This window comes from Pinus tabuliformis, chromosome 3_1 (assembly GCF_031772625.1).
Source record: "Pinus tabuliformis cultivar Carrire ecotype Pingquan chromosome 3_1, CPIR1, whole genome shotgun sequence".
Taxonomy (NCBI): domain Eukaryota; kingdom Viridiplantae; phylum Streptophyta; class Pinopsida; order Pinales; family Pinaceae; genus Pinus; species Pinus tabuliformis.
Window position 1 is genome coordinate 722,068,700 of NC_142301.1, and position 72,089 is coordinate 722,140,788.

Consider the following 72,089-nt stretch of genomic DNA (forward strand, 5'->3'; position numbering starts at 1 on the left):
CAAGGCATAATCTTTAGGAGAGAGAAAGGGACAAAGAGAAAGAACCCCCAGAGGAGGCATAGAGCAATGAAACAAACCAAATGAAACTAGGGAAAACACATAAGTATCCCTATTCCATACATCCAAGTTAGCTAGTGGAAGTCGTGAATTAAAAATGATGGAGAGGGCAAGTTCAAGGGGTAGCTTTGAGCGAGGTTGACAAACCAAATTACCTAGTATACTCCGATAACTTTCAACACTGTCGATATTCCCTATGAACCATAGAATGAATTGCACCATGCAAATAGAAATATACTTAAAAGTTTGCTAAGACTGAAGGTAGGAGAAATTTCCCCTATTTTGATTGCCCACCAGGCATTGGATTGTTGTAGACAACATGCTTCATTCCTCTATACTCTGCAAGCTGCTAACCGCTACAACAAATTTGTAGCTCCAAGTTCAAAATGTTGTCATAGAATGTGTGGAATAAGGCACCCTACAAGGGGGAGAAAGACCTCCATAAATTAGCACTCTCAGAAAACCAACATCAAGGTGGAAATATCCCACACGAGACTGGGAAACAATTCAGGAAGAACAAGAAAACATGGAGCAATGGTAGGGATATGAGAGCACATGGTCGAAATGAAGGATTTTATCATCGTGCAGGGGAATGTGAGGTCATTTAGCATGTGTGAGTGCATGGGGTGGAACAACCATTCCATTCCCCCTCTTTAATGTAATGAGAGGTGACAAGGTGGTGGCATGTGTGAGTGCATGGGGTGGAACAACCATTCCATCCCCCCTCTTTACTGTAAGGAGATGTGACAAGGTGGTAGGCATCATCCCCTCTATCCAATGGCTCCAGTATGGTGGCTGCCTTTTCCACATCCCGAACAGGGAGAGATATTTTTTAGTTTCAATTATTTTATCTCTCTATATAAAAATGATATCAATTTTTGTTACTTAATATAAACATTGAGATATTTCATCCACGATTGACATTATATATATATATATATATATATATATATATATATATATATATATATATAATATATATCTGTGTGTGAGAATTGAAGACAAAATGAATTATACTTATTCTTTGTATTGGATTGTAATTGCAATATTATTTTTAAATGCTACTTGTCAACTACATATTTAGTAGTGAAGGAATTACACATCTCCCTCATACTAAAAACTAACAAACAGTTATAAACTAAATTAGAACCTTTTTACTAAATTAATGTGTCTCTCTAGCTAAAGTTTATATAAAGTTAAAGTGAACTTGAATATTTTTATTTTTTTATATAAAGTGGGAAAACATATCATAACTTAGTTTTCAAACCAACAATGGGGATAACCATCCTTAGTTGATATCAAGTTGGCTCATCACCATTATTCAAGGAAAACCATGTCACTTGCAATTACTGAGCAGTAGTTGATAAAGAGGTAGGTTTTCACTTGAGATTACCTATTTCCAAATATCCAAGAGAGATAAACTCTTAACCAAGCAAAAATAGATTTAGCAAAAATAATTTTAAAACATACCATAAGCTCAATAGACAATAATTTTATTATTATTGTTATTTCTAATAAATTATTTTTCTAATAATAATAATATTGTAAAATCATACTATTCTTTACGCACAATAAATTAATTTATGTTTAAAATATATCTATTATACTAATTAGAGAAAGTGTTTTTCATTATGACTAATTTGCCCATGGTTATGTAATACTCTTTAATCATTTCGATAAAATAACTATCCAAATTGGAATTTCGACAGAATTTTGAGGAAAAAATTCGAGTGGATAAGATTGGCTGTCAAAAATTATTGCCGAGTAGCATGTCAAAGTGTGATCTACATGTGTACCTTTCACAATGTGTGTATTTCGCATGCCATTCATGTGCGATTACATGTGGGAGCGGCATGTGAGAATATATGTCTTGTGCACTATGAGGTTTCGTCATGGACCCTGGACAAACATTTTCCTGAGGTGTCTTTAGTTTCCGCAAGCACTGGTTGGTACTATATTTCCAGATGGTGCTTGGATCATTTAAGCTGCATAATCAAATACTTCGAAACATGGTCTGCTGTGTTTTTTAGCGGACTGGAAGAGGATGCTTCAAAAATACATTCTGGCAAAGATTTTAGGGACGGAAATTTCAAATCTCGGCCACGAATCTGAATTCAATTAAGTAAAAAAGAAATCAGCCAGAAAGATAGCAAAATCATTAGTCAATATATTGGAAGGTCGCCAAATCTACCTACCATTCTAATGTGTAATTCCTGAATCAGCTGCAGCTATTAAAGCCATGAAATGGGGTATTGATGATTATTATAATTAATATGTTCAACATCAAAAATACTTTTTCTGTTGATGAATAATACTGGTTTTCTCCTGTAGTAAAACGTGAGAGGTTTAAACCCTCGCCAAGCATGTTCAGATACAGGGGGTTCCTATAGTGGAGCCATCCAATGGGTTAGAAAGAGTTTTGATAATCTCAAATACATTATTCTCAAATTTGGATGACATCTTCTGGAATCCAAGTCACATGGTTTCAATTTTGGATTCGTGCATTTTACTCATCGTCATGTCATTAACGAATGTGTTTAGGTTTACAAAAGAAGATCCTCCAGGGAGGACTGCCTTTGTTGCTGACTCCTTGAGTTTGACAATGTTATCTCTGAGCATCCTTCCTTCTGCTGTTCTCATCATTCTCCTCACAACATCCTCCACCTCTTCTTTCGTGACCACCTTTTGGGTATCCACATCCACGTTTTCAAAATCCAGCACGATCTTCCACACCTCCTTCGCGAATCTGCAGTTCAAAAACTGATCAGCATAATATGGGAATCCTACTATGGGAACTCCCATGCTCATGCTCTCCAACATAGAGTTCCATCCAGAGTGTGTGAGAAATAATCCCACTGAAGCGTGGGCGAGTACTTTCACCTGTCGCGCCCACCTCACAAACATTGCCCATTTCTTTGTTCGTTCTTCAAAGCCCGCAGGTAAAATCGTAGCTTCACCTTCTGCAATATCCAACCGGAGAACCCACAAGAAAGGTTGTCCGCAACCCTCTAGCCCTAGTGCGAGCTGCTCCAGCTGTTCCTGTGATTTGAAGCGATGCTTCCGAAGGAAACATATATAACTGATCCCTTCTGTTGCATATCCAGCCATGACAGGCAATGCTCCTCCTCCTCCCACAGACTACAGCCAGAAGAGCGACCTTCTAAAAAATTTGGAAGAAAAAGAGGTCCTATGGCCAAAGCAGGACAACCATTCAAAGCTAGTGCTGTTACTGCATCGCTCCCTTCCAGCTCCTCAAACGTGTTCACTAATGTGTAGTCCCCTTTACTTTGCTTCTGTGATTCATGGAGACAGGCATTTAAAAGAATGTCCGATTGATCTTCAGCGCGGTAGAACGATAGTAGGTTTGTTGGCCTCAATGGTGGGATGTTGCCCGGAAGACAAGTGATGAGCTTTTCTGAATTTTTAGCGTCCTTTTCTGAAAAGGATACAAACTGTAGTTATTCTCTTTGCAGAGAAAATGATAATAATTGAATAAAATTATTATAGTAATCTTAAACCTTCACTGTGTCTGTAGGTTGGTTAAATGTGTCCTATTGTAACTTCAAAAAAATCACCAGCATCTAGTGTATATATAGGTATCAAGACAGACCAAACTTTTTATATGTTCATTGGCCAAGTTCAACGGGGCAGTGTAAGTTTCCAAAGTTGTGCTTCCAGGACATCTAAAGAGAGAAGGAGAAATACACAACCGAGCGACTCATTAGGGTTATGGGCCACAACCTCATCCAGCTCTGCGTCTTGGACATCTTCTCCCTCTCCTACCACTGCATCCCTTTCATGTTTTTCCTCTTCTCACGCACTACAGTCCCTCTGCTAGCTCTACCCCTTCGGCTATACATTTCCATCGCCCCTCTAGGCAACTGAACCCAGCTCAAAGTTTCCTTTATTGCACTACAAATGGAGTAATTCGCCAGCCTCCGACGACCAACTATCAAAAACCAGGAACGAAAGCTTCGCACCTACTTTGTAGGCGACCACCTTCAGCAAGTGCCCTCTCCAAGACTTACTGCCTTACTGTCACCGAAAACCAACCTTGACTTTCTTTTAACAATTTTGCCACCTGTCACGGTAGTTCGTCTCCCACTATAGACTTCGGGTTCTTGGTACCTTGAGGACACCTACCCAACCCCAACTTGCAGCAACCAGACAATCACCCTAATTACCTCATAAGAACTCTGAGGACGCTGCACCATAGATCACACCCCACCTCTAACGCTGGTCACAACGACAAGGCCTCGAGGACTCTCACCCTCCTCCTACTCCAAATTTTGTAAGCCTGTATTCTAAGTAAAAACAAAAAAACCACTAACACTACTACAATATGTCTAGCGAACTCGAAAGCTTAGGCTACCCTTAGCAGGGAATGGAAAAATCCAGAGACCAACGCAGTTACAAAATGCCTCCCCCTTGAAATGATGCAAAATCACAGTAAGGAAGATGAGATACCCATTTGGTGGACTTATCAGGCTGGCTGAATCCAAATACCAACTCCCATAGACCACTTATGTGAATACCACTCTCATGTCCCTCTATCCCCTCCACAACGTAGCCTCCAGTTATCTTCCTCTCTAGCGTCATAGACCTGTCATCGGTAGCCTCCAACATTGCGTTCAAGAAAGCCTTACCGGCAACAACATGTATCGCTCACATCCAAGTGCAGAGAATTTTGGACAGGTTAGCGGCCTGCACAAACGCTTAGTTCTCTCTTCCACCTTCAGAAACACCCATTCCCGGAATTATTAATAACATCCACTCACCTACCTTATGCACATAAAAATTTAACTCCATTCATCACGAAACTTCCATGTTGGGGTTGTATGTATAGCACATGCCATTTCTACAAAGGTTCAGTTCTCCTAGGTGGAGGCAGTGAATGCATTCGTTCCCCTCATCATTCCTTACCTCCACCCCATCACGGTAATAATATAAAATTTGATTTATATAATAAATAAATAAGAAAACAAAACCTTGAAATACGATTAAAAAGGTTAACACAAGATTCGGAGAATGTATATCTGATATTGATATGAAATAGAGAAACATACCAGTTACTGGAATATATCCCTCAGAAAGAAGTAAGTGGGCGTAGCACTGAGAAACGAAGGAAGCAGCACACAGAGGCCAGAAGATAACCCTAGGCACTTTCATATTGCTTGCGACTTGCTCTGTGCAGGACATGAAGGCGTCTGCAATGATGAATGTGATGGGTGGAAATGATGGTGAATTGGCATTGGTAGTAGTGAGGAGATCCTCCAAGGTGGGGCCTAAGTTTTGCAACGCAATAAATAACTCGCTCAGGTTGGAGTGGCGTCCATGGTTGGGCGGTAAACCATCAGAAATAGACAGAAATCGGATTTTTTGTCCCTGCTGCTCCGACTCAAGATCCTCTCTGGAAACAAGAGATTTATCGTCTTTTGTGTTGGGTATTTTTGAATGAGAAAATACCAAAACCAATCAAGCAAATACCACAGAGCCGATGCTCTATTCCATTTCTTCCAGGACCTTTGGACAGGGAAGCTTTTAAAAAACAAATGTACTCATAACAGTCCATTACAACAGCATAACACATTTTCTATTGCTTAAAAACAAAAAGACTGATACATATTTCATCCTCTTCGCAGAGAGGGATTCACTGGAGAGACTCTGTCTCTCTCTCGCTTCTGGTCTTCCACTGCTGTGGGTATTACAAAACCAATCTCATGCTATCTCTTGCTTTTGCGATGAGCAAGCAATACAATACATCCCTGTTTTCAAATTCTTTTCGCACTGCGGTGCGTTCTATTCATTCCAATGATATCTCGCACTGTTGTGCGTTCATTACAAATCCATGAGCTCTCGCACTGCTGTGCGTTTAAAACAAACAAAACAAAAAAAAACTAACCCACACCACTGTGCGCTGCCGCAGTCACAATACACAACAAAAGAAAAACTACATAACCATTGCCACACACGGGCTTACATAGCCATATATAAAAACATATAAAAAAATGTGGCCCATAACCATATCAAATGGCCTCACCAAATTCTACGTAAAAACATATATAAAAAAATAACATATGGGACGTATGCCCATTACCACATTAAAAGCAGCCACCTAATTCTACGTAGAAGCATTAAAACCATGTCGTTTCCTCCACGGCGGTCAACCACAAAAGGACACAAAAAAAATTTCTTTTTGACGCGGGCGGGGTCGGCTGACGTCACTTAAGTGCCATGTGTCACCACCTCATTCGTCGGGCCCGGTCGTTAAAGTCCGCGCAGCTTCGCGCAGATCTGAGCTCCTGACCCGATCCAACGCAAATCGCTCGTCAAGGTCACGCAAACAAAACGACCTTTAGCGTCCGGGGAGCAGGCGGTAAAGCTATTGTACAGGGGACGTGTGGCACGTCCTGATTGTGTTGGGGCCTCCCTTGCTGGTATAGCCATTTGCGAATGGCGGTGCGGGGAGACCGGGCGGTTTTCCAAAAACTGCCCTGCACTCTTGAAATTACAAATTTAACACTCCCCTTTAATTTCAACTGCTGGGCATTAGGACATACCCAAACACTTCCTCCCATAGAGGGATTCCTTAGTACTGCTGTTACAAAGATATCTTCCTCACATAGAGGGATTCACCAACTGCTTCTGATGCAGTTCACAAACAAACAAAGTTGTCTTCCTCTTAATAGAGGGATTAACCTGAAACTGTGCTTAAGAGCACCTTCCTCATGACAGAGGGATTCACCATTACAATGTGCTGAAGAGCACCTTCCTCATGACAAAGGGATTCACCATGTGACTGTGCTTAAGAGCACCTTCCTCATGACAGAGGGATTCACCTGTTATAAAAAAACATCTTCCTCTTAACAGAGGGATTTACCAAACTATGCTAAAGAGCATCTTCCTCTCAACAGAGGGATTCACTAATGACTATGCTGAAAAGAATCATCCTCTTGATAGAGGGATTTACCATGTGTATGCTTGAGAGCATCTTCCTCTCACGGAGGGATCACTGCCCAACACTGCCTTAGATGCAGTTTCAAAACAATAAAAATTCATTGCACTGTTTTTTTTTTTTTTTTTGCTGCTGCATATTCTCTGCTGCACTGTTGTGCCATCTTCTTTACTGTGTCTACCCCACACTGCTGTGTCTACACTTTCTGTTGTGTTGCTGCAGTTCACTTACATTTCTTTGCAAACTCTTCATTGTTGTGCATTCTTCAAAGACAAAATACTCTGTCTTTTCTGGAACAATTACTCTGTCCCACCTTACAAATTTACACTGCTGTGTTTAAATATTTCTTACATTCACTGCTGTTGCATATGTTGCATTTCAATTCAATGAAAAACACATTCATTACAGTTACATATACTGCTGTAAAGAAAAAAAAATTCTTTTACATGTGCTGCTGTCCATTACCTTTCATTTCTTCAACAAAACTTCATGCTGCTGCATTTTCTTATTTGCATTGCTGTGTGAAAACAAATTTCTTCATTCTCTCTTAGTTCTGGTTTCATTTTCTTCGCACTACTGTACTTCTCCTTCTTGCCATCACGCTGCTCCCTTTTCTTATGCACTGCTGTCCATACCCATAACCATAGACTCTGTCATCCCTGGGTTTTTATTTGCTGCTGCGTTGCCTCTACAATTTGCACTGTGGCTGCCTTTTGTTTCATCATACTGCTGTGTGCCCATACACTAACTCTTTACTCTCCATTACTTGCACATAGAGAGAAAACATCCTCACACTGTTTTGCGCTGCATTCTCCACACAACCAGAAAAAAAAAAAAAAATTAACACGGGCTGCTGCCTTTTCTTTTTACACCCTTGCTTCACACATTCTTAGTCTTCATTCATTTTTTTTTACACAATGCACTGCTGTGCAATTCCTTTCGATTTGCTGCTGCCACACATTATCATTCACCATTGTGCATTAAAAATCTGCTCTGCCCCTGTTTTTCTTTAGGCATTTATGTGCATGTTGCATTGCATACAAAAAAAATATTACATTTTTCACTGCTGTGTAAAAAAAAATTTCATTGCATTCTCAGCCACTGGGCATTTACGCTCTGCTGCGTTTTTCCTTCTTCTCATTTTCTTCTCACTGCTTTGCATTTTCATTCCCAATACAAAACATTTCCATCTGCTGTGTATTATACTCATTCTGCTGTGAGTATATTCTCTCACATTACATAAAAGGAAAACTACATTCCATTGCTATGCATTTCAATGCATGTGCTCCAAAAAAAAATTTCAAACTGCTGTTTTATGTTTTGTCCTCCCACCGCTGTGAGGGTCTCCATGCTCTGCATACTTTTCTTCTTGCGCTGCTGCTCTTTACATTTGAGCGCTGCCCCCATTTCTTTTCTGCTGTTATAGTAGATTTAACTTCATATTTTTCCTTCTATAAAAAAGTCTTCATCAAGGAGTGACTGTTAATACAGTTCAACAAGTAAAAATTACAAGCTCCCCTTTAATGTGTGCTTGTCTTCTTTTGGCAGACTCTTCTCAAAACAAATTTAGATCCACTGGAGAGTTCAAGGGGTTTTCAGATTGCCTTTCCTTCCTTCTCCATACTTGTGTAACTTTCTTCTTTTGCATGGGTCTAGCTTGTGTAAGAGCCCATGTCAAGTTACAATCTCGTGCCATATGCCCAATGTTATGACACTTGAAACATTCAACATTGTTCATGAATAACATTTCATGACTTCTTCTAAAATTGTTTCTTGGAGATTTTCGGAGACTACAACATCTATCTCTATGAAATGTTCTACAATCTTTCGCCATATGACCAAAGTTTGAGCAAGCATAACAATAACCATAAAATGAACTTTGGTACCTGGGAGATGGAGGTTTTCTTGGTGCACTTCTGAACCCTTGCTGCCTTGAGATCCTTTGATGATAACCATTGCCTCTTGCCTCTTTGACATCAGCGACATTTCTTCTTGGAGCTGGATTTCTTCTATTGCAGCCTTCATTTTTCTCCTTGCCTTTGCTGGAACTAGGAGCATCACACCTTCTTTCTGGTTTCTTCACATCTGCTTTGCTTAAAGCATCCTCATCCTTGTTTGAGGGTTCACCTACATACCCAAGTCCTGATTTATCAAATGGAGATCTGTGATAGCTGAGCATGTCATCCAAAGCTTGAGAGCTCTTCATGATCTTGTTCATCCCTTCAACCTTCTTCCTGAGGAGGACAATCTCTTCTTCTAACTTTTCACATTCATTATTTTTCTTTGCTAGTTGTCCCTCAGTTTCTTCCTTGCTACGAGTAGCTTCAGCTGCTACTATTTTGAAGGAGATAATATCTATCTTCATTTTGGAGATTTCTTCATCTTTTGCTTGACTGCTCTTCATTTTCTTTTCAGCTCCTTGTGCCTGCTTCCTGGCTTCTTGTAGTTCGGACTTAAGGGAGGAGACCTCTACCTTGTACTGTCCAATCTCTTCCACAAGCTTATTCACTCTCATGTGCCTTTGTTCAAGTTGACTTGTCAAGGCGTCTTCCTACTTCTTTGCACTATTCAGCTGATTTGTCATGGATATGACTTCTTCATGATGTTTCCTCTTGCATTGGTCAAGCTCCTTCTTAAGCTTGGTAAGCTCTTCATCCCTTTCTTTTACTTGAAGCTTGATGAGGTCAAGCTTTTCATTCTCAGCTTCTATGATGGGTTTTTCTTGACTCATTGTCATGGTCAGTGTTCCCTTTGCATGAAGGTCATGCAGTCTGTCCCATATACCCTTTGCTGATGTATATATTCCTAGATTCCTCTTCACAGAATCAGGGAGACCATCCAAGATAGTCTTTGCTGCTTGTGCATCATACTCCATGGATTCTTTATCCATCTTGCTATCATCAATCACTGACTCCCAGACTTCAATCCCTTCAGACTTTAGGAAAGCCCTAATCTTTATTTCCCATACATCAAAGTTTCCATCAAACTTTGGGGTTTCAAATAAAATGTATTCAAATGGATTGCCTTCTAGTTTAGTAGAGGGGGGAGACACATTTTTAACAGGCCTGGAGGCTTTCTAATTTGACCTTGCCATTCTTATCTAGGCTTTAAATACTTGACTGTGTTTTCTTTTAAATCACTGATTGTTCCTTTAACAGTAACAGAAAGGAAAGCTTTGAAAAATACCTTAACTCTTTTGGCTGAGTCTTCACACTGCTGGAGAAGTTTGACTGCTACAACCACACCTTCCTTCAGCTTCTTTGAGTCTTCAAAGAGCCTGGACTAGCTCTGATACCACTGTTGGGTATTTTTGAATGGGAAAATACCAAAACCAATCAAGCAAATACCACAGAGCCGATGCTCTATTCCATTTCTTCCAGGACCTTTGGACAGGGAAGCTTTTAAAAAACAAATGTACTCATAACAGTCCATTACAACAGCATAAAACATTTTCTATTGCTTAAAAACAAAAAGACTGATACATATTTCATCCTCTTCGCAGAGAGGGATTCACTGGAGAGACTCTGTCTCTCTCTCGCTTCAGGTCTTCCACTGCTGTGGGTATTACAAAACCAATCTCATGCTATCTCTTGCTTTTGCGATGAGCAAGCAATACAATACATCCATGTTTTCAAATTCTTTTCGCACTGCGGTGCGTTCTATTCATTCCAATGATATCTCGCACTGTTGTGCATTCATTACAAATCCATGAGCTCTCGCACTACTGTGCGTTTAAAACAAACAAAACAAAAAAAAACTAACCCACACCACTGTGCGCTGCCGCAGTCACAATACACAACAAAAGAAAAACTACATAACCATTGCCACACACGAGCTTACATAGCCATATATAAAAACATATAAAAAAATGTGGCCCATAACCATATCAAATGGCCTCACCAAATTCTACGTAAAAACATATATAAAAAAATAACATATGGGACGTATGCCCATTACCACATTAAAAGCCGCCACCTAATTCTACGTAGAAGCATTAAAACCATGTCGTTTCCTCCACGGCGGTCAACCACAAAACGACACAAAAAAAATTTCTTTTTGACGCGGGCGGGGTCGGCTGACGTCACTTCAGTGCCACGTGTTGCCACCTCATTCGTCGGGCCCAGTCGTTAAAGTCTGCGCAGCTTCGCGCAGATCCGAGCTCCTGACCCGATCCAACGCAATTCGCTCGTCAAGGTCACGCAAACAAAACGACCTTTAGCGTCCGGGGAGCAGGCGGTAAATCTGTTGTATAGGGGACGCGTGGCACGTCCTGATTGTGTCGGGGCCTCCCTTGCAGGTACAACCATTTACGAATGGCGGTGCGGGGAGACCGGGTGGTTTTCCAAAAACTGCCCTGCGCTGTTGAAATTACAAATTTAACATTTTGAAGCTTCCGCCATGCGCTTGTGTGTCCAGTCAGTGTTGACGAAAGTGACAAAAGATCCTCTTATAACCAGAAGTTGGGCCAAATTCATGAGAGCGTTTACATGACCCTATGCAGGAGCTGGCACAATTACTGCATGCATACCATGGTTCCCCTCTTGACAGACATTATTCTAATCGTTTCCCTTAATTCATGGAGCTTCTGCAACATATTTTAGCTAAGACTACTGGTAAGGTTACGTTATCCCTGATCAACGCGGATGGGATGCTCCTCAACCTCAAGAGTCATTGTCATCAATCTATCAAATAATTCGGCAAAACTTGCCAATTACGTTTTCCTTTATCGGGAAGATTTTAAATTGAAAAACTATATTTCATTTCCTATATAGTTATGCTCGTATGTTCATTTTTTCTTTCTTCTTATGCAGGTTTACGGGGTAATTGAAAAGATAATTATCTCATTATGTGAATGTTTATGGTCCATGTCATGTTAAAAACTTTTTCCAGATCATATGTTCAATTTTAGTAATGTAATTATTAAAGATAAATTTTATATAATATTCCAAGTAATATGTTAGAAAAAGAAAATTACATCATAATACAAAATTTTGTAATTTTGGAAAACAATTTCTAACAATATTATTATAACTAATAGATATTTGTGTAGGTAATAACAAAAGATTTTTTTCCATTTTAATGTGAGGGATAGTGTTTGATATTGTCAAAGCTGTATTTTTTTTTTAGGTATATGATTTGTTGAAATTATGAAAAGTTGTCAACAAAATTAATGTGAAAACTGTTTTTCTGTTGCTATGAATATTTATAAGAAATTTGAGGATCAAAATTATTATGTTTTATATTTAATTGATATTTTATTTGTACATAAAAAGAGTTGTGGAACCACACTTTTTTAAATGTAATTCCCTTGGCATTGGTTTGAAAGAATATCAATTATTTAAATTCCATCTCATTAATGATAAGCCAATTACCCATTATAAGACATCACTTGAAAAAACAAAATTATAAACTCATATTAATATCGGTGGGATAGCTTTATGTATTAAATACAGACAATGAACCTTTTTAATATTGATTAAAATAAAAAAGGAATTATGAATATACATTTCAATATGGAAAAAAGGGATTGATAGGAAAAGGAACAATATTGTCATCAGATATATTAAGAGATTATAGATAAATATTTAGGAACTTTTCTTGAGAGCATTGAGCACACAATAATTAATTTGGCCATCCATAATAAGAAACTATTTTATAATAAAGTATTTACATGAAGTTATGGAAGAAAATTGAGGGATAATGTCCCCACAATTGAGGGTTACTGCACTATACCTCTACATAATGAGTTTATGATACATTCCCCTTAAACACTGATGTTGTAAAGGGACAAATGAGCATAGCATCAACAGAATAGCAAGATTATGTAACATGAATTAGTAATGAAATGAAGGTGTTTATTGAGATGCATATGCTACTTTTCAAAGGTGGAAGCCAACTAGAACATGATGGGTTATTTAAATTTTTAATAGAAAATGTAAAAAAAATAAAAACATTGTATTACGGGCTTAGAAGAAAATGTCATTCATGTTAATAGCATCATATGGGTATGGACACTTACAATATGATGGAGAGGAGAGAAAATAAAATTAAAAGAGGGGCCTTATAGAAATTTAGGAAAACAAGAATAAATTCAACATAATGTTGAGAGTGGGAATGATGTCGATTAATGAGACTATATTCAAATGACATTGGCTTAACTGTTCATTGAATATTATGACCTTATATCACAGTCATTGTTTTCTTTCTTTATCTTTTCTTGAATTTATTTAATGTTGATAAATTTAGAAATGGGTATCATAATGATATTATTCATGCACATACAAAAATATTATGTTGACAAATATATAACAAATTTTGAAATAGAACACACACACACGTAGCAATATACCTTAAATTTACGCCATTAAAAAGAATAAAAAATTTCCTATGCAATTTTTCATTTTTACTTGTTTCCTTATGATGTTGAAAAACAATCATATGCTTCTCTGTCACATATGTAATTAAGTGTATCATATTCTGGTTTGTTCCGACATCATAGTTTTTACTTTATGTTCATTGCATTTTTCAGTTAAGTATGAATCAAATTTGAGACTAACCTCACCTTTACTTTGGTAGTGTCAATAGGAATTTATTGGGGAAGAGAAGTAACATTTGATAACGTTAAGGAGACTTATTATAATCAAGCCATCCTGTGTTACTATTTGATCCCTTGAATATATAAGAAAGAAGTGGTTTTACAACACATTTTCTACCACAAACTTGCATATGTAACATATGCACCCTACCAATGCTAACACTTTTGATACCATGATCTAGCTTATGTAAAATATATATCTTACCCATGTGTTACCCTTTAAATGAGGAGTTAAAGTGCCCCATCTATATCATGGTGTGCCATGTGATTTTATGGTTACGTGGCTTTGCTTCATTGTGACATCCCATTCGGTAATGTGATGTGTCAAAGAGAGATGGTTGATATCAAAATTAGAGATCTGATGTTGAGAATGCTTCAACAATAAGTTAGAGTTACTACAACCCCTCATTGTTCTCCGCCATCATTTGCATTGTTGGGGTTTTGTCATTCTGCACTCTGCAATTTTATGAGGGTTTTTACCTCACTTGAGTTTCCAAACCCATTAGCGTTTTATACTAAAAGTATACCTAAATGCTAGTTTTTTCCTCCGTGAAGTACATTATTTGATTGAAGATTAGTGTGGTTTGAAGCAACGGCGTAATCACCTACCAATATAATGCTACAGGTAATGATCAAGATAGAATTTCCTTGGGTTGTCAAAAATGCTTTTATCTTTAAGATTCCACTCTTAGAGTTTTAAGAGTTTGATAGATGACAAAGTTTATACCACTCTCTATAGGTCTAAGGGCATCAAAAGGGTATTTTTCCCTTCCTTTTAACATTTCAGGGTTCTTCCTGCTTTTGTTAATGAGATCCTTATCTCTTGCTACAAATTTCATTCAACAGAGTAGATATCAAAGATGTCAGTCTCATAGTGTTTAATTTCCATGATTTTGGGATCTAGGATAGAATCTTAAAATCTCCAATGCCACCAAACTGAAAATCTAAATAAATCTACATTGCACAGTGGAATATAAATAGCAGTAAATCACACATGCACAAGTATAGACAAATTTTAAAAAAATGTTGTAAAAATATGCACAACAACCCAATATTCATTATATTAAACCAACTAAATAATACAACTGTCTCGAGCTCTAGTATGAGGGAAAATGGCCCACAAATATATGGAACTACAATAATACAAGATACATCGACAATCTCACTACAATCTTAGCATATATGTCCTATCTCATCACGTCAGTCCTTCCCTTGCATTATGCTCTCTAGTTGCCCCTTAGTCCATCAAGAACCAGGACATAGAGACTCCAAGAGGGCTTCCACCAAACTGCTACAAGTCACTTCTACTACAATGAACACAAGATCATTAATCTCCTCCTCATGGCTATCCAATACTTGAGCTCCGATCTGCCAATCTAGCATTCGATTTGTCGATCAATGTACTCGAGAGTAGGCTTAACAAATCCAGCCAACCTTTAGCTATCAAACTATCTTTAGGAAAACTTGTCAAGGGCTAATTTGGGTCACCAACACGTTTCCCTCCACCAATCCAAGGGAAACCAATACAATCACTATAGAATCTGCTCCTAGATACGATTTATAATCATCGAAGACAACCCTAACACATGCCTCCCAAAAGCTGCAACAACTTTCCAATCATGGAAACCACCCAACTAGAAAAAATGAACACATACACATCATAATACATACCTATGCATTCTTGATGGGCTAGAATGACATTGTTGTAGGTCTCGTATCTAGTTAGGGTTGTTAGCAAGTTGCTACAACATTTCTTTTCTTTTGCCAAACCTCCTTCAGAGTCACGCCTTGGTTCCATTAGCTTGTTTTTCCTTGTTGTTATTGTTCTTGTCTATTTAATAGCCCCCAAACATCACATGGAACTTTATTATTTGACCCGTGGCCTAATCCTTCTTGGTGCTTGGACTATGGCCTAAGGAAAAACCTCAAATATGCTTCCAATAGCACACCGATCACTCCACAAAATTTCTCAGGGAATGTGGTTGCCTCTATTCTACAATTCAGACCTGAACTCAACACAAAATACCTCACAAACAACCTCAGATTGACCTCACACCACGCGGCTTCCTTCTTATACCAATGCAACCTTCAAACAAACTTTAATTTACTTGTCCCCCTGCTTAGAAAATCTTGGTTTCCTTAGATGTGTAACAAAGAGTGATTTGCACATTTCAATGTATTAAAATGAATCCTCTCACCTTATATTTATATCCGTACAAGGGATCCACGAATAGAGATGTCTTTTGGCACATTCATACGAAGCCTACATGACTTATGTGCCAAAAACCCATCATCAACCTTCAAAATTTCATCACCCATTGTAGACAACTTGGAATTCGACAATTATCATTGCATTTGATTATCCTCAATGCCCTTTATCATTTTCATCCATCATATGTCCAAAATGATCGATGGTTTTGTGCCAAACATCAATGAGTGTGAAACGCCAAGCTTGGGTTCTAAGCCCATAAATGAATTTGTGTGTGCTCCAACCTCCAAACGCGGAACCCTAGGGCTTGGAGTGCTTCCAATCAACTAAAAAATAAACACTCCCTTTTAGCAAGGGATTTACTTCCATGACTAGGAAGTAACTCATCATCATCATCACTACTCGCAACAATCACCCAAGTGCTGGTGCCCACAAATGTAGGATCCCTGTAATGGGAACTAAGCCTCTCTTGGAAGTGTCGTTGTCACTAGAAGCACCCTTCTTCTTCTTCTTCTCCTGCAAAGTCTTCCACTCTCTCCATGATTCCTTCTTAGAAGTTATAGGAGCACCCTTGCTCCCCACTAACCACGTGCTCTTCTTGGGTTGCAAAGTCTCCCTCTAAATTTACAAGCTCTCTCTAAATCTTGACTCTCCTTGAGTCTTTGGAACCTAGACCTTCTTTTATGGAACTTGTACTTTCCCTTCTGAAGCCTGCACTTGAACCTACTTCTCTGGAACCTGCAGGTCATCCACTTGCTTCTTCTTCCAATGATCCATAGGCATGCCCATTAGCCTGTATAGACCATGCTTACTAACTCCAAGAACAATACCTATGGATCTAGGGCCTCTAGGTCTGAGTCTTGCCTTCCCATCTTGGAACAAGACCTCAAATCCCTTATTCTCAATTATCGAGACAAATATCATGCTATATATGAGTCCTGTTACTATCAGTACATGCTGGAACCAAATCACCCATCTTGTTTCCATCATGAATGGCATAAATCCTGATCCTTGGATCTCTTTCTGACTCTTCTCACCCACCACCATGTGCCACTTCGAGTCCCATTTAGATAGAGTCTTGAAAACGTCATCTAACCCAATCATATGTTTTGATTCAGCATTGTCCATGTACCATGCATCCTCATCTATAGTACCCTGCAACAAATGAGAGATCAGAGCAAAGTTTTCCTCCACCAACATTAGGGTGAGAGAATATATCTCAAGAGAGCTGGAAACCCTTACAACCTTCTTCCCTTTCTTCTTCTCATCATCTCTCATCTTCTTCTTCATAGGAAATCTCGACAAAACCTGATCCATATTTCCAAAGTTGAAACCTTGAATTTACTCAAGTCCTTCTTCTACTTACCCTTCATTTGTGCTTTAAGTGCCACATCATCATCAAAAGACTTCTTCTTTGGATGAAGACCTTCATCTCGCAACTCTTCCTAACTAAAGTTGTCCCACAACATATTCCATTCTGGCAACTTCTCTCTGGAAATAATCCACTTTATGAAGGGTATCCATTCCTCGGTGAATCATTTTAAAGAAATCCTCACTATATCAGAATCTAAAATAGTCATACTGATGGAAGCAAGCTCATCCTTGACCCGAGACGATCTCGTAAGAGACAAACTCACTCGTTCACCCTATATCATCTTGGTGGAATTAAAATTATCCTCCAATACCAATACCCAGTTCTCATTCTTATTCTGGAACAACTTCTGAAGAGCCATCCACATCTCATGTGCAATTTTCTTCCTAGACAAATGAGGTATTAGGGGATCCCCCACACCATCTAAGATGATCAATATTGCCATTGTATCTAAATCCTTGTACACTTCCAGCTCCTTTGGGCCAGTTGACTTCTTGATGGATTTCTCGGTGAACTCCTAGATCATCTTGACCTACAAGAGCCAATTTATCCTTTCCTTCCATGGACTATAGTTGGACAACCCCTGCAACCTATACTCATACCAAGGACTAGCCTGCAACTTCGACATGATAGTGATCCCTTCACCTACAATGTGACCAAATCCCTCTTAGGTTGTACTTCACTGTAAACACTCTGATTCATTTTCTTCAAATGTAGTTCAAACACACTCTAATACCATGCTGAATATCCACGCTATTTGGATCTAGGATAGAATATTAAAATATCTGATGCTACCAAACCAATACTCTCAAAAAATATACTTTGCATAATGGAATATAAATAGCAGTAAATCACACATGCACAAGTATAGATAACTTTTTACGAAAGGTTGTACAAATATGTACAACAACACAATCTTTGTTATATTAAACCAACTAAATAATACAACTGTCTAGGGCTCCCATATGAGGGATAATGGTCCTAAAATATACACAGGTACAAGAATACAAGATACAATTACAATCTCACTACAATCTAGGCATATATGTCATATCTCGTCATGTCGATCCTTCCCTTCCATTCTACTCTCTAGTTCCCCCTTAGTTCATCAAGAACCAATACATAGAGACTCTAGGAGGGTTGCCACCTATCACTGTTGCAAGTCACTTTAGCTACAATGAACACAGTCTCATTAATCCGCTCCTCTCGACTAGCTAATACTTCAAATGCAATATGCCAATCCAACAGTCCACTAGTCCATCAATGTACTGCACATTAGGCTCAACAAATCCATGCAACCTTCACTTGTAAAACTCCCTTTAGGACAAATTTTCAAGGGCTACATTTGGTCACCAACACATTACCCTCCACTAGTCCAAATGCACCCAATCCAATCACTATAGAATTTTCTCCTAGTTATGATTTCTAATCATCCATGTTATGAAACAAGCTCACAAAAAGATAGAAAAGATAGATCAATGCCTTAAAATTTTGCCTCTTCGAGGGGGCAACCTCCTTTACATTACAAAAATGAACAATTCTTGGATGATACAGATGACTAAACCTCCATTCTGTATAAAGGAGTCTAAGGGGTCACAATATAATCAAGTCGACATAACAATAATAACATAAGGGCACAACAATAACAATATTGGGTTTCTATGGGGCATACTAATAACAATATGGGGACAATGCGGGCACAATAATAACAATAAGGGCTACAGTGACAATAGTAATGGGGGAATCACTAGCATTATAGTGACCTAACATGCCCCCCTCCTTCTGAAAATCATTTTCCTTAATGCTTTAGTAGTTCTGGATGCTTCTGTAAAAAATTCTCATCCTCCCATGTGGAGTCTTTAGTGGATAAGTTCTTCCACTTGATGAGATACTCCGAAATTGATCAATTTCATAGCTGTCAAGTTCTTGTTTCTATGACTACTTTTGGTTCCAATATGATTTTTCCTTCCTCATCAAGTTCTGGCAAGCTTTTTTGAACTGGGATCTTGTCACCTATAAGCTTCTTTAAACATGAAACATGGAAAACTGGGTGGAATTGGGAAGCTGCAAAAAGCTCCAATTTGTATACCATAGTACCAATCTTTTGCAACACCTTGTACGGACCATAATACTTTGGTGATAATTTATTATCCTTCTTAGCTTACTTGAGGGGCATTTTTTTATATGGTTGTAGCTGTAGGAATACCCAATCACCTACCTCAAAACTTCTTTCATTGCAATGTTGATCTACTATTGTTTCATTCTATTCTGTGCCAATGTGGGGTTATCCTTTAAGAGTTGGAGAACTTGTTGTTGATGCTCTATGTGATGTTCCACTACTTGAACCTTAGAATTTTCTCTTAAATATGATGTGATGGATGGTGGATGATATCCATAAAGTGCGATAAATGGGGTCATTTTTGCTGTAGTATGGAAAGAAGTGTTATACCACCATTCATCCAGAGGTAACCATTTGACCCATTATGTCTGTTGATCATATAGAAAGAAATGAATATGTCCTTCCAAACATTTGTTTACTATCTCATTTTCCCCATTAGATTGAGGATGATAAGATGAGCTATGAGCTAACTAAGTATGGAGACAAGAAAATAATTTTGTCCAAAAATTTCCAATGAAAATTGGATCTCTGTAGCTTACAATAATCTTTGGGTTTCCATGTAGCTTTTGAATTGTTTCCATAAATGAAGTAGAAAATGTATTTGTTTTAAATGGATGCGATAATGCACAAAACTTTGCATACCTGGTAAGTCTGTCAAATACCACCATGATGACACTCTTTCCTTTGGACTTGGGTAAACCTATGATAAAATCCATTGAAACCTCCTCCCAACGTTGGCTTGGAATTGATAAAGGTTGTAATAGACCTGGGGTATTAATTGTTTCAACTTTATTTTGTTAGCAAACCAAACATTCCGCCACAAACTTTTGAATATCCTATTTAAGGCTATCCCAAAAAAATTCCTTCTTAAACCTGTGGTAAGTTTTTAAAAGACCTGAGTGCCCTCCTGAGTGAGAAGCGTGAAATTCCATAAGAATCTTTTGTTTGAGTTGGGAATTCTTACATAGGTATAAGCGACCTTTGTACCATAACGAATCATTTTTCTAGCTAAATGTATCAGATGTACTGGGATCTTGTTGTAAATTTTGAATGAGTGCCCAAACTTCTTCACCATCGTTCCACTGATCCCTTGCTTCTTTTATCCAATCTGGTTGGATAATAGAAATGGCACACAACAACGCTTCCACATCCTCATCCTTTCTTGAGAGTGCATCTACCACAACATTTTGCTTCCCTTTTTTTAGATGATTTCAATGTCATAACCCAACATATTTGTGACCCATTTTTGTTGCTCTTAAGAGGATAATCTTTGTTCTAAAAAGTATTTAAGACTATCATGATCCGTTTTTACCTTGAAGTGTCTTCCAATTAGGTAGGGTCGCTACCTCTTAAGTGCATGCAGTATTGCAAACATTTCCTTCTCAAAAATAGCTTTGTGTAAATACTTTCCTTTGATAGGACGACTTTTGAAAGTAATGGGTCTTTCATCTTGCATTAAAACAACACAAATTCCATTTCCTGAAGCATCACAATACACAATAAATGTTTTTGTGAAGTCTGGCATAGCTATGACCGGTGCTTGGAACATTGCCTCTTTAAGATGTTCGAAGGCCTTTGTTGCTTTTGGAGTCCATGAACATGCATATTTTTTCAATAATGTTGTTAGAGGTTATGCTATTCTCCGATAATTCTTAACAAACTTGAGATAATACCCTGTCAACCTAGGAAATCCTCGCAGATGCTTTATGGATGTGGGGATTTTCCATTCCTTAATGGCTTTAATTTTTCTAGGGTCTACCTTAACACCTTCATGGGATACAATATGACCTAAATATTCCATCTCTTGTACCCCAAAGAAACATTTGGAGCTTTTTGCATATAATTGTTTCTCGTCCAATAGTTTGAGCACCCTGTCAACATGTTGAACATGATCCCTCGAAGAATTGTTGTAGATTAGTATATCATCAAAAAATGCTAAGACAAATTTTCTAAGGAAGGGTTTGAAAATGGAATTCATCAAACCTTGAAATGTAGAAGGTGCATTGGTAAGGCCAAAAGGCATGAACAAAAATTCATAGTGACCCTCATGAGTTCTAAATGCTATTTTCGGAATGTCTTCAGTCTTCATTCTGATTTGATCATATCCTGAACGAGGATCCAACTTGGTGAAGTAAATTGATCCATGCAATTCATCCAATAATTCATCAATGACAGGAATGGGAAATTTATCTTTAATAGTGAGCTTGTTCAGCTCCCTATAATCTAGACACATGCGCCATGTTCCATCCTTCTTGTGCACCAATACTACTGGAGCAGAGAAAGAACTTTGACTAGGTTGAGTTATACGAGCCTCTAGCATTTCTACAACCATACATTCAATTTCACTCTTTTGGGCATAGGGATATTTGTACGGCCTGATGTTTGGAGGAAGACTTCCTGGAATCAAATGAATAGCATGATCATGATCACGAATAGGTGGGAGGCCTTTGGGAGTCTCAAATACCTTGGAATGATTTTCCAAGACTTTTTGGAGATCTGGAGAAATATATGATTTCGATGTGGGAACCTCTAGCGAACATAATTGTGCAATTACGCCTCATTGTTCATTATTTAGAAGCTTTGTCATACCATTAGAGCTGATTATCTTTCCCGGTTTCCCTACAATACCCCTTAATTCAACTTCCTTTTCTTTCGCACAAAATTTCATTAAAATTTCTTGAAAATTAAAAGCTATTGTACCCAAGGATTGTATCCATTGGACTCCTAGTACAACATCAACACCACCCATTGGAATGGAAAGAATTGGGCTATTAAATACATATTATCCCATGGATAGCTTGATATTATGACACTCTCTGGAGAAATTTATGGTTCCTCCACTTGCAACCATCACTTGACACTCTGGTGTTGGATATAGGAAGCAATTCAATTTCTTGGCTATCTTAGAATGAATAAAACTATGGGTACTTCCTGAATCAATCAACACTATTACCTTTTTCTTCTTTATATGTCCTTCTATATTGATAGTTTGAGGGGTAATTCTAGCCATTGCATTACAAGATATGGTCAGATTCATTTCTTGTTTATCGAGGGTTTGTTCCTAGATTATATCCTCTTCTTTTGACATTTCTTGTTCCTTTTCTTCCATCTCTTCATAATCTATGTAGAATAATTTCTTCTCAACACACTTATGACCTTTAGTGTATTTCCTATCACAACTGTAACAAAGCCCTTTTTCTCTTTTTTCTTCCAATTGGTGTGGCGTCAACCTTGTAGGTTGTGGAAGGCTAGGGGCAACAACACTTTCATCTTTATAATTGTGAGTGGCAGGCTTCTTCGTTGCCATAGTTTTTCTTTCCATTATTCTTGCTAATCTGAATGCCTTCTCCAATGAATCAGTTTCCCAAAGGTAAACCTCATGTTGATATTATCCTTTAAATTCCCTATGAACACATCAATCCTATGCTCCTCTTGAATATTTTTTACCCTTATGTTAAATTTTTGGAAGTCCTCAATGTGCTCCATCATTGAACCCCTTTGTTTTGAGATTTATCAATTGGCTAAAAAAGGTGTTGCTTTTTGTATCCTTATAATGTGCTACCATTTCTTCCATAAAAATTTCCCAAGTGACAATTTGTTTATGAGAGCAAAGCCATCGATACCATACAAATTTATTTGGTTCCAAATATAAAGTTTCAATACGTACCTTTTGTGTGTTTTGCACATTATGGAGATCGAAAAATTCCTCCATCTGTATATCCATGTTCCGGGATCCTTGCCATCAAACATCCTCATATCTATTTTTGGAATATGGTGGGTCTTCAATCCAACATTAGAGTCTATGAAATCATGATTAACATTTCTTTTGTTCTCATCATGAGTTTCCTTTAGTACCCTTTCACCATTAGTAACCATTTCTTGTAGCAACTTATTCAAATTTATATTCAATTCTTCCATCTTAGCATCCATGCCATTCATCTTAGCTTCCATGCCATCCATATTCTCTTCAATTACCTTTTGTGAGAGTGAAATTTGTTCTACTTGGTCTTGTAATTTTGATATATCATGTTGCATTTCTTCCTCTTCTTCATGATTCATGCTAGAGCTTCTAGGTTGCTTACTAGGTGTTTCTATTTTCTTTCTTTTGGGCATCAATTAATGCTATTAATTCTTCACTATTCCCTTTGAATTCCTTCAAACTAATCTTATGAAAAAAAATTTAAAACTACACACCTTGTTGTTTCACTTTGTAAGAGCTTGATATTTAATCTATTGTATCTTTGTAATTGCAGATCTTGAATATTTGAAATCACATCCTACAGTAGCCCTTTTAGTCCTCTTTCTACCCCCACAAGTCTGATCAAGATTGGATTATACAAGGAACAACTATGCCAAATATCCTACGGTGACTTGATTATAGACTAGTTCAGTAGAGCGAACCTGTACGAAGTGTCACATCTCATTGTTTCAACCTTACTATCTGAAATTGATCTACAGAATAATACAGACCACCCTAGTTTTGAAACTTCTTACGAAATTTCAATCTGATGCTCAAAACAAAAGTTATGACGATTTTCCCCAGGTCACCTATTTTGAATGTAATTCGAGAGTCTGCAAAAACCTTAACTTCATCAGATCATATCTTTGAAAATATAGAGATACAAGCTATGAAATTCGGACCCAAAGTTTAGAACGATTTTGGCTCAAATCGGTTTTTGTTTTAGCTTTAGAAATGTCGCAGAAAAAAAGTTATAGCAAAACTTCCATGATGGCTTGTTTGGAGCAGCAAAACCCTAGAATCCAAAGCTCACAAAAAGATAGAAAAGATAGATAAACGCCTTAGAATTTAGCCTCTTCGAGGGGGAAAACTCCTTTACATTAAAAAAAATGAACAATTCTTGGATGATACAAATTACTAAACCTCCCTTCTATATATAGGAGTCTAAGGCGTAGAATATAATCAAGCTGGCATAACAGTAATAACATAAGGGCACAACAATAACAATAGTGGGTTTCTATGGGGCAGACTAATAACAATACGGGAACAATAGGGGCACAATAATAAAAATAAAGGCTACAATGACAATAGCAATGGGGGAATCACTAGTATTATAGGGAACTAACAATCCAAGACAACCCTAACACATGCCTCCCAGAGGCTGCAACAACTATACAAACATGGACACCACCCAACTAAAAAAGCTCAACACATACACATCATAATACATATATTTGCATTCTCCATTGGCTGGAATGACACTGTTGTAGGTTTGGTACTATAGTTAGGGTTGTTGGAAAGCTACTACAACACTTCTTTTATTTTCCTAAACCTCCTCCACGATCGCGGCTTAGTTCCATTATCTTGTTGTTCCTTGTTGCTATTGTTCTGGGCTATTTAATAGCCACAAAAAATCACACACAAATTTATGATTTGACCCGCAACCTAATCCTTCTTGTTGCTTGCAATGTTGCCTAAGAAATAACCTCAAATATAATTCTAATACCACATAGATCCCTCCACAAAATTTCCCAGGGAATGTGGTTGCCTTTGTTCTATAATTCAAACATAAAATCAACAAAAACTACCTCATAGATAACCTTGGGCTTATCTCAGACCATGTGGCTTCCTTCCTATAGCAATGTGGCTATCAGACAAACTTTAATTTACTTATCCTCCTCCATAGAAAATCTTGTTTTCCTCAGATGTAAAACAACGAGTTATTTTCACATTTTGATGTATTAAAATGAATCTTCTCACCTTGTATTTATATCCATACAAGGGATCCATAAATAGACATGTCTTTTGGAACATTCTCACCAAGTTTACATGACTTATGTGCAAAAACCCCATCATCAACATTTAAAAATTGATAACTCATTGTAGACAACTTGGAATTTGACAATTATCATTACATTGGATTCTCCTCAATGCCCTTTATTATCTTCATCCATCAGATGTTCAAAATTCTCCATGGTTTTGGCCCAAAAATTGATGGGCACAAAACCCCAAGCTTGGGTTCAAAGACCATAAATGACTTTGTGGTGCGCCAACCTCCAAACGTCGAACCGTTGGGCTTTGAGTACTTCCCAAGCTACTAAAAAATAAACACTCCCTCTTAGTGAGGGATGTACATCCAAGACTAGGAAGTAACTCATCATCATCATCACTACTTACAGCACTCGCCCAAATCCTGGCCCTTAAAACTACAACAATCCTTGTACTATGAACTAAGCCTCTCTTCGAAGTGTCCATGTCACTAGAAGCATCCTTCTTCTTCTTCTTCTTCTTCTGGAATGTCTTCCACTCCCTCCATGATTCCTTCTTAGAATTTATAGGAGCACCCTTGCTCCCCACTGACCACATGGTTTTCTTTGGTTGCAAAGTCTCCCTCTGAATCTGCAAGCTCCCTCTAAAACTCGACTTTCCCTGAGCCTTTGGAACTTGGACCTCCTTTTCTGAAACCTGTACTTGCCCTTTTGAAGCCTACACTTGCACCTGATCCACCTGCTTCTTCTTCTGATGATCCATACATACCCATCAGTCTCTATAGACCATGCTCTCTAATTCCAAGCACAATCCCTATGGATCTAGAGCCTCTAGGTCTTAGTATTTCCTTCCCATCCTAGAAAAAGACCTGAAACCCCTTATTCTTGATCATCAAGGCAGATATCATGCTATATCTGAGTCCTATTACTAATAGTACATCTTGGACCCGCATTGCCCCTCATGTCTCCATCCTGAATGCCCCAACTCCTGATCCTCAAATCTCTTTCTGATGCTTTTCACTCAACACGATGTGCAACTTCAACTCCCATTCAGTTAGAGTCTCAAAAACCTCATGTGACCTTGTAATATGTTTTGGTGCACCACTATCCATGTAACATCCATCCTAATCGATAGTACCCTCTGAGAAATGAGAGATCATAACGAGGTTCTCCTCCTCCAACCTTCTCATGAGAGCATATATCTGAGTAGAGGTGGAAACATCGAAAACCTACTTCCCTTGATTCTTCTCATAATCTCTTATCTTCTTCTCCATTGGACATCTCGATGACAAATGACCCATCTCTCCACAATTGAAACACTTGACTTTATTGAAGTGATTATTTTGTTTACCCTTCATTCATGCTGCAAGTGCCACTTCATCATCGAAATACTTCTTGTTTGGATGAAGATCCTCATCTCGCAACTCTTCCTTAATGAACTCGTCCCACAGCCTATTCCATTCTGGTAACTTCTCTCTGACCACAATACCCTTGAGGAAGGGTTGTCACTCCTTGGTGATTCCTTTCAAAGCAATCACCCCCATATCAGAATCTAAAATAGTCACACTGATGGAAGTAAGGTCATCTTTGATCCGAGACAATCTCTTCAGATATGAACTCACTCCTTCACCCTGTATCATCTTATTGGAATTCAACTTATCCTCCAATATGAGTACCTATTTCTCATTCTCATTCTGGAACAAATTCTAAATAGACATCCAAATCTCATGTGCAGTGTTCTTCCATGATAAATGAGGTATTAGGGGATCCTTCACACCATCTAAGATGATCATTCTCTCCAGTGTATCTAAATCCTTGTACACTTCCATATCCTTTGGATTAGTTGGCTTCTTGATGGATTTCTCGGTGAACTCCCAGATCTTGTTGACCTGCAAGACCAACTTGATCCTTTTCTTCCATTAACTATAGTTGAAAAACCCCTCGACCTACAATGTAACCAACTCCCTCTTAAGTTGTACTTCGTTGTGCATACTTTGATTCACTATCTTCCAATGTAGCTCAGACACACTTTCATACCATGTTGAATTTCCATGATCTTGGGATCTAGGATAGAATATTAAAATGTCTCATGCTACCAAACCAAGAATCTCAACAAAGATACTTTGCAAAATAGAATATAGATAGTAGTAAATCACACATGCACAAGTATAGATAATATCTTACAAAATGATGTACAAATATGTACAACAACCCAATATTTGTCATATTAAACCAGATGAATAGGACAATTATCTAGGGCTCCCATACAAGGGATAATGGCCCTGAAATATCCATAAGTACAAGAATACAAGATACAATTACAATCTCGCTACAATCTTACCATATATGTCATATCTCATCATGTCAGTCCTTCGCTATCTTTATCCTCTCTAGCTGCCCCTTATTCAGACACATATAGACTCTAGGAGGGCTGCCACATATCACTATTACAAGTCACTTCTGCTGCGTGGAACACAGGCTCATTAATCTGCTCCTCTAGGGTGGCCAATTCCTCAGCTTCAATATGCCAATACAGTAGTCCACTTGTTAGTCAATGTACTGCACATTAGTCTCAATAACTTCACCCAACCTTCAGCTGTCAAAATCCCTTTAGGACATCTTATCAGCGGCTACTTTGGGTCACCAACATGTTCCCTCCACTAGTCCAAAGGCACCCAATCCAATCAATGTATAATCTGCTCCTAGTTAAGGTTTCTAATCATCAAAGATAACCGTAACACATGGCTCCCATAGGTTGGAACAATTGTCCAAACATGGACACCACCCAACTACAAAATTCTCAGCAAATACACATAATAATACATAACTATTCATTCTCCATTGGCTGGAATGACATTGTTGTAGGTCTGGTCCACTAGGTAGGGTTGTTGGCAAGCTGCTACAACACTTATTCTCTCTTCCCAAACCTCCACGACAATTGTGGCTTGGTTCCATTAGCTTGTTGTTCCTTGTTGTTTTTATTCTAGGTTATTTAACAACCCCAAACCTCCCACACAACTTTCTGATCTGACCCATGACCTATTCCTTTTTTCTTGGACTATGGGTTAAGGAACAACCTCAAACATGGAAAATTTTAGGGGCAAATTTTTCCCTTGGGCGAAATTAAGGGGTTTTATATTTTTATTCGGCGAAAATTTTGTATCACAGTACATTTTTACAAATCGCATCAAATTTATTCTATAAAAAATTAGGTATTGAGGTTAGCCAAAATTATTTTAAGGGAGAGAGTAAAATAAATAAATTTAGCCCTTGAAATTAGGAGTTACAACATTCCATTCACCCTAATTTTCAAGAATAGATATTTATGATAGTTATTTCACCCTCCACATTCGGTGTAAAAAAGGTTTTTTTCTTTCATTTTCCCGTATTTCATGGTATTGGGGTTAATTTCGAGAAAATGACCTTATTTTTAGGAAAAATGGTCACAAAATAATAATTCATTTTATTTAAAAATTCAAGTCTCTTATTTTCATGTTTATTTAAAGATTTAATAATGTTCTTGCCATATTCCAAGTTTGCATCATTTTAGTCATAATCATATAAAGAATAATGGAAAACAATTTTTTTATATTTACTCCATAAGTCACCTTATATTTACATGTAAATAAATAAAAATATAAATAAAGTGGAGTATGGCAAATAAATAAAACCGCTTTTTATATGTACTCCAAAGTTATCATAAATAAATATAAATATAAATAAACTAGAGGTATGGTAAATAAATAAAACCTCCTTTTATATTTAGTCCATAACCCTCCTTCTATTTAAGAAGGCTCAAAAAATAGGTTTTATTTAAGTGAATCCTATGGGCCAAATACCATATTTATAAAAGAGGTTTGGTAAATTAATAAAAATATAAATAAACGAGAGGTATGGTAAATAAATAAAACATTTTTTTATATTTAATCTAGAAGCCACATTATATTTAAGAACGCTGAAAAAATGTGTTATATTTAGGTGAAGCCTATGGACCAAATACCGTGGGCCAATTTATTATTAATACCATGAAAAAAAAAACATTATTAACCCTAATATTAGTATTAATAAAAAAATGATGTCACATGGTATTGACCCATGGTATTCACGTGGAATGTAGGCTATTTAAAGGGGGGAATTAAACCAGCATAGATCAAATATCGTGATATGCAAACTAGCATAGAGTGAAAAAATATTTGATCCTCGAGCTTGGTAGATCAAGGGTAAAAATGGATCTTGTAATTTAATGTCACTTAAACATTTTAATTTGGTGAAAATAAAAAAATAAAATAAAAATCAATTATTAATTTTATTAATTTTTATAAATTACTAATAGTAGTTTCTAAGCTCCATGTTTATGATAAACCATGGTAATATCATGGTATTCATGTGAGCTTAGACTATTTAAAGGGGAAATTCTATCAGCTTAGATCTATCTTAATTCCAGGTCTACCAAGTGCTGAGAGGGATAAATAGATTTCATCCCTCCAAGAGTGGTAGAAGTGGAATTAAGATGGATATAGGTTGGTTTTTATGATAATGAAGATATTAAATAGCCTTAGGAAATTATATTATAAAAAACATCTTAAGGTGAATGGTTAAAGCTACATTTAGTCACTTCACAAAATTTAGTAAAAAATACCAATATCTCCTTTAATATTGGTTTTTCTGATTTAACAAAAAAAATCAAAACAATGAAATCTTATCACTCTTTCCACATCACCCTCATAGAAGAGAGATAATAAGTGCCCAGATTTCCCACCATTTTTCAAATGTTCTCAATGATTTGTAGGGGTTAGGCCAGTGCTTGAAAAATATGCTGGTTTGTACAACCTTTCATCTTCTCTATTTTTCTTAATCTGTCATAATGATCTATAGGGGTTGGGCCAGTGCACCATATTGTCCTAAAAGGCGGAGATTGTGCACAAAAAAGGAAATTAATCCACATGTTACAACGTTGTTAAAAATTGCAAGACGTATGAAGGTAGTGAATTATGCTAATAAGCAATTTATATTGGGAGAGACATAATTAAATTTTATTATTTAATTGAAGATTTCCAATTAAAATAATGATAAATATATATGTATATATTAATATATTGATTGGAAGACTTTTGACAATGGTCACTTCTTTCCATTAGATCCCCTTCAGGCCTTTGGGATACCTACTACTTTCTTATATTATATAGTTGGGGCTTGCTACTTGTTGCCGTGTTGGGGTAAACAAAATGTGTTTTTTTTAATCTCGCGGTTGGTGTCTATGGAAAAAGAAAGAAATTTGATAGCTTGACAAAAGTGGTAGAGAAAAGATTAATCTCTCCTACCTTGACAGAACTGGTGGTCAAGATCAACACCTACAAGAACTTTGTTGTGGAATATTATCAAAACTAATAGAAGGATATGAAAGAGTGTACAGTGAGAACCATGATAAACATGGCCACTGAAACTTGCAACATTGTTTGTAGGAAGAGAAAATTATGTTTCTTTTTTCCAAACATGTATGTTAGTATATTACAATTTAATGAATATGTTTTCCTATTATCATATATGGTTTCATACTTTAACAAAACATTCGCCGAGACTTCACTTTTTATTATTTAATGAAATATTTGCCAATATCTTACAAGATTTTATAATTCAGTGATAGATTCGCCATGACTTTACATGATAATATAATCCAGTAAGAGATTCGCCAAAAAAATTATATATACATATTATATTATTGATAAAAGCGCCTCCCATTTTTCCTATGTATCATGGGGATTCACCCATTTATTATACATATAAATTTAGGGTGGCTCTTAAAATTTTCCTTGACCTCAAATATACTTCAAATACCACACAAATCCCTCCACAAAAATGCCCAGGGAATGTGGATTACTCTGTGTTGGAAATAATATTGAGAGGGGGGTGAATAAATATTATTGGATCAATAATTCTATTTCCCAAATAGATTTATATACGCTACTTCAGGTAAGTGAACTAGCGTGTATACATGAATGTACTTAAAGAAACCAACGTATATGCAGAGAACCTTTGATTTAGACAATTTATCATGTATTGAGCTTTAACCAGTATATCAGAGATTTATTAGACAGTGCAGTAAAAATAGAATAGAGAATAACACATAAGAAACACACATGAACACAAAGATATAAGGTGGAAAACCAATGTGGGTATAAACCACCTGCTGCTATCATCTCTGTCTTCTTTTAATAATAAGAAAATATATTTACAGTCTTGTACTTGTGCAGATTTATACCAGTATGCAGGCACCCAACTGCAGAAGGATACAACCTTCTCTCATTCTCTAGCTATGACTGGAAGGGAGCTACAACCCCTAGCTCTTGTACTAGCCAATATGTTTACTAGTACGTAGGTGCTAGCCTACAAAAAAAACCAATCTTCTACTAGGGACCACGTTTCATGAATTTTTAGATTGGATACTCCTGCAACACAACACCATAATCTGAAGGCCACGTTTCATCCAATTTTCATACTCGACCCATCAACAACATTAAAAGCTCAGAAAATCATAACTGCATCAAATACATCTGCATCAACCAATCACTGAAACTGAATCATCACTTTATGGATCAACCATGCAGCTAAATCAATCAATCATTAAAAATTCATCATCACTGAAGTAAATCACAATCAATCAATTTGATCATTCAAAACACTATTACCAGAATACAGTCATCAGAACATAACCCAGAATTTTGCAATAGTAAATAGAGACTACTGAAACTTTAAACACCATGCTTCATAAGGTATACACTACTTCGCTGTGTCGAACTAGTGCGTATACGCACAATTACCAAAGGGAACTAGCGTACAGATTTGTAAATTCCAATTTATGATGTATACGTTACTTTGATATGATGAACCAGTATGCATACATTATTTTACTACAGCGAACCCGCATACATATCTGTAAATGCTAACTTAAAACATCACAACTATTCCAGACTTCAGTCATACCCAGATCATCACATTTATAGAATAAAACACATGTTAGTATTCATATCTAGATTGTTCAAGATCAAACCACATAATGAGAACACTTTTAAGCCTTTATGATCTCGGTTCATCAACCTTCATCAGTCATAGAGGTGCCTCCTTAGGTTAGATCAAGCAAACCATCAGAAGCTCATTAACTTGCATATATAATCCAACCCCTTATAAGAGGTTCAAATTACTTGCACACCTGGCCTAATGGTCTTCTCCTCCTTATATAGTTTTAGGCCTTTCTTAATACCATGGACCGAAACTACTTAGGACCAATACCTTGGACCAAATACCTCAGATCAATTACCATGGGTCAAATACCTTGAACCAAGAAATACCATGGACCAAAAACTTTGGCTTTCCAAGATATACACGCTTTTCATTCTGTGAAATTGTGTGTGTACGTGTACGCTCATTTTGTTTAGTAAACTTGCATGTATACGCAACTTGGACAAGGTGAACCTGCATATACCTATCTTTCTTCATTCTTTGGAGTCTGATATGTAATTCTTTATTGTTGACCTACTGCATTGTGATCTTTCATCTGAGTGAGTTGCCATCAAGGACAACACTTGTATCATAATGCCAACAATCTCCCCCTTCGGACTTGATGGCAATAACAATACCAAGTCACTCTCCCCCTTTGACATCAAGGGCAAAGGGTGGACCAAGATATTCTCCTATTTTGATATACATTATGTTGTCCATGCTCCTCCTGAGTACATGCTGAATTCTTTGATTGAGCTCCCCTTTGTACATGCTGAGATGCACTAAACCATTCATGTTCCCCCTGAGCATATGCAGAGTCCGAAAAAATATTTTTCTAAAGAGTAACATGACTCTATAACTCAACTAAGTGAGTATGACCTTCCTATCACCAATGACTCACGCACACATCGATTTCCCAACAACGCGGGGATATACCAAATTTGACTCATCCACCCAACCAAGTGGGTATATACCAATTGTTTATACATGACAGAAATATAATTACATCAGCCATCCCATGCAAAGTGGGGAAACAAATTACATCATTTGTCCAATAAGACTTATTAAAAAAAACATATCACACCCTAGGTATAAGTATCTACAGCCATAGTTGTATTCAGCAACCATAATGCCAACAATGCAGAATGCAAGTGAAGGCTAATGCTCCCCCTGAACCTGTCCAACCTATGCATTGTTAATAATTCAATGATCAAGGCATCTTTGTCAGTCAGATAGAAATAATGAACAAGGAATATCAATAGAATGTAATAATCAACATCAAACAGAGCCCCCATATCAGTGCCTACCCCACTGTTTTTCTTGTCTGAAAAATATATACGCTCCTTGATCCACAGAAACCCGCGTGTGTAGTTGACTATACTTCATGAAACATGCGTGTAATAAAATTTCTTGAAAGAATTGGATTTAACAACAAGATGATGCAACAAGTACTCCCAACTTTTGTTTGAGATATTCAAATGTGTCTCTGGGCAGTGGTTTAGTGAATATATCAACAACCTGTTCTTTGGAGGGAACATACTCTAATTTAACCTTTTGTTCAAGCACTTGTTCTTGTAGAAAATGGTATTTGTTGGGTATGTGCTTGGTCTTGGAGTGCATGACTGGATTCTTTGAAATACTGATGGCACTTGTATTATCACATAGAATGGAGATGGGTGGAGTATATGTGATCTGAATGTCTTGCAAGGTTTGCATCATCCAAAGTAGTTGTGTGCAACAAGATGCAGCAAACACATATTCTGCTTCAATTGTAGATAAAGCAATTGAACTTTGTTTCTTGTTGAACAAAGATACTAACCTAGAATCCATATAGAATGCACCACCACTAGTGCTTTTTCTGTCATGAACACTTCTTGCCAATCTGCATCTGTATATGCATGAAGAGTAAGATCTGTATCTCTAAGATACCATAAATCAAATTCATGTGTTCCTTGAAGATATTTGAAAATTCTTTTGGCTGCCTGAAGGTGTGATTCCTTTGGATTTGCTTGGAATCTTCCAGTTATTCCTACTGCATGAATGATGTTAGGTCGGGTACCTATTAGATAAAGCAGACTGCCAATCATGGATCTGTAAGTTGGTTGATGTATTATTGTTGATTCATCATTTGAGCTGAGACTGTATCCTGTTACCATTGGGGTACATACAATTTTAGAATCTTCCATTCGTTACCTTTTCAAGATCTGTTTGAGATATTTGGTTTGTGAAAGAAGAATACCATCTTTATTTTGTTGAACTTGTAGACCAAGAAAATAGGTAAGCTCACCACACAAGGACATTTCAAATTCTTGCTGCATTCCTGAGGCAAAATTCTGACTCATGGATTCTTCATTGCTACCAAAAATGATATCATCAGCATAAACAATAATAATTAAGAATTTATCAATTTCAATCTTTGTATATAGATTTCTATCTGTTGAACCTTTTATGAAACCTTGTTGGTGTAGATATTTGTCATGATGGTAATACTAGGCCCTTGGAACCTATTTCATACCATATAGGGCCTTTTTGAGTCTGCATACAAGTTTTGCATCATTTCCAAGAATGAATCCTTCTCGCTATTCAATATAAACTTCTTCTTCTAAATCTCCATTCAAGAAGGCTGATTTTACATCCATTTGATATGCTTTGAATTTCTGAAAGTGAGAAAGAGCAAGAAACATCCTTATGGCTTCAAGTCTGGCAACAAGTACAAAAGTTTCTTCAAAATCTATACCTTCTTGTTGAGCATAACCTTTACAAACAAGTCTGGGCTTATTTATAATGACTTCTCCACTTTCATTCAACTTGTTTTTGAATATCCATTACGTTTATATAATATTTTTATCATGAGGTCTAGCAACTAGTTCCCAAGTATCGTTTTTTTTAATTTGCTCAACTTCTTCATCCATGGCCTTGACCCAACATTCATACTTGCATGCTTCATGTACATTTTGATGTTCGGTGGAGGATAGTAATGCTAGATAGCTTGAGGTCCATGTAATAATTCTTTGTTTCTGTACCCCTGCCTCTTTTCCCCCTAAAATTTGAGTTTCTGGATGATTTTTCTGAACATACCTGGACAGAGTTTTTTCTTCTACCATTATCTCTTCTTCTGGTGCTTCATTTGTTTCTTCTTCAATATCATTTTGATTTGATGTGGGAAAATAGTCCCCATCTTCTTCATTGTCATAATCTTCTATTTTTATCTATTTTGGATTTTTTCATGCTTCATCAACTACAACATCAATGATTTTAACAATTTTTCCAAGTCTTTTATTATAACATTTATATCCTTTACTTCTGGAAGAATAACCAAGAAGAATACCTTCATCTACACTAGGTTCAAACTTACCAAGTTTTTCATCAGCCCTTTTGATATAACATTTGCTTCCAAAAACTTTAAAGTATTTTACAGTAGGAGTCTTACCATACCAAAGTTCATGTGGAGTTTGAGTGCTATTTACCCGAACATTTGCTTGTTTGAGAATAGTTACAGTGGTGAATGCAGCTTCACCCTAGAAGGTTGCAGGAGTTACAAATTCATCTAGCATAGCTCAACCCATTTGTTGAGTAGTTCTATTTATTCTTTCTACCGCTCCATTTTGTTGAGGATTCCTTGTGGTGGAGAATTTCCTTTTTATTACATGTTGTTCACAAAAGTTAAAGAATTCATCTGACGTAAATTCCCCTCCTCGATCAGATCTGAGGAATTTGGTTTTTCGATCTGATTCATTTTCAACCAAAGCTTTGAAGGCTCAGAACTTTTCAAATGCTTCATCTTTATGCTTTAGAAGACCTATCCAACACATTTTGGAAAAATCATCAATCAACAAAATAAAGTATTCTTCTCAACAAGGTGACTTTTTCCTTGATGGTCCACATAAATAAGTATGGACAAGTTCAAGAGGCTTACTAGCTAACCCTTCTTTTTCAATGAAGTGAGCTCTAGTTTTCTTACCAATTTGACATGGTTTTCATATTGTATTTTCAGGGATGCTAATATCTAGAAGATAATGAACAACCTTGAATCTGCATGCTTTTATTATTTCATAAAAGCTTAGATGTCCCAATCTTCTATGCCACAGCCAGTTTTCATCATTTTTCTTAGATAAATTGTTGTTGTGCTCCCTTGAGTATGTATGCGTTGTTTGTAGTTCTTGTACCTTTGATGAGAGTCTCTCTTGTATCAAGCTCATGCCCAACACATCCGTTTGATTGAAACACCACTTGATTTCCTTGATCACACATTTGACTGACACTAAACAAGTTATGCTTTAAGCCATGTAGATACATAACATTTCCAGCTTTAACCTTTTCTTTAAAGAAAACAGAGCCTTTACCTTTTATGACAGTAGGAGTGTCATTTCCAAATGAGATATTCTTTTCCTTTTCTAAGGCATTATATGAGTGAAGTTTTTCTTTGTCACCAGTCATGTGTTTTGAACATCCACTGTCGATGTACCACTGATTTTCTTGTCCTTCTGCATACAAGGCTACACCACATCTTTCTATTTGAGATTCTTTCCTTCTCCATATCTTGGGATTTAATGGAGTTTTCTCCTTTTGAGATGTTTGCCGAAATTTTCTCCTGCATTCAGATTCTTCATGACCAAAGTTGTTATAGATTGAGCATTTTATTTCATTTTCAAGAAGAGAAAACTTATTATAGGAAGTTTTCTTGACCCCTGTTACATTCCTTTGATTTTGTGCTTCTCTAGTCATGATGGTTTCGTAAACAACACATTGAGAAGCTTTATGTCCAAAATTATGACATGATAAACATTGCCCATTAAAGAAGTTCCTGCGACTATCGAATCTATTGACCTGGTGATTGTAGTTCTTATTGATATTCATCTTTGGAGAAAATTGGGTATAATTTACCTGAGGTTGGTTGTGGCTTCCGTTCATCCTTGGAGTAATTTAAGTCTGATTTACCTAGTTATTTGCTTTATGCCTTTTCTGACGATTGTGATATTGTTCACTGGTCTTTGCTGCATCAAGATAACTTTTAGTGGAGTTTGACGACCTCTGTGATTGAGATGCGTCTTCAGTATATCCAAGACCTGTCTTTATTAGAGGAGAATGCTGCACTTTGATAATTTCATTTAAGGTTTCTAATCCTTTAGAAAATCTAATATTGAGAGATTTCGTTTCCTCAGGGTCCTTTCTTCGACCCGCAATTTCACATTCTAGTTTTTCATTGTGTTTTTCTATTTTAGCAAGTTGGTATGTCAAGGTATCTATAATCATATTCTTTTCTTCTACACGGATTTTGAGTTTAGGGATTTCTTCATGAAGGTCACCCTATTCTAAAGCATCCCAAAAATTATCATCGTCGTAAGCCATTAGAAGTCTATAGTCAGTACTATTTCCATCTTCATCATTATTTGATAAACCATCGTTGTCTTCATGAGTATAGTAACCCCTTTTATTTACAACTTGTTTTCTATTCTGTTTTGCATATTCCTTCCCTTTTTCATATTTATCTTTATGAGGACATTTGGCAGCATAATGACCGACTCTGCCACAGGCAAAGCATTTGAAGGGTAGCTTACCTCTAAATCTTCTGGAACCCCGTTGAAGTTTCTTGACAAAGTTTACCTCATATTCTTCTTCTAAAATATGTCCTGATTCATTTTGTTCTTCCTTTCCTTTTGCTGAAGCTTTAAATGTGGCTTCTCTCATATTTGATGGTCCTCACTTTCTCATCTCAAAGGAAGTTAAGATTTCGTGAAGCTGTGTCATAGTGATAGTCTGTAGATCCTGTTTTTCTTCTATGGAAGACACTTTTGATTCAAATTTAGCAGACAAGGATCTCAAAACTTTCTCAACTAAGGTAACTTCCTTTATTTCTTCACCCAGATTCTTCATACAATTAACAACCTCATCTATACGTAAGAAGTAACTAGCTATGCTTTCATCACTGTGCATCTCAAGAGTTTCATATTGAATTCTGAGAGTTTGAAGTTTAGCTCGTTTTACCTGAGAGTCTCCTTCGTAGCTCAGAACGATTTTGTCCCATATTTCTTGGTTGATTTGAGCTGCATGACTTTGACAAACTCTGATTGTGACAGACTTCCTAATAAAATATTGATAGCTCTGGCATTGGTTTCATTCTACCTTTTACCTATTGTATATGTAGAAATTATTTTTGGAAATGTATATCCTCCTTCCACAATTTCCCAGACATATTCCAAGTAATTGTAGATAGGTCGTGGTTCTTATTTTCCAATAAACAAAATTTCTCCCATCAAATATTTGCGGTCCGATGGATCCCATGCTTTCTTGATTACTCATGATGATGGATATCCCTTCCAGCGATCAAGCTTCTTCTAAAGGACCTGCTCTGATACCAATTGTTGGAAATAATACTGGGGGGGGCTGAATCAGTATTATCAGATCAAAAATTTTATTTCCCAAATAGATTTATATACACTACTTCAGCTAAGTGAACTAGCATGTATACACGACTATACTTAAAGCAACCAGTGTATATGCAGAGAACCTTTGATTTAGACAATTTATCATGTATTGAGCTTTAACTAGTATATTAGAGATTTATTAGACAGTGGAGTAAAAGCAGAATAAAGCATCACACATAAGCAACACACATGAACACCAAGATATAAGGTGGAAACCTAATGTGGGTAGAAACTACCTGCTGCTGTTGTCTCTGACTTCTTCTAATAATAAGAAAATATGTTTGCAATCTTGTACTGGTGTAGATTTATACTAGTACGTAGGCACCCACCTACAGAAGGATACAACCTTCTCTCGTTCTCCAGCTACTACTGGAAGGGAGCTACAATCCCCTAGATCTTGTACTAGCCAATATGTTTACTAGTACGTAGGTTCCAACCTACATAAAACTCCACTCTTCTACCAGGGACCAGATTTCATGAATTTTCAGACTGGATACTCCTAGAACACAACAACACAATTTGAAGGCCCTGTTTCATCGAATTTTCATACTAGACCCATCAACAACATTAAAAACTAAGAAAATCATAACTGCATCAAATACATCTGCATCAACAAATCACTGGAACTCAATCATCACTTTCCGAATCAACCATAGCTAAATCAATCAATCACTGACAACCCATCATCACTGAAGAAAATCACAATCAATCAATATGATCATTTAGAACATTGTTACCAGAATACAGTCATCAGAAGAGAACCCAAAATCTGCAACAACAGACAGAGACTACTAAAAATTTAAACATCATGCTTCATAAGGTATATGTTACTTCCCTATGATGAACCAGCATGTATACGCACTATTACCGAAGGGAACCAATGTACAGATCTACAAATTCCAATTTATGATGTATACACTACTTTGATATGTTGAACCAGTGTGCATACACTATTTTACTGAAGCGAACCTGCATACATATCTGTAAATGCTAACTTAAAACATCACAACTATTCTAGACTTTAGTCATACACAGATCATCACATTTATAGAATAAAACATGTGTCAGTATTAAAGTCTACACTGTTCAAGATGAAACAACATAATGAGAATACTTTTAAGCCCTTATGATCCCTATTCATCTACCTTCATCAGTCATATAGGTGCCTCCTTAGATTAGATCAAGCAAACCATCAGAAGCTCATTAACATGCATATATGATCCAACCCCTCATAAGGTGTTCAAATTACTTGCACACCTGGCCTAATGATATTCTCCTCCTTATATAGTTTTAGGCCTTTCTCAATACCATGGACCAAAACTACTTAGGACCAATACCTTGGACCAAATACCTTGGACCAATTACCTTGGGTCAAATACCTTGGACCAAGAAATACCTTGGACCAAAAACTTTGGTTTTCCAAGATATATGTGCTTTTCCTTTTGTGAAATTGCGTGTGTACGTATACACTCCTTTTTTTCAGTAAACTTGCATGTATACGCAGCTTGGACAAGGTGAACCTGCATATACCTCTCTTTCTTCATTCTTTGGAGTCTAATTTCTAATTCTTTGTTGTTGACCTGCTGCACTGTGATCTTTCATTTGAGTGAGTTTCCATCAAGGACAACACCTGTATCATAATTCCAACACTCTGTTCTATAATTCATACCCTAAGTCAACACAAACTACCTCTTAGATAACCTTAGGTTGACCTTAGACCATAGAACTTCCTTACTATAGTTATGTGACCTTTAAAGAGACTTCAATTTGCTTGTCCTCCTCATTAGAAAATCTTGATTGCCTCAGATGTGTAACAAAGAGTGATTTGCACATTTGGCTGTATTGAAATGAATCCTCTTACCTTGTATTTATATCCATTCAATAGATCCACAAATAGACATGTCTTTTGGCACATTCACACCAATCCTACATGACTTATGTGCTTAAAACCCATCATCAACCTTCAAAAATTCACAACCCATTATATACATATCAGAATTTGACAATTCTCATTGCATTGGATTATCCTCAATTCCCTCTATCGTCTTCATCCATTAGATGTCCAAAATTATCCATTGTTTTTCGCAAACATCGATGGGTGAAAAAAACCAATCTTGGGTTCCAAGCTGACAAATGAATTTTCCATTCTCCAACCTCCAAATCCCTAACCCTAAGGTTGCGAGTACCTCCCAAGCTACAAAAAAATCAACAAAAAGGTTAGGGTTGGAATTATCCTACAAGTAAATATTTGGGTTATCCTTTCCATAATTCCCCTTAATTTATTTATCATTTCCAGGTTGAGTACTTGCTCTCATTATTATTCTACTACGTTGGTATAAGTTCCGTAAATGAAGTCTTCAAACCCTTTCTCAGTAGCTTCAAGGTTTTAACTTCATTCTAGTCAATTATGAAGGTGAGTTTACTCTGAACCACATGTATACTATTTCCATTCCTTTTTCTTCTTAAAATTTGTATTTAGTGTTTAGTTATGCACAAGGTTGACTATTTAAACAATTCCCTGCTAATGATAATTTCCCTTTCACAACGTCTAGGAGTCTTCGCATTTACAAAAGAATCACCAAGTAAACTTTGGGAACAAACCCATCAATTTATCTTCAGGGTTCGTAAGTAAAATTAATTTTTCACTTTCTAATGAGGACCTACTTTCTTATTTAATATCCAGGTTAGTATTTTTCTACCATTTTGAAATTAGAGTGGGATTTCTTTTAATAATCATATATACCCTGGTTCATCTCAAGTTGGCCCAAAAAAAATTCTCTCATCTGATTTCTACTGTAATACTTTGTTTAATTCATTATGGATCACAGAATCTTGAATAAAAAAATTCTCTCATGTGATTTCTACCATAAGACTTTGTTTAATACTGGAACACCTGTTAAATTTATCCTTTTTTCCTCTCTATTGTAGGGTGGTTGTGTCCTAGTGATGTTCATTGTCCTACTATGGCCATAATAACAAATGGATTAATTTTTGTATTGGGACACACACACACACACACATATCTTTGTGTGTGTGTGTCCTGATTCTGATTCTGTAATTACTAAGTTCTATAATATGCAATGATCTTTTACTACATAGTTTTGTACAACAATTAAGTATACATGTATTCTTCAATAGGTCCTCCTGTACATGATGTGATTGAGCTACCTGCATTAGGTTTTTTTATTATCTTCTTCATACAATAACTTATATGTAGCCATGTACAAACATAAATGTTAAACTTAGTGTATTTTCATGAATATTATATTCATTGGGTTTTGGATAAAATGTTTTTTATAACTAGTATTTAATGCATATGTAATATTTCCCAATTTATTTCTTGAATTTTAAACTTCCTCCAGATAGTTTCATGCTTAGTTATTTCTCCATTTATTAGTATTTTTTTTATATATACATGTATTAGGTCATCCAGAATGCAAAAGTTTTTATTATGTTTCTGCATGTTCGATTAAAATAAGGTATTTGTTCTTTTCATCCTCAAACATTCGTTATCCTAACCTATTTTTAATTAAATCCTAGACCTTCCACACTAGCGCTTAGCCAACTTAAGCTGAGATTAATTTGAAGAAATCCCTAATGTTGGGGTAGTTAGTTGTAAGACTCCTATACTATGGGTTTTTGAATCGACTCCTGCAAGGATTTTTATTTACATAATGAGTAAGGATCTTTTTGTTAAGGGTTAACATAAAGTTATCCTTTTGTATTAGCCTAACAAATCCTACTAATTTTCTTGTTTTACAATATAATTAGAAACAATTCTCTCTTAAAATTAGAATATTTGAGAATAACCGGATTCATGTCAGAGATTAGTTATTTAATAGGAATACATTTAATAAGTAATATGCTCCACTACTTACTCATACATTCATAATATGGTTGAAAAAGAATCTCCAAAGGAACTCACGTATATGAGTATTGGGAAATACAATAGGAGCAAGCATGCATGTCCTATACAATTAAGCTATTGCATCAATAATTCCACCCGAGCCTTAGGTTTCCCTTCTGTTAGGAATATTTATTAGTATTGATATTATTCCTCCTTAGACCCTAGCAACATCCTTCCAATTCAATGTCCAAACTTTTGTCTCCTTCCATAAGGTCCAATGTTTTCTTCCACACTAGAACCCTTTTTCTTAGATTGCCTTTATCTCATTGAATCCTCTTTCCTTCCCCACTACATGACCTTTATCTCCCATCATACTATCTTTCCTGGTTGGAAATCTTGGAGAATATGGAGGTTTAGCATTGTGATAATTGTCAGTTGAAAAATTGTCTCTTCTTGGAATCCAACTGACTTTTGATAGATTTCCTAATAATTGGGAGGAGTGAATACTCACATGTTGGATCCTCTTATATTTCTAAATAAACAATAAGTGAAATAATTAGTATTTGATTCATAATAATAGATTAACACTTACATTTGTCATATAACTTAGTCTTAGCCCCATGGTTATTATTCTAATTTAATTGTTTGCAAGAATGTTAGGATATTACGACACATAGGAAATAGTTAAGTATAACTTGGTCTAGTGTAGAGTTACGTAAAGTGTGTTTCTTTACTATGTACTTTTTGTAACTTACAATCCGATGGTAACAATATGTAGTGATTCGACGGTTCATTCTCTCCTTGATATTACCGACACTTGATCCATGGCTTAACACCTGATTGGTCCATGATCTCTATTTAAAGAGCATGGAGGGTCATTTCTAGGGTAACTATTCATGAGAGAAGCTTATTTAAATTTTCATTCTTTTATTAATAAATTGCCTGAAGTGGCCACGTTGGCTCAAGCCATGGACTGTTTCCCTCTTTGAGGGTTTTAACCACATCAACAAAACTGGTGTATTGATCTGTGATCTGTTTGTGAGCGGTGTCCTTTGGTATTCTATCTTAGGAATTACCCTATAGATTCCTACATGGTATCAGAGCTATTTGAGGGCCTCATCCGTTGGTGATCGAAATCTGAAGCTGGTAGAACTACATCCGACTGTCATTTCCTAGATCTATTGTTTCTGATTGCTATATTGTGTTAGGAGCATCTGTTCCAGTGAGGAACCCCTTTCGTTTCACGCAAAAAGGTTTTTGGTAGCCCTAGCTACGTCATTTTTAAGATCTGGAGGTATACAGTGTTTATTTGCAGTTTATATTTATTTTCTCTCTATTTATTTCAGTTTATTTAGCTCTTTGTTTTTTATTACCGGATCTATACCTTTCATTTGTGTGTATGCTCTTTTCCCCGTGACTCTGTCTGATCTGGGAAAATCAGAAATAGAAAGGAAGGATTTTTCTCATGCGTATGCTCTTTTCCGCTACACCTTAGTGTGATCTCAGAAAATCGGAAACATTGAGGAAAATATTTAGTTTCTGGCTAAAGCTAACTTCAAGCCGTAAGGTTTCTTTTTTTTGTATGTTTGTGTTGGGTTTCGTGTTTGTTGTTTTGCAAGGAAAAAGAAATTTCCTAGGTAAGCATGCAGTCCAAAGCTTCAGTGACTAAAAGAAAAAAAAACCCTTCCTCCTTTCCAAAAATTACTAAACTTTTAGTTTAGCTCACTTGGTCCAAAGCTACTTTATGAGAGTAGAGGTCTTGAGTTCAAGTCTTATTTTTTTTGAGCTAATTAGATTAAGTTTGGAAAGGGGGTCGATTTTTTTTAATATAACATTATCATTCATTTCCGCAAATTCCCGCACTTTGTCGGCTTCTTCATCAAATTTTCTTCAAAAAGCCATAACTTCTTCATCCGGAAGCCGTTTTTTTTTATCCAGCCTAATTTTTTGAGATCTTTCCATTGGAACACTTAGTTTCAGCATCTATAGCTTTAGTTTCTATTAAAATGGAAATTCCATGCTAAGTTATTCTTGACAGCACCAACTACTTCCAATGGTGGTCCTACATTGTGGATTTACTTAGAAGTAAAGGTCTTTACAGAATAGCCTCAGGCCAAGAAACCAAACCCAAAGATGAAGATAAGGCAGCTAAATGGGAAAATAGGCAAGATCAAGCACGTGGGTTGATAGGGATGTCTATTTTTCCAGATCTTAGATTCCATATTGCAGAACTTGATACTCCTGATGAAGGAATGAAGCAGATCACTAAGTTTTTTGGAATTAAAAATGAACTTAGAGCCCATCAACTCGAAAATGAGTTGCTTACATTGGACCACAATAATTTTTCTTGCATTGAATATTTTTTGTCCAAGTTCAATACCCTTAGACTTCTCTTGGAAGGTGTTAAGGTTAAGAAAGAATATAGTAACCTTATCTATTCCATTCTTACTAAGTTGGGACTAGCCTACTCTGTGTTTGTTTCCACCTTCCATTCTACAAGAGAAGCCTTCATTTCTCAAGGACAAGCCTACAAGTCCCCTTCCTTTGATTCCTTTTGTGATTATTTAATAAGAGAACAAGAAAAACTCTTACATCTTGGTCTTCTTAATCTTGGAAACTCTTCTAAGAAAGCCTTAGCCACTCAGCAGCAACCAAATTCAAAGAATCCTAAGAAGTCGTATCCTAAAAGGAATGGTCCTAAACCAAACAAGGGTCCTAAGCAATTTCAGCCTCAAAATGAAAAATCATTTCAACAAAATGATAAGGCAAATAAAAACAAATGGAAGAAGACTGATAGACATTGCCACTTTTGTAATTGAGATGGCCACTTAGAATCCAAATGCTTTAAGAAGATGGAAGCCTTGGAAGCAGCAATGAAGAAGCATAACATCTATTTGGAGCACTCTTCAACTTCAGGAATAACACTTTCTGCATGTGGTTGTCAAGCATCTCGGTCTGGCTATGTAGTAAATGTATCTTCTTCTTCTCATTCTCATGAGTGGCTCATTGATTCTGGAGCTTCTTATCACATGGCCATAAACAAAGCCATGTTTTCTTCTTTAAATGATTGTAACACCAAAAATATATATGTTGGTGATGATAGATCTCTTAGTGTTGTAGGGACTAGAACTGTTCATATAGAAAATGGTCAATTTAATGATGTATTATGTGTTCCAACCTTATCCTGCAACCTTCTATCTATATATTAGATAACTCATTCAGGTGAAGGTAAAATCGTTGAATTTTCACCTCACAATGTTATCATTACGGACCTAAGAGATCCTAGATAGATTTTAGCTACTGGCATTGCTGATGATTCTACAAGGTTGTATAAGTTTCACAGCTTTGGGTCATCAAATCTTCCCTCGGTATTTGTTGCTCATAACGATGAAGTGAGCAAACTTTGGCATGAGAAATTTGGTCACTTAAACTATCGCTCCCGTTAGAATCTATGTAAGGAAAATATGGTGACCGATCTTCCAATGGTATCTTGCAGAGATGGTGTTTGTTTCGGATGTGTACTCGGAAAACATCATCAGGATAGTTTTGAAAAACATGCCTCTTGTCCCACCTCATCTCCTTTACAGCTTGTGCATAGTGATTTATGTGGTCCACTTCCAGTTGTTCCATTCTCTGGCTTCAAGTATTTCTTAACTTTCGTTGATGATTTGTCCAGACGCACTTGGGTATACTTCTTAAAACTCAAGAGTGAAGTATTTAACATGTTCTTGGCCTTTAAGGCCTTTGTTGAAAAACAATCTGGACATCAAATTCTTAAGCTAAGATGGCGGAGAATATGTTAACAACAAATTCATCAACTTTTGCACTGAGAATGGAATTCAAATGCAACATATTGTTCCATATACTCCACAACAAAATGGTGTAGCTGAAAGGAAAAATCACACCTTAAAGGAAATGGCTAATTGTATGCTTCAATCTAAAGGACTTAGTCTTAATTTTTGGGCAGAAGTAATTAACTGTGAAAATTAAATAATAAATCACACTCCTACTAAGGTTTTAAATAATATCACTCTAGAAGAAGCATGGAGCTCAATTAAACCAGATGTAAGTCACTTTCATGTTTTTGAAAGTGAAGCATGGGCCCATATTCCAAATGAGAAACATAAAGCTATAGAACCTAAGAGTGAAAAATGTATTTTTGTTGGATATTCTGAAGATGTCAAAGGATATAGACTTATTCCACTTAAGTCCAAAAATGTTATCATTAGAAGAGATGTAAAGTTTGTTGAAAATATATCGGCTGACGAGCCTAGTTCGGCAGATGTGCCACCTCTCTCTATCTCTTCTACTTCTAAAAATATTTCTTCTTTAGATGATGAAAGCGAGGATGACAATTCTCCCCCACCTTCTCAGGATCCTCCTTCAGCTCCTTAGCTTCCAAAATGGGTCCATGCTACTCGGGATGCAGCAGGTGATCTTGTCGGTGATCCTACAGATCAGTGACGTACACGTTCTCAGTTCGATAGAGCCTCTTCTTTACTGGCTCAAGCTTCAGCGAATTATGATCCTGACACCTTTACGAAAGCTTCAGGCCATATAGATTGGGACACAGATATGAATGAAGAATATCATTCATTATTGGCAAATGATACATGGGATCTTGTTCCTCTACCAAAGGGACAAAAACTTGTTAGATGCAAATGGGTTTACAAAACCAAGTAGGACGAGATGGGAAAGTTGATAAACATAAAGCTCATCTTGTTGCTAAGAGATTTTCACAAGTTGAAGGCATTGACTATATCTAAACCTTCTCCCCTGTTACCAAAATGAACTCTATCCGCCTTGTTCTTTCCCTTGCTGCCTCTTTTAAATGGGAAGTCCATCAGATGGATGTTAAATATGCCTTCTTGCATGGGGACTTGCATGAAGAAATCTATACGGAACAACCTATTGGCTTTATAAAAATAGAATCTAGCCTTGTATGTTGGCTTAAGAAATCCCTTTATGGTCTCAAGCAAGCTCCTCGGGCTTGGTATGGAAAAATGGATAGCTTTCTTTTAGAATCTGGCTTTTCTAGGTGTCACTCTGGCAACACTGTCTACACCAAGAAAGTGGGCAAGTCTCTTATCATTCTTGTTCTTTATGTTGATGATCTTATCCTCATTAGTAGTGATCCCAACCTTATCAACCATGTGAAGTCCGGCCTTAAAAAGAAGTTTGAAATGATAGACTTAGGATAGTTGCATTATTTTCTTGGTCTTCAAGTCTTGCAACCCAAGGAAGGTATTTCCCTTTCCCAGTCCAAATATGCCTGTGATCTTCTACGCCATTTTCACATGGAAGATTGTAAGCCAGCCCCTTCTCCCTTTCAGTCTGGAGCCAAATTTTCATTCACTTTTACTTCCCCTAAAGTTGATGCTACCTTATACTGTCAACTTGTAGGAAAACTTTTGTATCTGACCCATACTTGTCCTAACCTTTCCTTTGTTGTTGGCCTTATCGCTTGGTTTATTCAAAACCAACATGAAAGTCATTGGAAAGCAACGAAAAGAATACATCATTATGTTTGAGGTATATGCCAGTTTGGGATTCATTACAGTGCAGAAGCATCTCCTCTATTGGTTGGTTTCACTGATTTTGATTGGGTTGGTGACCCTGATGATTGGAATTCTACTCCAAGTTATGTGTTCACTCTTGGTTCAGGACCTATTACATGGGCTTGCAAGAAACAAAGTTCCATTTCTCTTTCTTCAGCAGAAGCAGAGTATCGTGGTGCTGTAGAAGCTAGTAAGGAAGCCTTGTGGCTTCGTCAGATCCTGTCAGAGTTTGGCTTTCAGTAGCAACATCCGACTAGACTTTGGTGTGATAATCAAAGTGCCATTCAACTATGCAAAGATCTAGTTCAACATCAGCATAGCAAGCACATTGAACTTCGCATGCACTTCATCAGAAATCTCATTCACGACCATGTTCTTGAAGTGTAATATTGTTCAACAGATGATCAAGTTGGAAACATCTTTACAAAGGCTCTCACAGAGGCGAAGTCTACTAAACTTTGATTTATGGTTGGAGTTCAGGAAGTTGTCAATAAGGGGGGGTAGGCTCTAGTGCCTCCTTCCTTCTCCTTTTGTGTCATATTTGTACACCCTTCAATCCTATCCCAAGTTGTTCTTAAGGGGGGGATGTTAGGATATTTCAACACATAGGAAATAGTTAAGTATAACTTGGTCTAGTGTAGAGTTAGGTAAAGTGTGTTTCTTTACTATATATTTTTTGTAACTTACAATCTAACGGTCACGATATGTAGTGATCTGATGGTTCATTCTCTCCTCGGTATTACTGACACTTGATCGGTGGCTTAACACCCAATTGGTCCATGATCTCTATTTAAAGAGCATGGAGGGTCATTTGTAGGGTAACTGTTCACGAGAGAAGCTTATGTAAATTTTCATTCTTTTATTAATAAATTGCCAGAAGTGGTCACATTGGCTCAGGCCATGGACTGTTTCCCTCTTTGAGGGTTTTAACCACGTCAACAATACTGGTGTATTGATTTGTGATCTATTTGTGAGCAATGTCCTTTGTTATTCTGTCTGAGGAACTTACCGTGTAAATTCCTACAAAATAAAGCCATACAATCTAATAAGAAAATAATTACATCAAGGATAACACACACATACACATATAGACACAAAAATATTGTGGAAATTAGATATCAAGACTTTTGGAGTCCACATTTTTGCAATTGAAAATTACACTTTTGAAAACCTACATTGCTGCTTTTAAAACCCAATTTTAAACTTTAGAAAGCTTTATAGTGACACATTAAGAATCAAAATTCATAGTTTTTAGCTCTAAATTTTTCTTTATCAATCAAAATTTGATAATATAGGGGATATTATTTATACTCAAAGCTAAACTTACTACTATGATTTTATATTTTTTCCTCTAGGAAAGATAACTTTGACCATAACATATGTGAAGTTCTTTTACCAATTTTAGTGAAAACATGAAATTAGGTAACAATTCCACCTAGAAGTTTTGTTTATCCATATCTACCTTAGGTAGTTCATGGTTTTATATGTTTCATTAGGCTAGCTCATTATTGACATTACATCAAGAAATGTTGTATATCTTATTAGAAGTAAGGTTTATTTTAGTTAGACCTCTTTGAGTTGTAAATCTTCTTGAGCCTTATGGCTAGATTTGGCCTTTAAATTCCCAAATACCTACTATTTTATTTTATTTTCAAATGGTTTGATTTGTCATTATTACAAAGTGATATAACTAGTTGGGAATTTAGAATCTCCTAATCAAGGTTATGTTCAATTTATTTCTCGTGTTTCCATTAGTCTAAAGAATTTTCTTTTGAAACTTTAATTAGCCTTTTGATCTAAAGATCTCTTGTGAACATCTATTGTTTTACTTATATCCACGAGGACACCTATAAAAGGGCACAAGATAATAGAATTGAAATTTAAACCCTTCAAAATTGATGTTTGAACCTCAACTAATCCATGTCTACCTTCACATTGGCATTATGGACATGAAGGTGAATGGTATTATTAGAGTTGAGGATGAAAGTAATGCCATGAGGATAGATATTTAATGTGTCCTCCTTCATGTTGAATGAAGGGAGAGAAAGGTGAGGTATGAGGTAGATAAGAAACAAAAAGGAAATTGTACACCATAATGGAGGAGATGCTACCACAAATGGCATATAACCACATTAGTATATTAGGTGATGGTATTCATTCTTTATATATTCTTGAATTCCCGATTCTACTTTATCTAAAGGTGCCTTAATTTAAAGCTCTATATGGCATAGTGAGCCATTCTTGGTTGGTTATGAAAAATCTTGTTGGATACTTGGCCTTGTATGAATGTCAAGTTGATGCAAGTGTGTTGGCATTGATGTCAACAATCATGTTGGGATATGTGTTGAGAATTTGTCATTGTCTAACTATTGGCAGGAGTGTTGGCTTTGATGTTCCCTCTCTTAGTTGTGATGGTGATCAGATTTCCATTGATATGCTTGATGTGTCAAGCTCAGGGAGAGTCCCATGGGTGTTGTAGTGCTATGTAGATAATCATCATAGTATCAAGATTGTTGGAGAAGCCATAAAATGATGACTATGGTGGTTGGGAGTTTAGGATTCTACGTAGAAGAAGAGGCAAGGTGGAAAGAATGGAAGAGAATTTGGATCCATCTTTTAGGCAGAAAATGGGCTCAAAGCCTACATTTGACCTTCTCCATTGGAAGTTGCTCTCAAATAGATTTACAATGGTATCTGGAAGCCCATGAATTACCATCAAGATAAAAAGTTATTGACTACCGAAGCTAGTCCTAGGTAAGTCAAAATATCAGAGGAGGCTGACATATTGAGACCTTGAGAGGTCATAATTTTGAAGGGTTGGAGTTTTAGGAGCTGATTCTTAGAACCTAATATTGGAGAGGCTTGAAATACAGACTTTGGTGATTTATTTCCTCTATAGTTTATTTAAAAGAGACCTGAAAGGAGTAGGGCCGAATTTTGGGACCCGATATTTGAAGGATAGAGAAGGCAACATATCAAAGGTGGAAGCCTAGGAAACTCAAAAGGATGAATATCGAAGCAGGTCATATCAGAACCTTGAAGCAACAAAATATAGGGGAGGAAGAAAAACCTCAGATGTTCATAACTTCGGGTTTTTGAGACCTTGTAAGTTTTTATGAATGCAATTCTTTGAAAGCGGCAAGTTTTGTGAGGAAGAGGATTTACTAAGGAATTTTCATGGAAAACGAAAGAACCAAGGACCCTTTCTCTCTCCTCCAATTGGTCACTTGGTAGTAGGTGATTGGACATGAGGAGCTAACATGGAAGATGATAGTAGCGTGATGTGGCAGTACAGTGGAGATGTCACAATTTCATTTGTCATTTTTTGTCCCATAATGGGGAAAATCAAGGTGACACATGTCACTACTAAGGAGAAGCCACGTTGAGTGATGACCTCAACATAACATGATCTCAGAGGTTGGAATTTTAGAGGATGTATTTTTCTTAACTCCTATTTAATTGTTTTATAAGAATGTTATGACCTGATGAAAGGGGCTTCAACATTAAGTGGCACTTAGTCATGGGGACCCAAGAAACAAAGTGCATAGAGTGGGATTAACACCTAAGTTCTGAGGAGAATATCAGAGCCTTGAGTTTCGTAACTCTGTATAAATGCATATTTGAAAAAATTATGATGCCTACGAGATTCCAATGTCGAATGCAACTTGGTCAAGGGAAATCCAAAGAACTAAGTATAGAGAAAGGGCCTAGCACCTGAGTGTTATGTGATGTCATTAGGGAATTATTTCGGAGGTCAAAATTTCAGAACTCCTTCGTAATTCAATTTTGAGAAAAGTTACAAAATGAGGAGGTTTCGACGTATTAGTGCTTGGACGAGAAGATAAATGAACCAAGGGCATAAGAGAAAATACATAGGGAGAGAGGTCCCCAATAGGATCATGAAGGCCTTAGCACTTAAGTTCTATGCCCTTGGTCATAGCTCTCAATCCCATGGTGAAAGAACAAGTGATGGGGGATAATAAATAAGGAGTTAAAGGCACTACAAAATATTGTAATATCTTAACATTGTTTTAATCAAAGTTATGATGAGTGGATCTCTGATATTGTAGGATAGAGGAGTTAAAGGATGGTTGAGCCAGAAGAAAGGACCACAAACATGCAGGAGAGTTTCTCATAGGAGTAATAGTGACTATCAAAGATCTCTGGTTCAAGGTGATGAGGACCACGATGTGAAGGGAAGACTGTTGTGTGTGTCTTGATTTGAATAAAAAATAGAGAAGCCATCATGGAGTATAGTCAAGCTTTTGGAGCGATGAATAAGCATGGACAGTGCTTGGTTGAAGTGTTCAAGTGGATTGAGAATTAATTCTTAGTATGGAGATCAATCAAATGCCCATTCAAGTTGGTGAATGAGGTAAGATTGGCCTAGTCAGATGCAACAATAGAATGGAGAGCCATGTAGAGGTACACTCGGGAAATGTGGAAATAGGTAGCAAAGGCAGCATTGAGCAGAGTGTAGTAGAGGAAAAAAATAGAGGATCATTGTTGAGTAATGTGGGGAAACAAAAATTGTCATGTTAGAGCTATCTAGAGAGCTTAGTTGGTGTGAGTGCGTTGTTGTGAGGCCAAGTGAGCTTGTTCTAGAGGGAAAGGATGAGAGTTCCTAAGAAGAAGAAAGAGACCATGTGATAGGTTGCGCTACTATATGAGAAGATGTTGATGGTGCCTATGTGGAAGAAGAAGGTTGAGTGATCTTGTGTTGTGTGAGAATTCGAGAGAGAGCCTATGAAATAGAAGGGGTTGAGAGGTGAAAGTAGGACGTTGAGAATAGAGGGATGAGAAAAGTATGATGTTGTGGTGTTTGCATAAAGTTGTGTGGGATATGATGGGTATAACAGAATGCTATAGACTGAGCAGAGAAAAAGAAAGTGTTGAATGTATGTTGTTGAGAGTAGAGGACAGAGAATGTTGCGTGGGCCAAGGGATAAATAGAACAAAGCTGAAATTAAGCAGTGTTGCTACCAATTACAGTGGAATTTTTTTCCTATTTGACTATGGGTTGGAGCCTGCATATAGAAAGTTGGTGCTTGCATAAATCCAAGGAGCTGCAACTTGGTGCTTGCAACAAATTTGTGAAGTTGGTGCTTCACATGTTGCTTCTGGTAAGATGGACAAGTGTCTACAAAAGGAAGGAGTTGGTGCTTCCTACAAGTGGGCGCTAGCAAAAAATCAAAGGGATTTAGTTCTTTCCATGAGTGGTGTCTCAGAAACAGATTGATCTAATAGAGTAGGTTCTCTTATTTTACACCAATAACAGAAAAACGTTTGGTGGTTTTTTCCGAAAGGGTTTCCACGTAAAACCTATGTGCCTCATGTGTTTATTCCTTATGGTGTGCATGATTGTATGGGTTGATATGTCTACTGATATAGTTTGTTAATGATTTCTCACATATAATGGATGCCAAGTTTGAATGAAGAAATATAAATTGGCATAAAGTTAAAGTTAGCCTTAATACTGATACACCCCCCTCTCAGTATTAACATTGTTTGCAATAATTAGTATTAGAGCCTAGTTCCTTTAGGCATACCTTAATTCCTAGAAGGTAGGTCAAAGGGAAACAATGGCTAATCGATTTTTCCTAACAACCAAAGGAGTTCCATTTTAAATGGATCAAACTATGAGCTTTGGAAGATTAGAATGGAAGCCTACTTGATGATAATCAATGAATAGATTTGGTTATCTGTGATATATGTAGAGAGAGAATAGTTCAAACCAGAAGCCAAGGAAATCATCATTAAAGGGCTATCTAAGTCAAAAGATGATAAAGTGAGGCATTTTGAGTCAGAAAAGGAAATGAGAAATATTGCAATGTATATATATAGGAGAAAGGTACAAAACTCAAGAGGAGGTCGAAGAACCTTGTTGCTCAAGCAGTGAACTTGAATTTGTGAAGGTTGTTGATAATGAGAAGAAGATAAGGAAGAAGAAGACAAAGATATCTAGAAGGAAAGATGCTCAAAATATTGCGATATTTCTTCCCGTGAGAATACTACTAATATTCACTCCATGGATGGTGAAGAGGAAGGCCTGGATGAGAGGCCATGCGACTCTGAAGGTAAACTATTACTTTGTGATAATTGTAAAGAGATAGGTCATTTAGCCACTAGATGTACATATTCTTATTTTGAATATAAATATAATCATACATCTAGTTCTTATGAAGAGATACCTACATTTGTAGCAGTAGTAAATGAGAATACCTCAGAGGAAGAAGAGAGGTCCTAGGTCTGCTCATCCGTAGGAGAAGATAAGAGTACTCCTAGTAGTGATGAAGAAGGGCTATCCCTTAGCTCTTGGAAGACTCCATGGAAACAAAGATGGTTTTAGATCTATGTGATGGCTTATTTATCCCCTCTGATAGTGAAGAGAAGGATCTGAATGAAAGGATCTACTTTAGAAAGAAGTTGATATATGCTCTAAAAGAGATCATAGACCTATCAAAGGAAATTTTCAAGAAAGAAGAGTGTTGGATTAAGGGGGCTTGAACCCAGTTTCAGAGTTACCTATGCTAATAAAAAAACCCTACACTACTAACCCTTTCAAAAACAATCCGCGTAGTGCACATTGTTGTCTCACCTGAGGGAGCATTGGGGAATGCTAGAACCAGGCTTCTACATCCAGAAGGCTATGTGATGTGGTTTAAGGCACTTTCTGCAGTTTTTGTTCTGGTCTGACCTTTGTGAACCCTTATTCATGAAACTCGAATGATTTTTAGTTGAGAGAGTTATAAGCTTCACATAACCATCTAATCATGCATAAAATAACATCTAACAGTTGATCGAGATCTTTGTGTATAATTAAGATAAAATAAAGATAAATATCATTCAGTTCCGCATAAGTACCAAAAATACATAAATGCATAAAAATAGACACAGAATTGCTTCAAATATATTTTATTACTTCAGATATTCCCCTTACAACTTTCCAAACCCTGTGGACAAAGCTGCAGTGACCCACGCACTCAGTTGCAGACTTACAAAGGTCTCCATGCACTCAGTTATGGGAGTCTTCCCCTTCACCCTAGACACAGAAAGATCAACAATTACAAACCCAAAATCATATCATAACATAAGTTAATTGCCTTAGACTTGATAAGACACCCATTTATATATCCTTTACCCTTACAATACCATGGTCCGTAAACCATGGGTGGATCTCAAAACAATGCCAAAATATAAGGGGTTTTGACCTTCCTAAAATCCCTTGACTCCTATTTGACCTTTTCTACTAATGTTATACTCCTCAAAATGTGGAGACCTATAATATTTTATTAAAATTTACCCAGGGGATCCAATCCCAATAGGCCCCCAACACAATTATGTTACTCATCCTCAAGTGACTCCGCTAGTATGCTTTGGATCTTTGCTTTCAAGTTGTTAAACAACGACTTCACTGGGTGAAGTGCCTCCGTGCATTAAACGACTACCTGTCAAACTTCTTTGATCAATGTTTCTGTAGTTGGCCCCTCTACTGCTAAGACAATGGTTCGTTGCATCTGCTGCATAATCTTAAGTGTACCTTCCATAGTCTGTGAGAGTTTCCCAGCATCTTCTTCCCATCATTGCATTTGTACAGTGATGATATCAATCTTCTTTTGCATCTCCTAGATTTTTCCTTGCAGGGATTTCACCTCTTTCAATCGGGCGAACCATTGCATAGGGACTAAGGTGTGCTTCGTTGCATTTATCTTATCATAGTACAACTTCTTATCCCAAATGGAAACTTTTTTCTTCTTTACCTGTGGGTCCTCCTGCAATAATGCCCACAGTTCTAAAGCATCTTTAAACAACTGGAAACACTCTTTAACTACATCATTGAGCTTTTCCCTGTCTATTCTGATGGCAGGCTTGAACTCCTATCAGACCTCCAATGGTATGGTGGGTTGCAGCTTCAATTGAAGCTCAGTAAGTTGGAGTTGTAGATCGAAGTGGACTTTATCCACCTGGGCCATTGATTCTCTAAACACATATGCCAGTTGCTGTACTTTGTCTTCAAAAGTGACCTCTGACTAAATCTAGAGCTCTGGTAGCTCACTGCATACTCTTCAAATGGCTTGCTCCACATGCTCCCTTCTTGCAGCTACCTCATTACGTCCTGGAGATCTCTGTGCTTTTCATCACACATCTGTTGACTGGTAATATATGCATCGTTGTTCACCATGAGAGCATGTTGCTCTCGCACCTTAAACTCATCTCCTACTTTAGAGAGCCACTCATATAACTCACAAGGGAATGATGAAAAGAAAACTTCATTTTCTTCATTGTAAAGATATCTTTGTAACCACTTTTCTTTTGAGAAGCGTAGATTCCTATTCTCCTGGCCTACAAAATCATGTAACTTCCGATCTATCCACTTCTCGATTTCCTTATTAGTTGATATCCACTTATGCCACATCACATATCCCTCAAATATTGGTCCCGACAACAGAACCATTTGTTGGCATAAGGGGGCTTGGATCCAGGTTCAGAGTTAGCTGCGCTAACCAACAAAACGCTACACTACCGACCCTTTTGGAAACAACACACATAGCGTAGGCTGCAGTGTCACCCAAGGAAGTATTGGGGGATGCTAGAACCAGGTTTCTACATCTAGAAGGATATGTGATGTGGTTTAAGGTGTTTTCTATAGTTTTAGTTTGATCTGACCTTCACGAAGCCTTATTCATGAAACTCAAACTATTTTCAATTAAGAGAGTTATAAGCTTTGTGTAACCATCTAATCATAGATAAAATAATATCTAATAGTTGATTTAGTTCTTCGTAGAGTAATTAAGAAAAAATACAGATAAATATCATTCAGTTGCATGTAAGTACAAAAACTACATAAATGCATAAAAATGGGCAGATAATTGCTTCAAATATATTTTATTACTTCAGATATTCCCTTTAAAACTTTCCAAACCTTACGCACACAGCTACAGGGGCCCGCACACTCATTTGCAGACTTACCAAGGTCTATTTGCACTCAGCTACATGAGCCTTCCCCTTCGCCCAAAACACAGAAAGAGATACAATTATAGACCCAAAATCATATCATAACATAAGTTGATTTCTTTAGAATTACTAAGACATCCTTTTATATATCCTTTACCCTTACAATACCATGGTCTGCAAACCATGGGTAGATCTCAAAACAATACCAAAGTATCATGGGTTTTGGCCTTTCTAAAACCCCTTGACTCCTATTTGATTTATGCTACTCGCGCTCTGCTTCTCAAAATGATGAGACTTATAATATTTTAATAAAATTGACCTAGGGGACCCCATCTGAGCAAAGAGAAATTGAAAATTTATGACCTTGAGAATGAAAAGTTGAGCAAAACAATAGTTGATCTAAATTCTAAACAAGAAGAGGTTAGGAGATTGCATGGGAGGTTAAATATTCAACTAGGAGAAAGAGAAGCTCATTGTGAGAGACTACAAAATGATGTAATCTCATTAATACATGACTTAGAAAAGTAAAATAAAGAGTTGTCTCAATATCAGAAGCTTAAGGAGAGAACAAAGGCTTGTGGCTGCGATGCTTCTTAAGGAAAAGTCCCCTCTCATCAACGTTGGTTCGAGTTTGAAAGTGGAAACAAGCTTCAAGAAGGAAAAGGATAAAGAGTCAACTATCCAAGTAAGGGTAGTTGAAGGTTCCAACGATAACAAGGGAAAAGATGTTTTTGGATAGAAGCAACAAGAAGGAAAGAAACAACAACCAGAGAAGGAGATGCAACAACATAAGAATAAGACACAACAGTAACCAGAGAAACATAAAGAGTTGGTCAGTTGCCAGAAAGAGTGCAAGGAAAAAATGAAAACTGTCATGGAATACACATGAAGAACCATCAAAGGTCATTTCATCCTCAAGGACGAAGCCCTCAAAGAAATGGTATTTTCAGTCCTCAAAACCTTTTTCATAGTTATTGTCCTTCTTGCAACAATTTTGGACATAAAGCCATAGACTGTAGATTTCATGCAAGAAAACAAGATGCGTAGGGTAGAAGAAACCCAAGAATGCATGAAGATGCTAGGAGAAGCCATATTGGTAGTGGTAGGAGTCATGATAATATTGCTGAAAGATATCGCAATTCCTTTGCCCCATTTTTATGCGATATTGAATGCCAGAATTGTCACAATCTTGGGCACAAGAGAGTGAGTTGTATATATGAGAAGAAATGACATTCTTCTCAACATATGAATTTAAATATAACCCTCGAGATTTGAAGACAAGAAGAAAAATTGAAGGTGAGGAATATAATTTTATCTTCATTGCTCTATGTCAAAAGAGCAAGATGAAAATAGGAGGAAGGAATTCAAAGGATGATCCTCTTACCCTTGTGGTGGACCCCTTTATAAGGTAGAAATGTAGCAGGAAGATTTGGGTGATGGAAGAGGAAAAAAAGGAGAAGGTTACCCTAGGCATGCACATCCAAGAAAAGGCCCAAATCTGGGCAAAGAAAAGGCTAGGAAGAAAAGCCTCTATCAGGGCTCAACCATTGAAAGCTCGAAAGAAGAAAGAGGATGATTTGCTCAAGGGAAGGATATCCTATATTTCTCTTTAGTAAAAGAAGAGGATGGCTTCAAGGGAGGTGGAATAAGTCATATGTAGGAAGTTATAAGGAAAATAAAAAGAGGTGCATATGATTGTTTAAGATATGGTCGAGGCCCCTTACAAATTACAATGGTGAATTTGTTTATTTTGAATGTATCAACATTGCTAGAGAAGAAGAGAAGGCAACCAATTTGGTTTCAGGGGGAGTATAAAATAATATCTTATTTTGTGAGAGAAAAGGGCAAGCAAAAATAGAAGTGTGGAATGATAGGAAGCCCAGAGTCAAGTCATGTCCACTGGATCAGCCCCACAGAGAAGCAAGGAAGCGAATGCAGGAGATTAGAGAGTGATGGCTGAAGGCGGGGGGGTGCTTTAGTTAGAAGTAGTAGACAATAATTGTCAGCCTTGGGAATAAATATTGTGGAGTAAATGAAAGGTTTTCACCTTCGTGGAATACTCTTATTTCATTTAAGTTGTGAAATTTGATTATGCCTAGTGGTATTATTTTCATAAGAAAACTTGGTATAAGTTATGTAGGTACCTTAACTTTCAATTGTTATCACTATGTCAGTTGATAGTTTTGGGTAATGGAGTAACCTTTTCTGCAAATGGGCATTCCTTTTCAAGAAAAACTATTACATTTTTCCTAGAACATAGCATCCAATTTATATCCATCTTTTAGTACAATTGTTATTATTTAAGCATAAGTCCATATTTGGAGCAGTATGATCTCAAGGGGAGAAGATGTGATTAACAATATTAGGAGTTGTGTTAGTAGAGGATGAAGCAACAACAACTGTTAAGATTAAGTTGAAATTCATCACTAATGATTGGTATTTGCAGCAACAACAATACTATGAGTATTTTAATTCATACCAGCTTCCTTTTAACTAATACAATATATGCATTGGAAATGGAAGTATTCAACCAATCGCCATAAGGTGTTCAAGAACTGGGGTATTCAAATCAAAGGCATTGTATGTTCAGGGGAAGTATATCACATATGTCTAGTTTATATAGACGAAGAGATCAATCCTTGAAGAGAAGTTTGTAGAGAAGAAAGCACATCAGCATCTAGATCCTCGGTCATTGATAGCCAATGATCGCATCGAGAAGAAAAAGGAAACCTGTATCCCTTTTCCATTGATGTCAAAGGGGGAGAGAAGTATTGGATGAGTTGTGATGGCCCATTCAGAGGAGAGAAATCCATTCGTGTCTCATACTAGGAGAAGTGTGGAAGCAACATGAGGATTATCCATCAAAGTAGTGATAAGGTTGAGGTGTTGCCATCAATGCCAAAAGGGGAGATTGTTGGACAATTTTCATTTTCTGGATGGTTAGTGGATACAAGTGTATTGGCATTGATGTCAAAAATCATGTTGGGATATGTATTGATTAGCTGGAATTGTCTAACTATTGGCAAGAGTGTTGGCATTGATGTCAACCAGACTAGCATGGATGTTTGTGGTAGCAGATGTTGGCTTTGAAGTCCCCTAGCCTAGACATGACAATGACTATGCTAGCATTGATATGCTTGATGTTTCAATCTCAAGGGGAGTCACATGGGTGCTACAGTGCTCTGTAGAGAGTCATAATAGTATAAGGCTTATTGGGGAAGCCATAAGTTGATGACTATGGTGGTTGAGAGATCAAGATTCTAAGCGCAAGAATAAGAGCGAAGGTGAAAATAATGGTAGATATTTTGCGGCCATTTTTTCAAGTAGAAAATCCTCTCAAAGCTGACATTGGATCTTATCCATGTAGGTTTTAACCCCGTACATAAATTACTTGCATACGAATTCTAAAACACAGAAAATAAACAATGCAAGAGCATAACACATAAAACACATAAACACAGAGATTTCCTCTGGATCCCAAAATCGGGACTACCAGCTTTATTTTTCATTATATTCCTTTCAATGTTATAATACATATTTATACATGCCGAAGCATCAAATACCATGGACCGAAAACCATCGTGTCCAATACCATGGGCTAAAAACCATCGCGTCCAAAAAACATGTGCGAAAATCATGTACAAAATTATAGGTGGGTCCACCCAACCTAACATAGGATCCAAAACCAAAAATTTCTAGGGTGCTTCTCCGAACCCCATAAAGTGTGGTTATGGGTACACCTCAAACCCCCTGTGACCCCCCCCCCTGCTACACAATCAGTGCAACAAAGGGGGGCTCTGGCCCCCCTCTAACCCCTCAGTTAACTACGTGGGGTTATTGTGGAAAGAATATAACACAACCCAACATTCTCCCACTTGTTGTTTTATTTCCGTAAGGGGCCACAAGAAAGCTTAGTCATTTTTCCAGCCCTGAAATGCCCATTGTCTCTCTACACCAAGAGAACTTCTCAAGGCTCACAGATTTTTTCAATACATCTGCAGTATTCTTCAAAGTGTCCACCTTTACCAATAACACCTTTTTGTCTTCTATCATATCCCTCACAAAGTGATATTGAACATCAATGTGCTTTTTCTTTGAATTATATGCGGGGTTCTCTGCCAAGAAAATTGCACTTTGGCTGTCACAGTCTATCCTTATAGTTCCCTGTACTAACCACATACTTGAACACAATATCTGAAACCAAACTGCTTCCTTGCTTGCATGAGTGGTTGCCATGTATTCTGCCTCTGTAGTTGATAGTGCCACTACAGAATATTTCTTACTCATCCAACTGACTGCACCTCCAAATAGGTTAAACACATACTCAATTATAGATCTTCTCTGGTCTAGATCTCCAGCCTAGTCTGCATCAAAAAAGCCACGAATATCCAACATTTTGTCCAATATTGATCTTCCTTGGTAGCACAAACCATAATCCGTAGTGCCACGCAAATACCTGAAAACCTGCTTCACTGTTGTCCAGTGCTCCTTCCCTGGTTTTGACATAAACCTGCTCAATACTCCCACTACATTTGCAATGTCTGGTCTAGTACAGACTATTGCATACATCAATCTACCAACTACACTTGCATATGGAACACGGGACATGTCCTCTTCCTCTTCTTGTGTCATGGGACACTGTTCAGCAGATAACCTCACACCTACAGGAATAGGAACCTTTACCTGTTTACTATCCTACATATTAAACCTCTGCAATATTGTCTCGACATACTTCCTTTGGTTTAACCAAAGCTTCCTCTTTGCCCGATCTCTTTTAATTTCCATGCCCAAAATATAGTTTGCAACACAAAGATCTTTCATGTTGAATTTGGAGGACAATTGTGTCTTCAAATCCTGGATAATTTCTTTGTCATCTCCAACCAACAACATATCATCCACATACAAGACCAGATAAATAACATGGTCACCAATTAATTTGAAATACACACAGTGATCTACTTTGCTTCTGGTGAAGCCAAGTCCCCGTATAAATGTATCAAATTTTTGATACCACATCTTTGGTGACTGTTTTAACCCATACAAAGACTTTTTTAACTTGCATACACGTTCTTTCTTACCTTTCACCGCAAAGCCTTAAGGTTGCTTCATGTAGATTTCCTCTTCCAGATCCCCGTGAAGAAATGTTGTCTTTACATCCATCTGTTCTACCTCAAAATCAAAAGAAACAGCAACAGATAAAAGTAATCTAATAAAAGTTACCTTGGCAACAGGAGAAAAAATATCACCAAAATCAATTCCCGACACCTGGGAATAACCTTTTGCTACCAACTGATCTTTGTATTTCTTCACTTTTCCTTCTGCATTTGTCTTCCTTTTGAACACCCATTTCCTGCCAATGGGTTTCCTTCCGGCCAGCAACTCCACCAGATTCTCAGCCTCATTTTTACTCAAAGATGCCATTTCATTAACCATGGCCTCTTTCCAGAGTTTTCCATCCTCTGAGTCCACTACTTCCTTCAAAGTTATGGGATCATCATCAGTAGCAGACAAAGAAAAATTTGAATAGAAAGTAGATGGACTATACCTTTATGACTGCCTTCTTTCTTGAACTGATCTTCTCACAGTCGGAGTTTGTGGGTCTTCATCTTCTAATTCCTCCTCTGCTGTACAGTCTGATTCTTCCTCCTTTAGCTCAAACTCTATCTTCTTAGGTTACTTTGGTTGGACTTCATGTTTAATAACATCTTTCACCTCTCTAAACACCACATCTCAGTTGTACACAACCTTCCTTGTTACTAGGTTCCAAAACTTATAACCCTTTAAACCATCCTTATACTCAATAAAGATGCACTTTTCAGATTTACTATCCAACTTGGTTCTCTTCTCCTTTGGAACATGTACATATGCATCACATCCAAATACCCTTAGATGTGAAAGAGAGGGCTTCTTACCAGTCCATACTCTTGTGGACTCTTATCCTCCAACGTTGATGAAGGTGACCTGTTAACCAGGTAACATGCAGTATCCATCGCCTTTGCCCAGAATTCTTGTCCTAAACTAGCACCACTGAGCATGCTTCTTGCCCTTTCCATCAATGTCTTGTTCATTCTTTCTACAACTCCATTTTGCTGAGGTGCATATGGAGTAGTCTTCTGCCGTGATATACCCCACTTCTTACAAAATTCTTCAAACTCCTTGTTGCAAAAGTCTCCACCATTATCTATCCTCAGCACCTTTATCTTCTTCTCTGTCTAGTTTTCCACTAGAGCCTTAAATTCTTTAAACCTGTCAAAGGATTTAGATTTTTTCTTAAGGAAATATATCCATGTATTCCTTGAGAAGTCATCTATAAATGATACATAGTACACAGACTTACCCAGTGATGGAACCTTCACAGTTCAACACATCACTATGCACAAGCTCTAATATCTATTTCACCCTTTTACCACCAGAGGGGAAACTTACCCTATTCTGCTTCCCATATACACAATTTTCACATAAATCAAAATCCAAAGAACTATTACACATACATTCTACCATACCTTTTCCATGAAGTATTTGAAGGCCCTTCTCTCCAATATGTCCAAGCCTTTGATGCCACAAAGTGGTCTTCTCTCCAAAGACCACTAGATTTTCTGCTCCACTTTCAGGAACCACAGAACTATTGAACCCATCAACAACAGTGCTACCTTGAAACCTGTACAAAGTTCCAATCCAAACTCCCCACATCAATACCAATGCTCCCTGAACCATCTTGTAGGTATCCTTCTCAAACATTGTTTTTACACTTGCAACATCCAACTTGCTTACAGAAATCAGATTTCCGACCAATGCAGGAATATACAGAACACTCGGAAGTGTTCTAACCCTTTCACCTTGCAACTTCAATTTTACTTTTCTGTGACCAACGATTCTAGCCTTCCTATCATCCTCCAAGAAGACATCACCACCATCATATTTCTCATACTCGTCGAACCACTCTCTATGAGGACTGAACTGAAAGGATGCACATGAGTCAATCAACCATGCCTCATGATCTACATGTGTACTTGAAGAATCCAAGTACACATCCCCACTTTCATCTGAGGTGGTTTTCCCCTCTACAAAAGGAGCCTCATCAGATCCCTTTCCTTTGTCAGGAGCTTTAGATTTACAGTCCCTTTTAAAGTGGCCTTCCTTTCCACATTTCTAGCACACCACCTTTACAGGTTTTCCTAGAGATTTAGATCTCCCACTAGATTTAGATCTGCCACTCGATGACTTAATTTTCTTTCTGTTCTAGGACCGTCCTTGTATAGACAAGGCATCACCATTCTGTCTCTCCATATTTTTTCATCTCATCTCCTCCATCAGCAAGGTTGAGACTATTTCATCAAACTACAAGGCAGTTGCATTGCTACCTATTGCAATAACCAAACTATCCTAGGAATCTGGTAGAGAACATAACAAACTGATGCACTTATCTTCATTTGAAATTTTAATATCAACAGAGGCTAATTGACTTACCACAGTATTAAATGCATTAAGATGCTCTGTCACCGAGTCTCATCTTTCATCCTTAGGTTATACAGCTTTTCCTGGAGGAACAGTTTATTCAGCAGACTTAGATTAGTACAAAATTACCAACTTGTTCCACAAAGCCTTCGTCGTAGCTTCCCCTGATACATTCAACAATACTGAATCTGAGACACACAATCATATTGTGCTCTTTGCCTTTCGATCCAACTTCTTCCATACTTCATCGGACACTCCCGTTTGTTTAGTACCCAGATCTACCGCGATCCACTCATCTTTATCCACCAACGGATCCTCCATCTTGAGTTTCCACAACCCAAACCTCTGACCATTAAATTGCTCGATATCTATCTTTCCACTGCTCGCCATCTTCTTTCACCGCCAGAATCGATCTCACAGATCTCCCACTGAATAGGGTCTAGAATAGGCCCGAGCAAAACCCCTCAGTAACAAAGGCATCCCCTTGAAGCCAAAACAACTCTGATACCAAATGTAAGTTTTAACCCCATATAGAAATTACTTACATACAAATTCTAAAACACAAAAAATAAACAATGTGAGAGCATAACACATAAAACACATATACATAGAGATTTCCCCTGGATCCCAAAATCGGGACTACCAGCTTGATTTTTCATTATATTCCTTTCAATGTTATAATACATATTTATACATGCCAAAGCATCCAATACCATGGACCGAAAACCATTGTGTCCAATACCATGGAGCAAAAACCATTGCATCCAAAAAACATGTGTGAAAATCATGCACAAAACTATAGGTGGGCCTGCGCAACCTAACATAGGGTCCAAAACAAAAATTTTCCAAGGTTATGCCCCAGACCCCATAAAGTGGGGTTATGGGTACACCTCAAACCCCTGTGACACCCCCCCCCCCCCCCCGCTCGCTACACAATCAGTGCAACGAAGGGGGGCTCTATCCCCCTCTAACCCCCCGATTAACTATGTGGGCTAGTCGTGGAAAGAATATAACACAACCCAACAATCCAATGGAAAGTGCTTTGAAAGAGATTTCCATTGGTATGTGGAAGTCCATGTATGGCGATCAGGATAAAAATTTATTCACTTCCAAATTTAGTCCTCAGTAGGTCAAAATATCAAAGCAGGTCGGCATATTGGGATCTTGAGAGGTCATAGTTTCGAAGGGTTGGAGTTTTGGGAGCTGATTCGCAAAGAACGATATCATAGAGGCTGCAATATTGGACCTCGATAGTTTATTTCGTCATCAATTTATTCAAAAGAGACACAAAAGGAGCGAGGCAAAATTTTGGAACTCAATATCAAAAGGATGGAGTAGAAACCATATCAGAGGTTGGAGCCTAGGAATCTCATAAGGTTGTATATGAGATCAGCGTTAGGTGAAATTGACTCAGGGTTCCAGTCAAGTTTGACCTGGTTAAATAGTAGTGTTTTTCGGCACATGCTATAGTGCACCCATGGTATGATGGTCCGTGGTATTCCATGTAATGGAGCTTATAAAAGGCTGGGATTAATTCATTATAATGTAGGTCTGGAGGTGAGTGGTGGAGGCTCACTTGGCCAGATTGGCTAGGGTTTTTTCCAATGCTAATGAGATCTCATTGGGTTGGGTTTTCCCTCGGATTTTGGGATTTCCTGGATATATATTATGTGTATAATATTTATGTCTATTATTGCTGGTTATTTTATATTCCTCTTTGTAAATCTCGGTAAATATCAATAATAATTTATCTCTCTACCGTAAATTTCTTAACAAATGGTATGAGAGCCAAAGGTCTATTTGGCTGATAAATTTGTAGGAGAGAAGGGTCCCTGGTTCAAGTGGGAGAAATGGTGGAAGATGGTAGGTTTAGGGTCAAAAAATTTAACTTCCAAAACTACTAGAAGTGGAAGATGAAGATGGAAGATTACTTGTATCAGAAAGATCTATACCTACAATTGAGCAGATAGATAAAGAATCCGAGGAGTATGACAGACACAGAATGGGATATTGTCAACAGAGAGGCACTTGGAATAATACGGTTGTGCCTAGCGGCATCGGTAGCCTTTAATATTTCAAAGGAAATGACAATAGAGGGTTTAATGTCGGCACTGGAAAAACTATATGAAAACCCTCAACTCAAATAAGGTATTTCTTATGAAACATTTATTTAATATGGAGATGTCAGAAGGTGGACCTGTTGCTGATCATTTAAATGAATTTAATACAGTTACTGGTGAGTTAAGTTCTGTAGGGGTTACTTTTGACGATGAAGTTAGGCCTCTATTATTTTTATGCTCATTTCCAAAAAGTTCAAATGGTTTAGTTATGATAATTAGTAACTCTGTCTCTAGATCTAGTACTTTAAAGTTTGATGATGTTGTCGGTGCAATCCTTAGCGAGGAAATGTGACGGAAAATCTCCAATGAGACATCAGGTAATGCTTTGACTGCAGAGAATAGGGGAAAAAATGGAAAGGGGAAAGAGCCCATGATATCATAGTAAGTTAATGAAAGGTAGATCCAAGTCTAGATCAGGAATAGTGTGCTAGAAATGTGGGAAGAAAGGACACCTGAAGAAAGATTGCAAGTCTTGGAAGGGAAAAGAAGGAGACGTGCAACAACAAAACAATCATGAAGTGAATGTGACAGGTGATGTGTTGTAGGATGCTTTGATACTTTCATTATAAGATATTGTTGATGCCTGGGTGGTAGATTCAGAGGTCTCATTCCATGCCACACTTGATAGCAAACATTTTCATGATTATGTTCAAGGAGATTTTCGACACGTTGGATTGAGTGATGATAAACCATATAAAAGCATTGGAATGGATACAATTTTCATAAAACAATAGAATGTAAATCAACAGTTGTTAAAGGAGGTAAGGCATGTTCCAGATTTGAAGAAAAATATATTTTCAATAGCGCAGTTGGGAGATGAAGGCTGTGTAACTAATTTCACAGATAAAACCTCGAAGGTCACTAAAGGAGCCCTAGAAAAATGAGAAAAGGTTGGTACATTGTATTTATGTAATGGTATTTCTAATTATATTGATGCTTTGACCTCTACAGGACAAGATACAACATTGTGGCATCATAGGCTTGAGCAAATGAATGAGAAGGAGATGCAAATTCTTCACCCAAGAAATTTGTTGCCAGGTTTGAAGCATGTTGATTTGGAATTCTATGAGAATTGTGTTTATGGAAAACAAAAGAGAGTCAAATTCCTCAAAGTTGGGAAAGAAAAAAAGAGCGAAAAACTAGAGCTTGTGCATACGTATGTATGGGGGCCTGCTCAGGTATCATCTTTCGGTGGCTCTCATTATTATGTTACTTTTATTGATGATGCAACTAGAAAACCTAGATTTATTGTATTCGGAATAAATCTGATGTATTTGATACTTTCAAGAAATGGAAATCTTTGGTTGAAAATGAGACAGGAAAAAGGTTGAAGTGTCTTCGATCAGACAATGGAGACGAATATTGCAGCAAAGAGTTTGGTAGGTACTGTTCGGAGAATCAAATTCCCAAAAGAAGAAGTTCCATGAACACTACAAGAAAATGGTGTGCCATAAAGGATGAACATGACAATCATGGAGTGTGCAAGATGCATGAGATTGTATGAAGGATTGCCTTTATAATTTTGTGTAGATGTTGTAGATATTGTTCTTTATCTAATAAATAAAGGGCCTTCAACTTCCTTGGATGGTGGTATTCCAAAGGAGACATGGACAGGTAAAAAGGTTAACTACTCATTTTTAAATACTTTTGGTTTTAAAGCCTTTATCGACATTAATAAAGAAAATAAAACAAATCTTGAGGAAAAATGATGGCAGCTATATTATATTATTATTGTATGTAGATCACATGCTTCTTGCAGGTTCTAACATGTAGGAAATAAATGTGCTCAAAAGAAAATTGGCAAGCTCATTTGCAATGAAGGATTTGGGTGCTACAAAACAAATCCTTGTATGTGAATAACTAGAGACAAGAAGAAGCACAAATTAACATTGTCTCAGAGTGAGTACATGCAAAAGGTGTTGAAAATATTTGAACTTTTTGGAATTTTGGACATAAAGCCATAGACTGTAGATTTCATGCAAGAAAACAAGATGCGTAGGGTAGAAGAAACCCAAGAATGCATGAAGATGCTAGAAGAAGCCATATTGGTAGTGGTAGGAGTCATGATAATATTGCTGAAAGATATCGCAATTCCTCTGCCCCATTTTTAGGCGATATTGAATGCCAGAATTGTCACAATCTTGGGCACAAGAGAGTGAGTTGTATATATGAGAAGAAATGACATTCTTCTCAACATATGAATTTAAATATAACCCTCGAGATTTGAAGACAAGAAGAAACATTGAAGGTGAGGAATATAATTTTATCTTCATTGCTCTATGTCAAAAGAGCAAGATGAAAATAGGAGGAAGGAATTCAAAGGATGATCCTCTTACCCTTGTGGTGGACCACTTTATAAGGTAGAAAGGTAGCAGGAAGATTTGGGTGATGGAAGAGGAAAAAAAGGAGAAGGTTACCCTAGGCATGCACATCCAAGAAAAGGCCCAAATCTGGGCAAAGAAAAGGCTAGGAAGAAAAGCCTCTATCAGGGCTCAACCATTGAAAGCTCGAAAGAAGAAAGAGGATGATTTGCTCAAGGGAAGGATATCCTATATTTCTCTTTAGTAAAAGAAGAGGATGGCTTCAAGGGAGGTGGAATAAGTCATATGTAGGAAGTTATAAGGAAAATAAAAAGAGGTGCATATGATTGTTTAAGGTATGGTCGAGGCCCCTTACAAATTACAATGGTGAATTTGTTTATTTTGAATGTATCAACATTGCTAGAGAAGAAGAGAAGGCAAACAATTTGGTTTCACGGGGAGTATAAAATAATATCTTATTTTGTGAGAGAAAAAGCCAAGCAAAAATAGAAGTGTTGAATGATAGGAAGCCCAGAGTCAAGTCATGTCCACTGGATCAGCCCCACAGAGAAGCAAGGAAGCGAATGCAGGAGATTAGAGAGTGTTGGCTGAAGGCGGGGGGGGGGGGGGGTGCTTTAGTTAGAAGTAGTAGACAATAATTGTCAGCCTCGGGAATAAATATTGTGGAGTAAATGAAAGGTTTTCACCTTCGTGGAATACTCTTATTTCATTTAAGTTGTGAAATTTGATTATGCCTAGTGGTATTATTTTCATAAGAAAACTTGGTATAAGTTATGTAGGTACCTTAACTTTCAATTGTTATCACTATGTCAGTTGATAGTTTTGGGTAATGGAGTAACCTTTTCTGCAAATGGGCATTCCTTTTCAAGAAAAAACTATTAGAGTTTTCCTAGAACATAGCATCCAATTTATATCCATCTTTTAGTACAATTGTTATTATTTAAGCATAAGTCCATATTTGGAGTAGTATGATCTCAAGTGGAGAAGATGTGATTAACAATATTAGGAGGAGTGTTAGTAGAGGATGAAGCAACAACAACTGTTAAGATTAAGTTGAAATTCATCACTAATGATTGGTATTTGCAGCAACAACAATACTATGAGTATTTTAATTCAGACCAACTTCCTTTTAACTAATACAAAATATGCATTGGCAATGGAAGTATTCAACCAATCGCCATAAGGTGTTCAAGAACTGGGGTATTCAAATCAAAGGCATTGTATGTTCAGGGGAAGTATATCACATATCTCTAGTTTATATAGACGAAGACATCAATCCTCGAAGATAAGTTTGTAGAGAAGAAAGCACATCACCATCTAGATCCTCGGTCATTGATAGCCAATGATCGCATCGAGAAGAAAAAGGAAACCTGTATCCCTTTTCCATTGATGTCAAAGGGGGAGAGAAGTATTGGATGAGTTGTGATGGCCCATTCAGAGGAGAGAAATCCATTCGTGTCTCATACTAGGAGAAGTGTGGAAGCAACATGAGGATTATCCATCAAAGTAGTGATAAGGTTGAGGTGTTGCCATCAATGCCAAAGGGGGAGATTGTTGGACAATTTTCATTTTCTGGATGGTTAGTGGATACAAGTGTATTGGCATTGATGTCAAAAATCATGTTGGGATATGTATTGATTAGCTGGAATTGTCTAACTATTGGCAAGAATGTTGGCTTTGATGTCAACCAGACTAGCATGGATGTTTGTGGTAGCAGATGTTGGCTTTGAAGTCCCCTAGCCTAGACATGACAATGACTAGGCTAGCATTGATATGCTTGATGTTTCAATCTCAAGGGGAGTCACATGGGTGCTACAGTGCTCTGTAGAGAGTCATAATAGTATAAGGCTTATTGGGGAAGCCATAAATTGATGACTATGGTGGTTGAGAGATCAAGTTTCTAAGCGCAAGAATAAATTACTTGCATACGAATTCTAAAACACAGAAAATAAACAATGCAAGATCATAACACATAAAACACATAAACACAGAGATTTCCTCTGGATCCCAAAATTGGGACTACCAGCTTTATTTTTCATTATATTCCTTTCAATGTTACAATACATATTTATACATGCCGAAGCATCAAATACCATGGACCGAAAACCATCGTTTCCAATACCATGGGCTAAAAACCATCACGTTCAAAAAACATGTGCGAAAATCATGTACAAAATTATAGGTGGGTCCGCCCAACCTAACATAGGATCCAAAACCAAAACTTTCTAGGGTGCTTCTCCGAACCCCATAAAGTGTGGTTATGGGTACACCTCAAACCCCCTGTGACCCCCCCCCCCCCCCTGCTACACAATTAGTGCAACAAAGGGGGGCTCTGGCCCCCCTCTAACCCCTCGGTTAACTACGTGGGCTTATTGTGGAAAGAATATAACACAACCCAACATTCTCCCACTTGTTGTTTTCTTTCCGTAAGGGGCCACAAGAAAGCTTAGTCATTTTTTCAGCCCTGAAATGCCCATTGTCTCTCTACACCAAGAGAACTTCTCAAGGCTCACAGATTTTTTCAATGCATCTGCAGTATTCTTCAAAGTGTCCACCTTTACCAATAACACCTTTTTGTCTTCTATCATATCCCTCACAAAGTGATATTGAACATCAATGTGCTTTTTCTTTGAATGATATGCGGGGTTCTCTACCAAGAAAATTGCACTTTGGCTGTCACAGTCTATCCTTATAGTTCCCTGTACTAACCACATACTTGAACACAATCTCTGAAACCAAACTACTTCCTTGCTTGCATGAGTGGTTGCAATGTATTCTGCCTCTGTAGTTGATAGTGCCACTACAGAATATTTCTTACTCATCCAACTGACTGCACCTCCAAATAGGTTAAACACATACCCAATTATAGATCTTCTCTGGTCCAGATCTCCAGCCTAGTCTGCATCAAAAAAGCCACGAATATCCAACATTTTGTCCAATATTGATCTTCCTTGGTAGCACAAACCATAATCCGTAGTGCCACGCAAATACCTGAAAACCTGCTTCACTATTGTCCAGTGCTCCTTCCCTGGTTTTGACATAAACCTGCTCAATACTCCCACTACATGTGCAATGTCTGGTCTAGTACAGACTATTGCATACATCAAGCTACCAACTACACTTGCATATGGAACACGGGACATGTCCTCTTCCTCTTCTTGTGTCATGGGACACTGTTCAGCAGATAACCTCACACCTACAGGAATAGGAACCTTTACCTGTTTACTATCCTACATATTAAACCTCTGCAATATTGTCTCGACATACTTCCTCTGGTTTAACCAAAGCTTCCTCTTTCCCCGATCTCTTTTAATTTCCATGCCCAAAATATAGTTTGCAACACAAAGATCTTTCATGTTGAATTTGGAGGACAATTGT

At 37.2% G+C, this 72,089-nt stretch overlaps 1 pseudogene across 1 annotated transcript; it reads right to left on the bottom strand.

Moving 5' to 3' along the window:
• Positions 1 to 2,380: 2,380 nt before the first annotated feature.
• LOC149189322 (UDP-glycosyltransferase 85A8-like) lies at positions 2,381 to 11,537 on the bottom strand (annotated as a pseudogene). The gene is made up of 3 exons (XR_016256354.1): positions 11,394 to 11,537; positions 5,124 to 5,489; positions 2,381 to 3,493 (listed from the first exon to the last, which is right to left on the bottom strand). The product of XR_016256354.1 is annotated as a UDP-glycosyltransferase 85A8-like (transcript).
• Positions 11,538 to 72,089: the final 60,552 nt, after the last annotated feature.